Here is a 72,089-nt window from a genome sequence, read left to right as displayed (position 1 = left end):
CTTCAGAGAGTTGTAGTCCTTGTCACACGCAGCTCTTTATGACAGGAAGATGATGTTCCATAACCAAAAGTCTTCAGCACAAAGATCCTGGCAGTGCAGTCACACTGGATATTTACGTAGATCAACTATTCTTTAGTAAATTAGACCCATGTTTCACAGCAAGGTGTTTAGATTTGGGGGCATATCAAATTGAAAGAGAGAAAATTCAGCTGCTGGTCAATTAAATGTGTGTTTACTTACTGAACTACGCATATATTGGAGAAAGCTGGTAAAACAATATTTCTGTGCATAAGTGCAATTCGGTTTATAAGTAACTCATGCTTTCAAAATTTCAGTGTGCTGCAAAACTAGGTTGAAAACATGTGACAGTATTGCAGAATTATCAAAAGGAGATAAAGCTGGAATGAGGATAGCTGCTTACTTAAGTAGCTGTGAAAGAACAAGAGGCAGTGTGGGATGGGGATGATAAACAAGTTAGTTGGCTCTTCTTCCTAAAATCCACCAATATTTCACTTTCATCACAAGGCACTAACACTTATATACCTGCTAAGGTGAGCAGAGTAGCTTAGAGTGCTAATTTTCAGGTAGTAAATACCGAGGCATCAGCTTGTGTTCAGGTTTCCTTGCAATCATAGCGGTTGGAAACGAACTTTTTAGTAAATGAAGGCTAATTTCTGAACAGATTGTACATCAAGGATGAATGCCATATTTCAGGGTCACAGAAGTCATGCAGCATGCACAGGTCTGACATGAGATGCCTGGCTGATTCCTCTCCAGGCCTTTTGGGGATTACAGCCTTCCTCCTCGGGAAAGGTGAGCTCGGTGTCTGGGAGGAGAGATGAGTCACCAGAGTAACAGACCTTGGCAGACTGTCCGGCCATCGGCAGCATGAGGCATGGCAGGGAAAGCAGTCCCTCTCACCCCTCTGGTGACAGCATCTCTGTTTATAGGGTGTCTTCAGAGCCTCTTAGGAGAGACATTTTAGATGCGCAGAGCCTTTCTGGGCCTGCCTTCAGTGCTCCCACTGTAGTCCCAACCACTGTTACTCTGTTTTAGGACTTTTCTCCACACTTGCGGTGTTGTCAGCAACCTGCACCCACTAGAGAAGGCACAACAGTGCAGTTCTCTGCTAACATAGCTCCAGTCAATCCCCTGTGCAATGTAAGCTCTACCAGAAAAAAAGACTCTTCTTTGCTATTACTTCATCTGCATCAAGAGTTTTGCAGCTGTAGTTACTGTGGTTTTCCCTCCCACATTCGTAATTGAGACACGAAACAAATTTTTTGCAGAGGAAATCAAGTCTTGCTTTTAATCTCTCTTCTGCATCTTGTGGGGCTGTTCCGTGAAATACATAGGGTTTGGTTTTGTTCCTCCCCCAGAGCAGCTCAGGAAAGTTCAGTTAGATTCTGAGTTAAAGATGACCTAAAATGTGATGTCAGCTCTCATACACTGAGGTGTGTTAAAAATACAGTGTGAATCATTAAGAAGCAAGTGTCTCTGGTTCCAGGGTTATGGTTCTGGCTGGAAAAAATGAGAGCCAGTAAACTAAGGCCTCAAAATCATACTTCAGCCTCGATGCATTTTCAGGGTACCTTGAAAGGGGAGAAGAAAGAACTAAATGCATCTGTTGATTATAGTATGAACAGGAGATACGGTATAGTTTATTGCTATTGATAAAACAGCAATAGTATCAATAGCAATAGTACCAAGAGTTTATTGCTACAATATAGTTTTCCCTGTTAATATCTCAGGGTGAAAAAAGAGTCTTTATTTGATGAGCTTTAATCTGTAAAAATACCTGACTACTTCTGTGCACACTGCAGTGGAACAGAGAAAGGCAAATATGACAGTTAAGGAGATGATAAAGGACATCAGCTTGTTTAGTCTAGCAAAATAAGGACAAATTAGAGGAGTGGGGATACAATTACCGTAAGTAAATACACCAGGACATAACACTAGGAAAGGAAGAGAATGCTTAAGCTAAAGGACAATGTTAGCTTGTCAAGAATAAATCTGTGCTGGAAATCAGGTTTCCAAACCCCAGAGGAATGAGAATTTGGAACAGCCTTCTAGGGCCAAAATCCCTCACTAGTTTTAAAAGGAAGCTGGATGTATTTGTGAAAACAACACCTGTGAAACACATGGAATATGCCTGACCACACAGGAGATACTCTCTGCTCTGACATTTTTATTTTCAGCCCTTCCTTTTGGATACAGCATGAAAAAAAATCTCAGAAAGTGTGCAGGTCAGATATACACCTTGGGAAGTCTTCGCCATAGAATTACAGGGCAGTATGTGTGCACCTCTTGTACATCTGTCAGTAGGATTGAAAAGTGGCCTTACTCAAGCTCAGAGTTTTTATCAGTCAAACTAAGCAAAAACAAATCTTCAACAAGTGAAAAAAGTTACTTGTTTCTCCCCATGCTGTATTTTAGTTACCTCTTTCTCTCCATGCTGCATTTTGTCCCCAAAGAGCCAGGAATGTACTCCCTTCGTGGGAAGGATAAAAGGGAGAAACTTTATCGCTTGGGAAATGACCTTGCTGATTTCCTCCAAGACAGTATTGTTTTACATCTATCAAGTGCAAAGATTAAGTTTTTAATACATGTTTATAGGAACGTAAGCAATCCTCCCTGGTATGCCTAGGCAGCAACAAGAGAGAGGAAACAAAATACCTAATTTAATGGGAATTGGTGAATCTGAAGGGCAGAAGACTCAATGGGGGATCAGGCCTGCCAAACCTTTGCTACATCAGGCTATTGAGGTAAACTGCCTCCTGTGTTTTCCTGCTGCCAACACCTCAATTCCTCAGGCATCAGCTCTGGTGAGATCATTAGCCTGAACAAGGTATCCCTCTCAGCAGAATTAAGCCACAGTCTGCAAACATTCAGACATCATCATGACTCAGGCCTCTTAGAGGCACAGGATTTATCTTTAAAAGGCCTTAGATTTGTTAAATACGTGTGTGTCTAATCTGATAAAACTTTAAATGCTGTTTTACCAGTCTTTTGCATAAAAGATCAGGACAGATTAGGATATGCCTAATCCTTAGTGTGAAATTCTGACAATGCTGCAGGCAGTGGGAGTTCTGCTAGTGACTTCAACAGACCAGATGCCTCTTTTGCTTTCATCTCTTGCTACTGGTGAATAAAAGCTTTGTTTGTGAATTACAGAGGAAAAACAGTTCTTTTCCTTTGTAATTGAAGAAATTGGTGACCAGAGGTTCAATTTGAAAGAAATTATTACCCTATACAAAAAGAGGGGGAAAAATTGCCGTTTCTCAGCTATTATTAAAATTAAATTAAATTACCTAAGACATCATTTCTTAGATCCTATGGAAGCAGGGTACATTTGGACTTTATTACAGACAAGCAAACAAGCAATCCAGGAGATGTTTCTTTGATAAATAAGATGATATTGTGACTTGTTTTTTATATCTCTATTGGACTACCTTGCTATGTAATTTTTGGCCAGCGGGCTGCCTCTCCCATGAAAACTCTGGTAATTAATGCGAGCTCACCAAAAACCTTAGATCTTTTCTGTGGTGAAGCTTGATGCTAATGTGAATGGATGTGAACATTCACATCCCAAAACAGTGTTTCTCCACTGCTCCTTCAATGCTGCAGAGAAGATAGTAGCAAAGAAACATCTCAGTGCAGTGGGATCTTGAGAGAAAGTTCTGTAGGTTGAAAAGGGTGGGAGACCAGAAGCTGGAGATAAGGATCAAGGTGATGTAAATAGCTGAGCACCTACAACTGTGCACTAGTAATAGTATGGGACATTTCTGAAGATCTGTATAAGAGGAAGACATGGCCTTTGGGGCAACTGGGTGAAGTATGTCAGATACTTAAACTTGTCTTTTTAGTTCAGAGGAGCAATCACTTCTACAAGGCACAAGGGCTGTAATGGTTTGATTTTGGTAGTAAATCAGTTCCACAAATTCCTTACAAACTGGAGATGGAAGACCAATGATAGAAAAGAAACAGCTTTTGAAGCTTATGCCAAGGTCTCAAAAGCTTTTTGAGGTATATGGTCTTCCTGTGAGCCACCAGAGCATTAGAGCATCTAAGGGTAAAGCCACATGGGAATGATGTCTGGGATGCAAAGTTAAACATGCTGGCTCTGCCAAAACATGTTCCAAAGACCAGCATCTGTTACTGTAAAGACTGATGCAGTTTCCAAGGAGGATGAGGAATGCAGAGTATTTGCACTAGGTGCTGGTAGGATCCAGTGAAGTTCTAGTCATATTCGTCTTAGATACAAATTTGGGTGGCAAGATGATGGGAATGGTTGGAGAATCCAGTATTACTGCAAAGTCAGGTGTTGATAGATCAGATAGTTTCAAGGTATTTGCTCGTACTGCAGTTAAGTCACTGTGGACATAAGTGGGACAATGACATCCTCTCAGGCTCAGCAGAGGAAAAACCAAGTTGATTTAGTGCTCGGGCAGGATCCGATGGCAACTTTGAGCCTCTCCCTCTCTGGCTCAGGGTGATATACCACCACAAGGGCAGCTTCTGCTGGCAAAGGCCAAAGCAGAAATCTCATCACAAAGATCTTGCTACCTTTGAGGTGTTGAGAGACGTTCAGTTGTCTTTGAGCTTTTGAGGTCAACTTGTGGTTGCAAAAAGAAGAAGCAGAGGAAAAAGGTGGAAGGGAAGTCCATCCTAAGTGTGGAGGCTGAAGACTGATCAAAATGGGTTGCAGAAAAGCACACTAGGAGCTGCCTGAGAGAAGATGAGGAATGGAGAGTTTGCACTGCCCTTCCTGTCATCAGGGCTAAGGAGATACAGCACCAATGGCACCGCTGTACAGGTTTTGGCAAGGCAAAATGTCTGATCTTGGCACATGCTATGCACATACATCCACAGTAATGTGCACATCAATGTCTCAAAGAGTAACCCAGGTTTTCTAATCGCTGTTTTAAGCCACGATTAAGTTATTTTGATCACTTTGTTTTAAACATAAACAACTAAAGAGTACAAATGGCGTTACAGGTTTTGAATTACAGCTGCCATTTGAACATTTATTCTCCAAGAAAACAATTGCTGTTCTCTAAGCTATTTGTGCCATCGCTGGAGGTATCCCTCGCTAGTTGTTATTACTGACATACAAGTGGAGGAAAAAGAAAAACGATTTTCTGAAAATTGTTACTCATATGTAGTTTCATATTTATTTCTGATACATTGAATTTTAAAAATAAAAAAAAAGATAGTAAGTAACAGTAGCTTATTTAGAATTAGCCACCTAACTATTGCAAGCTGTTTTATGTTAACAAGTTCTTCTGTGAGTCTTTTCATAGTGTGTTTTATCAGGAACCAGAATCTATTGGATTTTACAGCCAAGGCTGATATGAAAGATCCCTCCAAACCAAAACATGTCACCCTGAATACTGAAACTGTGGTCTAAATTTTCAGAAGTGTTGGTGTGCTGACTCCATTTATCCAAGAATCTGTTGCCAAGCTAAAGTGTCCACATATCTTCAAGTGGATAAAATGTTTTTTCTACTTTGTCCTAAATGTTTAATACTGTTGAGCAGCCCCTGCATCCCACCCCAAACCTGGCTTTCCAGCAGGTTTCAGTGCAGTGTTTCAAGCCTATACTATGTTCAAGTACTTTGTGATCCTTCAGGATTAAAAGTGCCATCTAAAATTGCCAGCCTGCTCTCACATCCATGGTAGCCATTCAAGTCACTTTATTTGACCACTCTTGCTCCCATTCCCTGAGCTTGCAAACCAGCCAGAGTACATTATCCCTAGAAATGAAGGAAAGAAACACTATGGACAGCAACTGGCAGATCATTTCTCATTTTCTAGACTGGCTTGTTCATAAATAACCTGAAATCAGACCACTTTAAAAAGTGACAGTTTTTCCCCTTGCAACCACCTGGACAGAGTGAGGGGAGGGGGTTGCCATGCCCTATCTCACCAGGATGTTACTGCTAGAGGAGCTGTAGGAAGCTGCTCACTGAGCTTGCACACAGGTTTACTCCCCATCTGAAGAGCACAGTCCCACCACTGACTGCATGTAGTCTCTTTGTACCCTCTCCTGTCCGGTGATTTTTAAATAGATGAAGTGATGATGGAGCTATTGTTTGATGTGCTCCTGTATTTCTACAGGACGCCAGTAGAGGGCAAAGATGACTTTAGGCTTGTTGTGAGAAATCACACAGGTTGCCCTGCAGAGCAGAAAAATTGAGTGTTAGGGGAAAACGCAAAAATGAATGGGAGTTTGGGAAAAAGAGGGGTCCCAAGACCACTTCCTTATCTCTTTATCCTGTCTTGTGAGCACAAATTTCCATGCGACACAGCAAAGTGCCATGAATCATGGTGGTGAGCCCCACGCTGCCATGAGAGTATTGCAGGACCCAAGGGGCTGTCAGCCTCAGACCCAGAGGAGACCTTCTGTGTGTTCCCACCTGGCTGAGGTGCTGTCGGTCCCTGCCATGCCTAGGAAAGGGACAGGCCTGGCTGCTGCATCTGTTGTGAAAAGAGGCCGCCCTGTTACACTGGTCCAACCCTCACCTCTTCATTGCCTTTCCCTCTGTCTTGCCCGAATGGCCGCCTTAACACGGGCTACAAGGAAGGGTCTTCCATCGGTGTCATGTGGGACCTCGTGGCAGCTGAATATTTCCCATTTCTGTACCACGAAAGCTTAAATACAAGAGTAAATAAGTTTTTTGGCTCTAGTCCGGGGAAATGTAATTAGCTGTAATATAAACAATCTTTAAAGGCCTTGTAATCCAAATAACCCAAGAAATTAAGACTCAGAAATGCAGATCTTATTTAGATCTGAGCTGAATAAAACATAAGTTACGTCAGTATTTCAGATGGTCTCTAACATACCTTATTAAAGCAATTTTTTTCTCTTTTCACTGCAATTTTGAATCATATGTCCAGCTGATTTATCAGTTCATTATCATATGCTTCTCTTCTATACAAGTAAATCCTAGGTGTCTGAGAAGATTGTTTATTCCTCTGCTCCGGAAACAGAAATAGCTTAACATTTTGTAAAGTTGTAGGAGTCTGTCTCAGAAGCTGATATAAAACCTTTCACAAAAAAAAAAAAAAAAAATCAGGGATAAAATTGGAAGTGAACTGTAAATAAGCTTCTTGTTCTTTTTCCTGAGAACTGTTTTTATAAAACTTCCCAACAGTCAGAGGTTTTGCCAGTTCTCTCACCCACGAAGGGAATGACATTCCTCTGAGATACCAGGTGCTATTTTTTAGCTGTGGCTGTGAAAAGCATGTGTGCTACTCTGGAAGGCAAAGCCTTTCACAGAATTTCTTACCTCTTTTTCCATCCCTTCTATTAACCAGCGGGATAAATGAGCAGAGACCTGCTATATAGCACTGAAAGGCCACCAAATTCAGAATCCAGAGGACTATAATCAAGGGATGACTTTTGTAACTTTACATGCATGACAACAGATGTACAGTACAAACACTTCATCCAAGTCACAAAAAGTCATACATGTCGTTGAAAAGCAATGGAAAGTGAATAAGTAGTGGGAGGAAAAGCTAGGCAAGGAGAACACACTGTCCAAGCAGAAGCTGCTTCAAAAGGAAAAAAAATCCTTGTTTCTTTTCAGGAAGAAAACCAGATGGAATACACTAGCCTAGGCATAGCAAACTTTGCCTCAACACTATTATATCCACTCAGCAATGGAAAGGGGAGCCAGACAATGAACTAGAAGATCCCATACAACATCATTTAACAATGGCCTCGACAACTAAGGGCGCTCAGAAAATAGAAATGATATGAAGTCTCCTTGTCTTTTTATTATTTACACGGTTTCATTGTCTTTTATGTTAGTACATTTGAACCATGCTAGGGCAGCCAGTTAATCTTGGTAAGTGGAAAAGAATATTTTATTTCTAAGATGTGTATGAATATTGCATCTGATTTCTAGTAGACACTCAGTATGCTGAGCAACTCTAATTATACAATATAAGAATAATGTTACAGAGTGATAAAAATAGACCTCTTAGAAATGGACACAAACCACAGAAATGTAAAGCTGGAAGGGACCTCAAGAGATTACTGAATCCGCTCTTCCGTACTGGGGGCCAGCAAATGTAGCAAGACCATCCCTGACAGCTGTTTGCCTGAACTGTTCTCAAATCCTCCAATAGTTTGAAGTCTATGTCTATCTGGGAGAGTTTATTGCTCTTACAGTTGGAAAGCATTTTGCAGCATCAAGCTCTGTCTTGTTTATTGCAATATAGACAGGCTTCTTTTTTTTTTTTATTTTCTCCAAGGTCTACAAGAAACAGTTTAGCCTCTGCTTAGCACACTTCAGCAGACTTTTACCCATCAGAAAACTTGTGTGTACTACCGGCTTTGTTTTATTTTCCAGTCTGAATAAACCCATTTTTCCAGCCTTTTGTAATGTTTTTTTCAAACATCATGCTTTCTTAAAACATTTTCTTGTTGCTGTGATACAGACTACTCTCAGCTAATCTACAGCTTCCTTAAAATCCGATGATCTGAGCCCATACTAGAGCCCATGCTAGCCCCACTGTCCTAGAGAGTGGAATAATACCTCCCACCTCTCACGCATGCTATTTTTGCGCATACATCCCAGGATAACACTCATCCTTTTGGAAGCCATCACACTTGTTTGGTGAGGGAACTTTTATGCCTTCCAGATCTTTTTATGCAGTAGTAATTCTGATGCTATTCCAGTATTTTATTTGATTTTAATTATCTTTAAAGTGCTTGGGATGACTTTCTTTCGGTAGGAGGATGGGATTTTAAGAATTTCCTGATATGGGCTCTATACTGACACATGCTGGGTTTTTTGTCATGAATTCTGTTCTTAGTTTCTTCCTATTTTGCTGGCCAGAGGCCTCTGCACCCAGGGCAGCCAAAAATTAAAATTAAGATGAGAACAGGAACTAATTATTTCTACTTGCTAAAGAGAACAGAAAATTATAATGAAATTAAACTTCATAGAGCTGCATATTACACATGACAAAAAGTCGGCTACCTGAAAAAAAAAATCTGCCAAGGGAGGCGGTGGAAACACCACCAGTAGATCTTGCCAAAGCTACGATTAGCTGTCTGCTCATTGTCAGCACACAGTTGTACAGGTTTGCTTCCTGCAAAGAGTCATAAGTTAGGGAGGAAAAGGGTCTGCTCACACTCTTTGGCCCTCCAAGGCTGTAAATAGCATTGAACAGCTGAGGGAAAACTAAGCTTTCATTAAGTATCCTGTGAAGGAGACCTGCCTAGGTTCTGGTCTGATCCTGAGGGAAGTAGTACCACTGCCTCCCTTGTGAGGAGGTGGGTGAATGAAGAAGCAGCAACAAGACATGAGACGCATAGTTTGGAGCAACAGGGAACAAGGTTATCTCCTCAGGAATTGTCAGTTGCCCTTCTGAAAAGTCTTCTCCACGAGAGAAGGTTGTACACTTCTCATGAAGCATATGCACATCAGTTTTTGTTTAAATTTCATATAATGGAGACCTTCAGTATGAAGATGTAGGCTTAGCTCCTTGAAACCCTTGAAGATCACTGTGCTGATTCACTGAAAGCAAGGAAACACCCCTCTCTACTGTTTGCTCCTTGTGAGTAGATGCTCATTTTTGCTTCCCCAAACTCCTTTCCCAGCAGGTGGCATATGGCAGCACGTGCTTTGCCCTCCTCTCTTGCGGACTCCTGTTAAACGAACATGCCACATCCCAGAGTCCCAGTGCACAGGGATACTTGAAGAGAGGGCCTTCATCTCCAACAACAGAAAAAAGAGAAATTGTCCTAAAGCTGTTGCATTCACCCAAACTCACGTTCTTACCCTCCCCACTTCAACTATCAGCCAGGCCTAAACATAAGCCAAAGCAAAGATCTGTTTAGCAGGACACGGGTATGTAGAAGAATCTTCCTCATCCATAGTTAATAAGGCTTCTTATTTGCCCTCGTGTAGAGTACCTACTGTATGCAGATGCTCTGGAGTGAGGGTCACTCCATTGTCCTCCTCCTTCCCAAAGCTCTAGATGATGACTGTCCCCATCTAGCCCTGTTTCTCGTTCCCAGGGTTACATTTTTGTGTACAAATACAATTACTTTGATGGTGCTAGCTATCCCTGGTACTTGAAGAAGACTCCTCTACCTCAGTTCGTGACTAGCCAGTCAAGAGGTATGCAAACTATGTGAATGCCACAGATGATAACTCTTCCTGGGGCCAGTGGCACTTGCTGTTCATGGTCTGTTCTTCTGTGTCTGTAAATCAGCTGACTGTCCCTGTCTAAAATGTTCCCTTTATGCTCCCTGGCACCACCATACCCTGGGATTCAACTATGGCACACAGTACCAGCCATATCCATGTTATGAGCTTGTGCTCTCATGCATTACTAGCTTTCTATAGACTCCTGGATAACACAGGTGCCAAGTCTCTCTATGGGGGCTTCTGCATGGATGTGGTGTGAGACCCCATTCCCGCTCCTGCCCTCTCACTGGTGTTCTGGGGCCACTTACATTCAAGTGCTATGAAACACAAATGGTTCCTGACATTGATCTATGATATTTTTAAAGTCGGTTTTGGCATTTATTGGGAATAACTGTAGCTGGAAAAGTAGCACATATGGATTTCTCTAGTGCTTAAAAAAAATCCAGCGTGGGAGTTGTCTGTACCCTAAAGACTCGACATGTAGGCTAAAGTATATTGGTTGCCATCTGGCTCTCAGTCCCACTCTTTGTTTTCAGTCTCCAGGCCATTATGTCTTTAGTAAATAATCAAACATATTTTGTTCTATTCAATTTCTTTTCTTCTGTTGAATTGTTGATTAGGAGCCAAAGGTTTATTTAAACAGGTGATAACTTTGCTGCTTACTTGGTGCAACTGGAACATAGTTTTAGGTCACATCTACATGACAAATGTACTCATGTTAAGCAGTCTGAACACACAGCAACAAGCTAAACTGTTTCTAAGGCTTTGGAAGCAGTCTGGAGAGTTCCAGACTAAAAAGAGCTAAGCTTTATCCTCCCAGTTCAGGGGCTGGAGCAGTAGGGACAACTATCGTCATAAAGTGAGATTGCGGAGTGTAGGAGTGGTGGTAAAAGGGAACTGGAGTGGGAAGAAGGGGAGGAGGAATATGGAGTTGTAAAGGGTGCAACTACAACTCACAACAGGCACAGCCTCTTTCAAAAACTATTTTGAATCCCAGCCTCACTAACAAGTCTCTGTGAGTATTCAGATAGGCTTGCCTAGCCCACTTCATGGCCCCGTAGTGAAGATCTACTACCCTTGGCCTTACCAAACTACAACCCTGCAAATCTAAATCCACAGCAGATACAAATAGCATGGCTCAAAATGTGCAAAAGCTTGAACTTTTTCACAGAAGGCAGGCATGACCACTCAGCTGGGTGCCTTGGTTGTTCAACCTCTGTCTCCTCTAGCTGAAGCAGTTCAGACTGGCACTCTTTGAGCAGGAGAAGCCAAATCTATCTTCTGTCTGTCAGCCTCAAATGCCAAGCAGCCGCTGCGTCCTGGCTGCAGGCAGCCGTGACGTTCCTAGGGGGCCACAGGAATTGTAAGAGGACAGATGCAACGCAGCAAAGGAAAGGGAAAACTAAGACATATAAGCAAGGAGAAAAGCGGTGGGAGCCAGAGAGATAGACAAAAGGGGTGGAAGTGGTATCCTTCTGTGAAAAATGGCTTGGGTCATTACTGCGTAGGTCTGAGTAGAAGAGTGTTTGAAACCAGTCACTGCTCTCCCCACCCTGAATCTTCTTGTTGTTGTTTTAAAGAATGGTCACTTTACAGTAAATAAACTGTGATAACCCCAAAGCCTTTTCCTCCCTCTCTGTGCCAGAGGAAGCTAAGTTTATCCCAAGCATTTCCAAAACCACATAGCATTTGAAGGCACAGTAATATATGGGGTCAGAAACTTCTAAATAAAAGCCAGTTAGAGCTTCAGTCCATTTCCACGTTATTTTTTATTTGTATTGCATTCTCTGAAAGAAAAAGTCTGTCTCAAGACTACACATTTTAACAGGCTGCCAGTTCTTTCCTGCAGATTTTGCAGCTTTCAGCTATTATGCCCCCATAAGATTATATTTTTCAGCTATTGATAAACATCATAGAATTAAACTCCCTCAGAGAACTCAGTATCACTTGGTCAGACAATATCTTCAGAAAACTGCTGGAAATTATTTGTCAGAAAACTTATTTCTTAGTATTTTAGAGTAAATCTCCCCACAAATAACAGATTCCTCAGCTACTATAGTTTTGGGTCTCTGATTTATTCCTGTACTTGATACAAATTGTGTCCCTTGCCCTAAAAAAATTAGTCTTAATGTCAGGCTTTCTCCTCAATTTAAGCAGCTGTAGAAGATGGAGAACTTACTTGCACCACAAAACTACAGAGAACCTGGATGTTAAAGTTTAAGAATAGGTATGAGCTTTACTTTCTTCCCTACATCTGAGAGTCTAGTCTGATATTTTAGATTAATTTGAAGAGTTTAACTTTCTGAAGAAACACAGCACAGAAGAAAACCTGGGCCTTCATCCTTAAATGAAAACGCCCTTGCAAGCCTTTCTCACTTTGAGTTAAGACACCAATTTTCTATCATTTATTTAAAACTGACAGCTACAAAACCAGCCAAAGAGGGCAGTGTCCCCCTCAGATGTCTAAGGCATATTGCTTACTCTTGCTCTTGTATTCATTTCCCATTCTAATCAGCAATTAAAAAGTAGACCAGTTAGCTTACTATTTTTCCTTCCTTTTCAGCCGTGCCAGAGATGAAGTTGGCAAAAGTCCCAGGCTGAGAGGAACAGAAAATATCAGAAAAGGTTGTCTGTGTCTCAAGTCTTGATTTGTTCCTTTACTTTTCCCTAACTGCCAACGTACAACAGATAAGCAGCAAACATGAAGGTTGCCAGAGAAGGACAACACAGCTTTAGGAATGAACACTTAGGTGCTAGCTTCAGAAGCTTACGACTTCTATTTCAACATGGACGTAGGTTTATTTCACATTCACATGCACATATTTTGCAGTTCTGCCCAGCAACCAGGAGTACGTAGGAACGAGTGCTCCTCTGCACCCAGTTTTATGTGATCGGTACAGGTAGGGCCCAACCCACAAATAAGCACACAAAAGGATTTTTGTCTCTGATCTTACTGGCATTAGGAATTATGATACTTCCTTATACACAAAGAAACTTAACTAGATAAACAAAAATGTGATCAACAAGTGCCCAAAGCTGTAAGTCCACAGAACAGTGCAAAACTGTTGACAGGCCTTGAACAGGATTTTTGCTCTCGGTGTGGGATTATGTTAATTCATACTGATGGTATTCAGCCTCCTTACAATTAAAAGGCATATCATGGTGCCACACGCTACTCTTATATTCAGATAAGATTAAAAACATGTGATAGTACTTGTTTTTTCCTGAATAAATAACGCATAGCTAATTTGAAAACACAAGTGCTTTTGTTTGGCATATTTAGGAAAGTATCCAAAAGAAGTTTATTAAAGGTTAGCATAGGAAATTTCAAAGAATGTCTATGGGAAAAATGTCAACTTTTATTTCAGATATTTTGTGTTTTAACCCCCTCACCCCAATTTCAGAATTAATATTTTCAGGTTTTTTGTTTTGTTTTTCTCTGTCATTCACAGCCCCACCCTGGCAAGGAGAAAAGGGAGGGGGCAGGGCACATTGTCCACAACTTCCTCCATGTAGAAAACCACATAACCATCAAAATATGAAGAGTGAATTGTCACCATCTCTTTTCTACTCTTTCCTAAGAGCAGCAAGGAGTTAAAAAAAAATCTAAAAATAGAAAACTAAAACTTTTATTCACAGTTGTTTCAGTTCAACTTGTAAAATCCAAAGTTATTTTAAAAATATTTCCAACAGAATATTTCTAATATATCAATATATTTCTCTCATATATATATATTTTATATATATTTTTTAACCCTAGGGCAACAGACCTCCCCCACCTCCCCCGCAGGTCCTTGCGTAAGAGTTGAAAGAGATATTTCATGGGCTCTTCAGGACTTAAGTCCAGCTACAGGAAATTGCCGTGAAGGGAGTGAAGTAGCATTTTCCTGTGTAAAACAGTCCTGAACAGCTACTCCCTACCTGCTATGTCACCATCATCTCCCAGAATTAAAGGTTTGAGTTCTCCGTTTCCACGAACTGCAGGTTGCTGGTATCACGTTGCACCATGCATTGTAAAGACCTATGATAAGCGTTCAGTCTAAAGATTTCATTTTTTTTTAAGTGTCAGCTGGTCTGCGATTTTATCTATTAAGCTATTATGTTCAGAGGAACCCGCAGCCAGGCATGGAGCATAAGAACAGGCGCTTAACAGATACAGGTTTATCCTGTTTTCCTGCTTCTTGCTACCCTACCCCTATAAATTACTAACACTCTACTAAATACCCAGGGCAGAAGGTGAACAATAGTCTGTGGGCTCCAACCTGCTAGCAGCCGATAGAAATGTTATCAGGTGCTCACCAGACTCGATGTTATGTCCTGCCCTCAGCTCTGTGAGGGGACCCCACGTCCCTCTTTGGCCGTTTTTGGCATCAGTCACCCATCAGGCACTCCACTACTCCTCTGTCGTGGGGCTGGAGGAAAATGTAGAGATCGGCCACCCTCACCCAAATCACGATAGCATCCACTCTTCCCTCCTGTGCCTATGCATCTCCTCACTTTCCTAGCTCACACCTCAGCAATTTCACTCAGTTGCCCAAAAGCTAAGGTTCAGTCTCTTTGCCCTCAGGCTGAGGTTGTCCCAGTTTCTGCAGATGGCTCCGTCTCTATCATGGGTAACACCACGTCACGTTTTGCTAGCCATTAAGGTAGGTAGTTACCTATTTTCCAAGGTGTTTTAAGGAAACTGCTGGAGTTGAAGGACTGCAAATACTTCTAAGACTGCAAAATGGTGAGCACTGCTGCTAGAAATCTTGTGAAAATTCATAAACAGCTACTCAGATATTTTAATAGCTCTGGCATAAGATTCAAATAGCAGTCATAAACGCTTGTTTTATTTTATTGTAGTGCTGATCAACTCTAACACTTCCTGTCTCAGTGCACCTTCTTTAAAAACAGCCCACTGAAAAAACACAGCCCCTAGAATAAACTTTTATCTTTCAACAGCTGTCCAAAATCCTCATCGAATAATACTTTGCTATGCTGTATCTAATTGAAGACCAGGTGCTGTTGCACTGAAGTCATCAATACTCCATACAAGTACAGGCATATGCTTGCATAAAACAGCTTGCTTTATCAGCTCCTTACCTTCGACCTCTTTGGACCAGGACCAGTCTCATCTGTGAGGTGCATTATAAGTGCAGGGAGTTGTAAAAAGAAATGTCATTTCTTGATTGCCATTCTCCTCATGACAGAGAGGATAAATTGTAAAAATTTTATTGCAAAATATTAAAATAAATTACATTTTACAAAGACTTAGCAAATATTTACATACAGTGTGATTCCAGTGACAATCAGCAACAAAGAACAGACAGGCATATTATGGAGTGATATGAGTCAGAACTGTACAAACTTCAAAAGCTGTATGTAAGACAAGCTGATTTTTTAAAAGGTAAATCCATCACAAATTGAATGAATCCCACGAGGCACAAAAATTACAAGTCTACAACAGAGTTCTTGGGGTGTTTTTTTAGGTCAACAGACTTGTATATTGCTTTTTGGTCTCCTCATCAGTGACGCTTGTCTGTCTCTACACATACTCTCCCAGATCAACTGGAGAAAAAAAAAATTTCAACATATACAACTGTGTCACCATGGATCTGTTACCAGTCTATGGTTTTATTTCTGAGTGTTTTGTGACATCCATTGCCAGCAACAGATTCACAAATTATTATTTCAGAAAAATTTAACACACCACTTTTTTTATTTCCTCAGTGATTTCGTACCAGTGTATCAGATGTGTTGGACTGCCTGCTGTGCGATACATATCTGAAAATGATGCCCTTCTGGTAAAAACAGGCTTCAACGGCACAAGACAAAACCAAGAAGTGTCACAACCATGTCATGAAGGATAGGGTCACATAGTCTATAGCACTTAAAAGGACTTTTGTTGTCACATTTCAGGATTTTTTTCTTTTTAATTTTTAAAGTATTGGCTCATCTTGGCAAAATTAGTAAGTTTATATTGTGAAAGTGGACCCATCATGCTTCACATGATGTGACTGGAAATACAATCTAGTTGTAGGCAATAGCTAGAAAGAAAAGTTTCCATTTCTGTTCCATCCCTTCCTTACATGTGCTTTGAAGCTTTTTTTTTTTTCTCCTTCTTTTTAAAAAATCCCCTTTTCTCTCTTTCCAGGAAGAGATCTGTCTCACCTATAAAACTAGTTCCACAGCATTAACAGAGCTGTTAACATTATTGGTTAGCCAAATGAAATCTTACATGGCATCCAAAGAAAATGTTTCCAGATTGACCAGATAACTGAAATAACTACAAGACTTTACCAGGTAGCACTGGGGAATTCACTCAGAGGCACTTTTGGGCTTGAATAGCTCAAAATCCAGCCTGGACATCCCTCTAACTCACTACATGCAAATCTGAAGGCAGAAAGACATTAATTTAGATCCCCCAGGCAGCTGCTTTTCTCAAGATGTGGAAGACAGGCAGGTAAAAAGCTGTCTTGCTTAGCACTTCAGCAGTTCTGAGATGGCACCACAACTTTTAAAAACCCTGGGAAATGGTTCAACTCTTTGGAGAGAGCCAGTATGAAAGCTATGCACTAACTAAACCCCTCCAAAACACTGAAAACAAGCAGGGCTTTACAAGACCAATTGTGTTGGCCTCTGTGTAAAGAGGAATTTTTTCCCAGTGTTAGGATTATATTAAGGCACACGGTGGGATGTCTTGAGAACAGTTTTGTGAGGTGTGATCATGTTTCCCAAAAAAGTGGGAATATTCTACTTTGTTTTAATAAATTTAAACTATTACTTTAAATCCCATGATACTTATTATGCAGACTTACAGTCTATGCTGACTACACTGGGAAAGGCCAGAGAGCTACATCTAACTTGATAATATGAAACAGATTCCATCCATTCTCAGCTCTGACGAACAAGTGCACTTTGCTACGGAGAACGGAGAGTCTGGGTTCCAGTGTGCAACATCCCTTCCCAATCAAAGCAGCCCAGCCAAGCGTCTGGGTTGTATTATTTCTGCATTAAAGAGAAATTTATCTTTTTTTTAAATGATGATAGGACTATGCTTTTCCATTTATGCACTTTCAGCAAGCCTTTTCTCTCCTTACTGTCCTGTAGCTTTCTAACTGTCACTAAAACTTTGATCTTTGCATCAACAATGGAAGACAAGTTGGAGGACAACAAAAGCTATATGGAGTGCTTTCTCATTTTCTTTTAAGCTACTGTGCACTTTAAAAAATTAAAAAAAAAAAGCAAAGGCTAAACTTGCTACACAAGCATCCTGTGTGCCACGTGTGTAGTCTTACCTACCATTTCTTACAGTCACAAGGTATATCTGTCAACCACAACACTTCAGATATATAGAAATACTTGAAGGGCTTGGAGTCAGTTGAAAATGATGAGGTTGGGGGTGTCTATCAGAATCTTCTCAATAGGGCCTCTCCCTCTTTCCTGTCAGATACAAGTCAAATTCATCCAGCCACCCCTGCTCCAAATAGCAGTAATATAATAAAATTGGATTTCAAATTAGAATCTCTCTTAATCTCTATTTTATGATAATATCGCTGAACAACCAAATCCAATGATGTCGATTCCACATTTTTGCCAGTATAACACAGTTGGGTCTAGCCTTGTGTTCACGTTCTATTTGAAAAAATGTCCTATGCGTGGAAAATTCTGAAAAGAAACAAGTAAAGACAGTCCCTTGTTTCACAGTAGATGACTTCAAAACTTCAAAGCTGCAGCCAATATTTGCAGTTATTAGAAATACCTAGTAATTCAAGATTAGCACTGCAACATTTCATGAGGTCTTCTTACAGAGCTAGTGAGTCTGCCAGCATTACACTGAAAATGAGAATGAGACAACTTTTAACTGTTCACTGAACTTTGGAAACTTTCGGACATACTGGAATGACTTAAATACTATAAAACTAAACAGAACAACAGAACTTGACATGTTAATGTTCAAAGATCTTGGCTATTTTCTGTTCCAAGTACATTGGATACAACTGAAGTCAGTACCTTTTGCCAATATGTAATCAAGAGCCTCATTTGAAAGAGTTGTCAGGGTTAATGAATAGATATGAAAAAAGAAAAATAAAACCATGGTATAATTTTCTTTGTAGCCAAAATGATTTGGGCATAAACGTTATGAAGAGACATACTTCCTTCTCAATGAGAAGCTCATCTCCAAGCCAAAAGATAATATGTTGCAGAGCTTAGAACCAAAGTTCCTTTTTAAAAGTGCCTTATTGCCTTAAGTCACTTGATCAAACCTCAGTTTGCCCAAGGTTTGACATTGCCCAGCCTTCTTGAAAGTGGGATAGAATAACCATTGTATATGCACATAGGTCATATGTTAAAACAAAACAAATAAACAAAGCATAATCAACTGTTTCAAAAATCATCTCATTCAAGTCTAGTCTGAAGTACCAAGGCAGGGAGGAACATTAAACAACAATACTGACTAACACACTGCACAGATCAACCGCAGTGCTACAGGTCCCTTCTGACAGGCACTAGGGCATTTGGAGAATATCTGTGCCTCCCAAGGTGATTTTTTTCCTCAGAAGGAGAGTGTCAATAAAACTTCACCTGTACATAGAAACTGTATAAGGTTCATTCAAGTATTTCTTCTAGGAAATGGACAGTGGAAGGACACTTTCAACATTAAAAAAGTTCATTGCATCCTGCTTGTGCTCATACATGCTTTGATCAATAGGTCTTCCAGTCACTTTACTCTTTAACAGTTCTGGGGCTGACGTGCAGTTTAGCAGCGCAACTGGTGAGCTTCAGCCCAGATGATTCTTCCTTGTAAGAGGGCTCCTTCTCAATCCATTCCTTTGAAATTTTTAATTTTAATATTTTATTTATGAAATTACAATACACTATAATTTGACAAGCACTGACATATTCTAGACAGATGTTTCAGATACTTCCTCCTCAGTCTGCCAGCGCACCTCAGATCAGATCTGTGTGTCCTGGTATTCCATCTAAATTTTCTCATTAAGAACAACTAGTGGTTGCACCATTTTTTTGTGGTAACAACTTAACAATGGACAACTTAAAAAAAAAAAAGCTAACCCCTTGCTTTCATTTGTGATCAAAGCAGGATTCAAATCCAGGTTTTCAGAGGTGAAAGGCTAATGGAGTAACCGAACACATTTGATGCCCAAAACAGTCTCTTTGCAACAGTATAGTTACACTCCCAAACTAGTTCCTCAATGAAATGCATAAACACAGAGCAGGTCCAGTGTATTAACTAGTCTTTTCTTTTCTACTTTGTTTAAGAACCATAAAATCCCAGGAAGGAGCAGGACTCCAAATTCAACTGTTATTTTACAAGTTTTTCAGATAAGCAAAGCTGATGGGCTCAGAAACCGACTTAGGATGGGAAAAGGACACTGGAGTTTATTAGTTTGGGACTTGCTTTTGTTTTCAAAGAGACAGGAGAAGCTGCAAAAACATGCTTTTCTCCTTGCTCTGTTAATTTGTTCAATATGCACTGACCGCTTTCAGAAAACCATTGTCAAACATGTTTCACGTTGCAGCCTTCACATTGCTTACTGTATTATATTCGTTCATCAGTTGTTCGTAAGGCACAGAAAGTTCTAGCTCATTATTGGTAAAGGTAGATTCATCAGAGGATGGGAATTTTACCAGTTTTTTTGCAGTTTCAGATTCGTCTGCGAGATTATCATCCATGGAGGATTTTGACGTTTCCTCATCATCTGAGATATCTTCCTCTTCATCATCATCTTCATTTACAAATGTTATATTGGCATTCTCAAATATTAAGGGTCGATAGTCTCTGGAATCCCACACTTCACCTTCTTCTTCACTAATCCTGTCTAGCTGGTTTACTAACATGGTTCCTTCTAAAGGGCTGTCTCCAATATGTTTATCATGCAGGGGTCTCAGTATCCGACCATTTTGAATGTCCAGGGAAGCCTCATCGTACTCAAATGATTCTGTCTTTGTGTAAGTCACCTGGGCATCTATACTGGCATTCTGCAGATTTTGTTTGGTATTTTCTACTTTAATCATTTTGTCATTGTTTGTCTTCAGGGCCTTCTTCCCAATTTGCTTAATAAGATCATTGTAGGTCTCTTCCTTCTTTGAAAGGAAGCTGAAGATGTTGACATCCTTTGAGGTACTCATTTGAAGGGGTTTTTTAGACCGAGGATGGTTGTCAAATGACTCTTTTCTTTTTTTCCTCCGTTTTTTAATTGCTTTGTGGACTTCCACAAACATACTGACCTTCCAGTTAACAAAGAGTGAAAGCCAAGCTAGTCCCAGATAGATCCATAACTCCACAAAATATCTGTAAAGGGCATGATAGTTTGCATCTGGATTTACACCTACAAAGAATTAAAAACAAGAACATTACTGAAAGGTGACTCGCAGCTGATAAACCTTTGAAGTTATAACCCTGAGAACTACTCCCTAAGTGGGGATCTGAAACACTTCTCACAGAAAAAGCTGATCCCAGATCTTCCACTTCTTGGCTGCATGTATTCTGACCACTGATCTACAACATAAAATGGAAGCATATTTATCCTCTCCTTGTAAGCTATAAAAGTGAACTTTTTTCCTCTTTGAAAATTATAAGCCTTCGCCGTGCCATTGAGATATGGATATAGGTACCTTCCTTGAGAAAAGGATTCAAAATTCCACTTACAAAGACCATCTCCAAAGCCCTGAACAAGTCAGTGGGTTTTTAGAGAAAAGACAAGATTTAGAAAGGAGACACGAGTATGCTCAGCATTTCCTGTTGACTAGTTCTAGACAGCTGCACAGAAAGCGTTGCCCAGTACTTATGTGCCCTGCTTATTTTACTGGATCCCATTCAAAAGGTGCTTAACTATCATGGTGGACAGGATAGCGCGTTGCCTGAAATAGGGACCTGAGGCACCTGAGAGAGTTATGAACTCCAGAACTTGGCTACAGACTTAGTCCAATAAAGGCCTTAGGAAACTAAACCACGATCGAAGAGCCAGATCTAGTCCATTGGAACAGTACCCAGCTTTAATTCAATCTTCTATTCAGCAAAATGTTTTGGAAAAGCTTAGAAATCACCTTTTCGAATTAGAGTTTGGAAATAGAATTGCCACACTATGCATGTCGTGAAATATTACATAAAATACAATTACTGACCAGCAACAAAATCTCCAAATCCTATGGTGGTGATAGTGATGAATGAGAAATAGAGGCCTTCAATGTAATCCCATCCTTCAGTCACCATAAAGACAAAGGGAGGAATAACCAGATGGACCAAGACACCCCAAACAATGAAAATAGCTGTGCATGTAATTTGTGCTTTCCTCTGTAAAGAAAGAAGAAAAAAAGGGTCAGGGAAAGATCTCCAAATTTTCTTTTCCCATCCATGGCACCAAACATCATCTGATAGTATCAGACATTTCAGAGTTTTGTGCTAACGTTTTATCAGCCATAACTAAAAGCACTGACTTAAGTAAACACACAACTGCTTGGGTTTTTTTTTTCCTTTTTGCAGAACTCACTATTCTTACAACTACTTGCTTAAACAGGATTATTTCCTCATAGTTTTCTTTCACACTCCTGAAAAGTTTAAGGAGTTCCTGATATTTTATAAATAGGCATGGGATACAGACAGAGCACTCTAGTCTAAAAAAGCAGTCAGTACCTCTGATTTCCCCTTTATTCAAGTATAGAGGATCAGAAGTGTTTAAGATGCTTCCTCCTATTTATGCCTTCTATGCTTTGCCACTCATAACCTCTGCACAAAGCTGCACACACACATGCATTTCACCACCATTTTCTGAACTTTCTTCTCAAGTACTGAACCAAGAAGTTTCTTGCTCTGTTTCTGAAACCAGGACCCAAACCAGTCCCACTGTCCTCCAGGCACCATGGCCCTGCATTGCATCCCATCTCTGTGCAGAGTTAGAACTGAGACAGAACTCACTTGGGGAAAAAACAAACAAACATCAACCAAACCACCACCAAAAGACCAACAAAAAGCCACAAACAAAAAAAAAAACACAAGCCAGTAACTCAGAACAAACCACTATTTTCCAGTTGGTTCACTGCACAGCAGGAAGTACTCATGCTAGCATAGAAGCAGGTGGGAACAAAGCAGGACAGCTTATTTCCATGCCAGAGGAGCTTGCACGGAATGCCTGTGAAATGGAGCCTCGCCTACATTTGTCCTACAGGTTTCTAATGTAAGGAGATACATATGTCTCCATAGAAGCTGCAAGATCTATATTTAATATCAAAGGTTTCTACAAGATCTCATTTTGCTAAAACTTCTTGCCAAACTAATATATCAGACCCTAGTCCCCTTTCAGTTACTTCTATGCAACACCATTTGGGAAAAATTCATATCTGTGCAAGTGTTCATTTACTACCAAGATTAGCAGGTAAGTTAAGAAGTGTAAGCTTAATTCATGCATCAAAAATACACAGCACAAGGGTAAACAAGAGAGGGCCTTACCAGGCTTACTCCTCTTTTCGTCAGAAACTGGCCCAGCCTCTTGGCACGTCCTCCAAAGAACTTCCCCAGAGCACTGATCCACGTCAAGCAGAGAGGAACTCCAAAAAGCCCATAAAATATGCAGAAGAGACGCCCAGAGGGTGTCTTTGGAGAAACATTTCCGTAACCTAAAAGAGATAAGTATGTGCATGGTCTGTTCTTGCTGCAGAGAATTCAAGGCAATTCTACCTATGAACAAAACAACGCTGTGTGGGTTTCTGCTGTATCAGACGCTCCTTACTTCACCATCTATAAGAGCTTTAGTCTACTCCAGCTGCTGATCTTCTGAATCTGGATACCTTCCAACTCTACTCTAGCAAACATGTATTCCATTAATTCAGGCTGAGAGGATTACTGCATTTTAAGTGTTTCCTAGATTTTGTGCATCTTTTTCTTGACAATATAAGATAAATATGAAAGAAAGCTCATCTCAAAACTTCTAATATCATTCCCCAACCTGAAGCAGCACTGTTAAAAACTTGACTGAATCAAATTTATAGAATAAAAGCTCAAAATTCATCCTGAAGCTAGCTTCCACAAGAAAGATCCACTATACACATTTAACTTGTGACCTGGTACCTTTCCAGGGTAAGAGTTTGTGAATTAAGTGCAAGGTGAGCTGTGACATAGCAAGGTGTTTCAACTGAATTTAGTTCTTTGCTGGTCACAGAACCCAACAGGGCATTACAAACTCAGGCTTTAAAGTCAGCAGCCTATTTTCTGAACTTCTGGCAGAGCTTTCTTATTTAGGTGTGTTTTTGTCATTAAGTTATATTATAAGCTGGGTATTGTGAGTTTCAAATAATAAAGAAAACCACAGTACTGCATATGGTTTAGCAGTAACATTTCCATTTCTGTATACCTCCAGCCTTCTCTGGTTATTTTGCATTCCTGGTTTTTTTTTTGCATTGTAGGTGTAGCAAGGGTGTAGCAACACCATGTAGCAAAAGCAGAAGGCAGATGATGTTGAGCTCCGAAAAATCTTTATATCAAAGGAGGAAGAAGTCTTTCAATACAGGGGGTTTTACAAGCACAAATCAGTAGGAGATTTAGAAGACAACACTTGTTCTCTTTGCCTTCTTTAAGAGACAGATAAAAGGTCTAGATTGTTCTGCAAGCCAAGAACACTGATAAATCAGGAGCTTAAGAGGACGCATGTGAGTAACAGGAGAGCTATACAAAAACCTCATATGCACATGCTTTAAGTATTACTTTAATGGAATGTTTTGCAATGCTTTTGTTTTAGGATTTTGTGATTTGGAAATTTAAGTACACCAGTTAATGGAACTAGAATGACACCAGCCATCCCAACAGCACCTTGAATCCATTACTTATTGGAAAGGTGCACATTTCTCTTCTGTATACCTATGGAGAGAGTGGCAAAAAAATTTTTTTTCCTCTATGAACCTGCAGGTGAACACATACTGTAGGCAACTCCAGCCATTGGGACTTTATTCAGTGGCTAGCTTGGCACACAAATGGAAGAGCACAAACACACCAGAGCATACAGAAAACTACAGTTAGGAAAGTTGACATAACAAATATTTACCGATTGTAGTGATCACAGTAGCAGCAAAGATCACAGCATTAGGCCAATTCCAGTTGTTAAAAGTATTGTTCCCAGTGATGGCAACCCCCTGTCCAGCAGCATTTGACACAACCTGTAAGAATAAGTTTACAGTCATTCTTGGAAAATCCTGGCAACCTGAAAAAGAAATGTGTCTGTCCCTCTCAGGTTTTCCCCCTTTGTTCGTACTTTCAGAATAACCACTGAAGGTTTTGTGAAGGCTAGCCTACTATATTCACTAACAATGATTTTATGAAATATTAAAAACTTGCTCCACCTAAGAAAAAGTACTGCAGATGCCCCGACATTTAAATAGGGGGTTTTAATGAGATAAGCTTTTATTTGATTTACCAGTTTAACCCAAATGGATCTCTGCCAGAGACCGAACACACTCCTCCAGACTGAACTAGCATTTAACCTCCCGTGCAGTTCTTGAATTTGGTTTAACATTAGGGACATCTCAGAACTACTCTCCATTTCAAAACACTGTTACATGCCTCAACTTGACTTAGGTATGAGCAGGACGTCATAGAATCCTTGACAAAGCTAGTGCGATTAATGTTAATTCACCTGCTGTCCCTGGCAAAGTCAAACCATCTACAAGCCAACGTAAAACTGTACTTTTCAGCAAAGACAGACAAATAAACACTTTTCCAAAGTATTTCATGCAACAGGACTCTAATCATTGTCCTTGAATCAAGCCCCTTCCTTATCCTATCTTTGAATCTAGTATGCCATGATGAATGCAAATCACTCATTTACAACGTTTTAGAGAAGCAAATGTAGTTATTGGCATTTCCACAGATTCAGCAAGTCATTTTTTTAACATCTGTTCAGGTCTTCAGGTGCTCAAGAATTATGAATCATCTTTACCTTTTGTAGGAATGGACTTGGAAGACACAGCCTCCCCTGCCTTTCCAAAACAATGCGTAGAAAACGCATTGATTAAAAACCTAATGGCTACTTAGTGCAGAAAATCACAGTTTCAGATCAAAATCATGCATCTTGCCGATTCTGATATGTATTTCTACCTCCCCGAAGAGAAAAGCAATTTATCATATAGTCTTCTAGAAATCCCTAGTTATTTAAATCTTTGCTCTGTCACATCATGCTGCAGTTAAAAGCTTTCTGAGGTTACTCAGCTTTTTTCCCTTCAGTGTAAACCAAGATTGTCTGAACAAAACTCTGGGGCAACATCCATATACAGAGGAGGTGAAGGTATCTCCAAAAGTTGATTCATAACAGTATCCCACTTTCTGTGTTTCTCCCTCAGTAAGTTTTGAACACAAAAAATATCTTGAGCTAAATACCTAAAATTGAAGGCAATATACTTTTTTTTTTTTAATTAAACATGACAGGTGAGGTTTATCTTAAACTGGTAAGAACTTACAGAGGTACCTACAACCGACTCTTCCTTCCCTTGTCACCCCTTCCTTCCTTCCTACTTGATTAAGATCTGATCTTGGACCCAGCAGAGACTCAAGAAAAAGTTCAATCGCTACTGAAAACATACACAAGTTCACACAGGTTTTAATTATTCTTGAGACTTATTACATATCACCACCCTCCTACTGTAATAAAAGTGCCCTCAAAGTGAATGTATTGTGCATATACAAGATGCAAACAATTTAATTAAAAATGCACTTTCAACATACAAGCTATTAGAGAAGATAAAAGGAGAGGCATTGAAAGTGAATGAAGGTACAGAACTAGATTTTTCTCCCGGTAAACTCAATGTGTGTGCAAAACTGCATGCAGTGTCTTTTCATAGCCTACAGGCTCTGGATAGAAAAGGATATAGAGAGAGTTCTCACCAAGGCAGTCATTTGTCATAAGAATGTAATGTTGAAATGAGAAGTAGCCCTAAAATGGGCAGGTTGAGAGCAGGCAAGTAAGCACACAATGCCACTCCCTTCAAAAAAAAAATAAATATTTGAGGCAGCTACAATGGATCACAAGAGTTCATCTGAGTAGAGATCAAAGTAACTTCATTCATTTCTGCTATGGTCTGCAGATGAACTTCTTAAAAGTCCCAAAGGACATCCAAAGTACCTGATAGACACAATCTGTGATCTATTATCCTGGAAAAGATGCCTTGACTTCTACTGCCCAGCAACACAGCACTAAATGTTATATCAAACACCAGTTCTCCAGTCATTTTCCAGGCTATAAGTGCAGTTGGATATTTTTTTTTTTTTTTTATTTCCTCACAGAGCAACTGATCTCATAGAGATGCACTTAAGTATCTCTTTCCGTTGTCACTGGGCCATTATCTCATTGCATTACTCCACCTTCAGTCTGAGCTAATGAGCTCAGTTTCCCAGTTCATACAGTTACTTTAAGATCTGCCAGCGTTTGAGGTCTGGAGGTGTGAAGTGGGCCCAGACCCAAGGGGAAGAAGCTGCTGGACTGAGTAGCACACAGCTGCCCTTCACACCCAGGCAGTTAACGTTTTGGGGGAGAGAGGGACAGCTCTCTGAGTTTAATATAAATGCTTTATACAGAGAACTACAGCTACTCTCCAGCCAAAGCTGTCACTCTCTTCCTGTCCCTATTTGCACACAACTATCTGCTATTAGCACACAATTATCTACAATCTATAGTCTAGTCTTTCAAGTTACTTTATGCCTACGATAAGCCTGAATGTGCACTGCTGCACACAGTATATGCATCCCAGCTGCAGTAACAAAGATAGTCACAAAACATGCTTAGATAGCTTTGGTAGAGTGGGAACTATGTAGTTGCTTTCCAAGCAGCATAACTCTTGCCCATACTGAAATAATTAAATATTTTGGCTTCAACAAACAATGTGAGTGGACACTATACAACTGAGCTGCAAACATGTTTTTTTTTTAACTTGGTAAATCTCTTAGGGAATGTCAGAGATGCCTTTATTTTCATGTGCTAGGATACAGAATGCCCCAGGTTGCCTGTGCTGGATTTCTTAAACTACAGAAAATTTGCTCTAAAAAGTCTTTGGATGGGAAAATAGGAGGCAAAGAGGGAGACGAAGAAGACAGTAGATAGTGCAAGGGTTCTTAATATCTTGAGAGATGTCATTTAGAAAATACGTTTTCAAGTATGCACAAATTCAAAAGCTGAAGATCGTTAACTAATTCAGAATTTACACATCCCCTTAGACCCCACCTCATGACAGTTTGTACTGATAAAGGCAGGACTTTAATATTCAGTCAAACGACTTTTGCCTCACAGGAATCAAACCTCTTCTCCCTCACTCCCCACCACTCCAATTCTGCACTTTGGCAAATAAAAAAAGGAAAACAAGATCTAGAGTCCCTGGAGCTATTGCTGAAAGTAAACAGATTTGCAATTGCAGAGGAAGATTTAAGACACACATAAAACTAATACATCTTCTGATGACACTAACAAGTAGAAAGGAGGATGCCACTTGAACACAATTAAGCAGACATTTGCTCCATTTGCAGGTACTTCCCCACGGACAAACCCCAGCACTGCTCCAATACAGCCTTGTTTCCTGGGCTTGGTGACATTTTTATTAACCCTCGATGACCAGGTTCACTCAAGATTTATCAAGTATCACAAGAACTAGGTGTTAAATCTCTGTCTTGGGCAAAGGAGAGGAGTTTCTCCACAATGCTTTGGGCACCTGTCACTTGCATCCCCCCTGTATGACTAACAGTAGGGCTGAAAAGTTCTCAAACAAATTTGAAAATAGCAAGGAGAAGCCTTGACCCACATAGAATATGTTCCTACCTCAATTTATTCTGCTTCTCCATTTTCTGCTGGGGCCAAGCCCAGAACAGCAGCAAGGTTTTCCCAAACTGGGAAGCCACATACTAATGCATTTATTCAAATTGTTTTTTTTTTTTTATTTTTTTTCTACTGGCCTGTTGAGGTTTGCTACGGCAAGTCTCTCTGGTAGCTTAGAAGTTTGCAACAGTCAGAAGACCCATCTTAGATGTCCTTGTCTTTGTATTAGCAGGAGGGATGGTTAAGTGTGAAATTTGATCAATACCACTGCACAGTAAGTGGTGGTTCACAAGAGAATGACATTTAGTCCCTGTAGAAGTAATGCGAGGGTATAAAACTAAGGAAAGAAGCACACTGGAGACTGTTGAATATGGCATTTTACTTTGGCTTCTTGGCCTTCAGAAGAAGGAAAAATGGGACAGAACTATCACCTTCTGCCTCTGTAAGCATGAACAGTGCACAAGGCTTTATTTTCTTCCTAGGAAAAGAAGAAAATATTTTTTACACCCTCCCTTCAGGTACTTATACACATTGATGTGATCTTGCTGAGCCTTCTCTTCTCCAGGCTGAAGAGTCCCAGCTCTCTCAGCCTTTCCTCATAGGACTGGAGCATCCTCCAGTCCCTTGATCATCTTAGTGACTCTTTGCTGGACTCTCTCCAGCATTGCCCATGTCTCTCGTATTGGGGAGACCAGAACTGGACACATTACTCCAGATGTGTCCTCACCAGTACAGAGTAGAGGGGAAGAATCACCTCCCTTGACCTGCTGGCAATGCTTTGCCTAATGCAGCCCAGGATACCTTTAGCCACCTTTGCTGCAAAGGCACATTGTTGGCTCATATTCAACCTGATGTCCACCATGACCCCCAGGTGCTTTTCTGCAAAGCTGCTTTCCAGCTGGGTGGCCCCCAGCAAGTACTGGTGCATAGATCCACGCGTGGTTAGTGATGCTATTCTACGAGCTAAGGACTGCAAGAAATCTGTGACACAGGTTTTGCATATCAAGTAGGAATAACTTCATATTTATCGTGAAATCCTAGACACTTTACTAAGGATTAGCTGGGTCTGATAACAATGAGCAATAGGAAAGAAAAAGGACTTCTGGGGTATTTACAGCCAGATACGCCAGACTAAAGACACAAGACAATAAACAGACTATATAAACTAGAGCAACAGATCCTACCCCACAGGCACCCTATTACATACAAAAAGAACAGCCAGATACTGCTCAGTGCCAGGTCTCTTTGAGGATAAAGTGTCCCATGTTATTCAAAGCATTCCCTGGAGATCTGACACATAAGTGTAATGGTAGTTTTAAGCTTCTCCCAGTGGCGTGAACAATTCTCTTTTGGTAACACTGAGTGTTTCTCCATAAGAAAGGAGATGTAATTGAACTATTAAGCCTGAAATCAGAACCATTCTACTCTCAGGGTATTACCATGTGCATAAAGGACAATCTCAGCTGGCTGTTGCATCCAAAAGCAGAGTCCAGTAAAGCAATAACTGATGTATCCTTTCAGGACTCCTAGGCTTTGTCCCCACTTCTGACTCTGAAAGAACAGGGAGTAATTTTGCTTCTTTCTCAAGTTCTTTTAATAGAGCACGTAAACATTTAATGCACACAAAAACACTGAGAATTACAAATCTATCAAGTACTTTAGAGACTTTCCGACAAGGAATAAAGCTTCAACAGCAATCTCTTTTCACACAGACATCCAAACCTTTATATAAAGATTTGAAGAAACCAGAAAACTGTGGAGTAGTTACATAATCACAGGTACATACAATACTGACAATTTAGCCAATCATAATAAAATTGTTCAGGGTAATAAGGTTTAAATTTATAATATCAGATGAAACTCTATACTGCCATTTATCTTTAAGCAGATTTTAATTTTAACCAAATCCAGCGGCAGCAGAGCAAAACAAATAGCTGAAGTGGTACAAGAAGATGTATGGGCATTTTCCTTGGCTTTTAAAATCAAGAGAAGGCCTAAAGTAACTCCTAAGTTACTCTAAAAATAAAAAAAATAATTAAAAAAACCCCATACCATGCAAATTGCACACCCTTCTACTTGTCCCCAGGGTTTTTGCAGTTACCTGGGTCTTCTGACTCCAGGTATGAAGTTACAGTAGCAGTCAGCTGTTCATAATAATCAGATTTTTAAATGTAATCAAAAGACATTTAATTGTTAATGTTTATCTTTCCAACAGTAGAACACTGAGTCACATCTTAAGGCTGCCAGGTCAGATACATGTTACAAAGTTCTGCTGACCTAGATAATACTGTCTCATAAATAAGAGAATATAGAGATAAATAAAGAGAAAATAAACTCTCTCAGTGAGCATCCCTTTTGAAGGAAAAAAAGTCTGTGGGTGGTCACAGCTAGATTGACAGAACAACTTCCTCAGACTCTTCATGCAGACAGGCAACACAGTCACCATGGCCAGAAATTTCCTGCCCTGTTGGCATATTGCACTTTGACATCTGCTTGCGCATTAAAAGCAGCAGAAGCTATTTCACAGGCACAGTCTGAATTTGTAAGTACTTTATAGCTAGATCAAAAGTAGTAGATTCACAGTCAAATTACGAATATATTAAACCTGGCTGACAGCTGTCATAGCTCATCTATTGAATTAGTTTGTGTGTCTAGTTTAAGCAACAAATACATATTTAATAATAAATGCCATAATCTATTGTTTCGATAGTAGCTGGAGAAAGAGTAAAAAAAAAAAAAAAAAAAAAAAAAGAAGATACTTAAAGCCAACTGCCTTCCCCCCAACCACCCTTCCCCTCCTGCCCCTGGTGTGTCCTGACTGAATGGAGAATACTGTGCATCAGAGAAAATATTTTCCTCACTAGACTCTCTTGGCAGCTTAGGGTTTGGGTAAGGAAAGGGAAAGAGAAGCCAACTACGCAACTAATGGTTTTACCAATGAGTAAAACTCAAAGAAACATTTTCCCCCAATTACTTTTCATGTTTAGTTATATAAGGTGTGTACATGTAACGATTTATTAAAATTTTCTGTTTGAGTTCTCCAAAACCTTCATATTAACTTATATATTCTTGAGACCAAAATATTTTACCTCTCTTCCCAGCCTTCACTTCCAAAGACAGCTGCACTACGGCTAAGAAAGTCTTGCTATGCCACGATGCTCACTTTGGTAGCCAGACACACAACGTGGCAGAGCTGCAGAAAGTGAGAGAACACACATACGGTTAAATGATCTGATCAAGGCAGCAGAAAGAGCAGCTATTCCAGTGCCACCTTTAGAAGGGCTGCTATACACTTGTCTGTGCACAGAGAAATCAAAGCTCATGGCTTCTTGAAGAGGAAAAAAGAAATCCTTTGAGTATTAGAATACAAAACCACAAGCCTAGAATACAAAACAGCGGCACCCTCTTTGGACACCATATTTCTGCCAGCCACTTGGCACCTGGCACATTTAGTACGTAATCAGCTGAAGGCAAGAGTTCTCAGGGAAGGATGGTAGTAACTATCAACTATCCGCCCCTCTAGAGCGGCTCAAAGTCACCAGAAAATCAGACTTGTGGTTCCTGCCATCCTTTTTTTCACCCCGTCTCTAGTGCAATGACAGGCTTATCCTGATTGCTCGTTTGGACTCCGAGTTCCCAGCTGACCGAAACACGCTGGCATATGAGCAGGGCCAGTGCCCTGGGCCAAGTGTACAAGCCTTCCAGGCTGCCTTAGCCACTTGACAGTCTCTGCAGGACTACGCTAACCAGCAGGACTCAGGAGAGCTGACCTTTCATTTCCCTCTCAGCATTATCTATGTTCACAATATGAATTTCATGTTTGTCAGGACAAGAACCATGCCAGATGTAAAAAGAAGTCTTTTAGCTGAGTCCTGAATTTCCTACTTCACTTCTGTGGGGAATGGTTTGTGACCTTTTTTGTAGAAAGAAAAATAAGACAAATGAACCATATTGTCTCCATCTAACAGGCAACACCCTTGTGTCTTGCTAACCTGTGAAAGTTTTACTGTCCTTTACTGACCTATGCAGAGAGTCGAGCTGGAAGGTGGTTGGGGCAAGAGGTGCAGGATATGAGTCAGCAGCACCTGCATTAGTGAAGGATGGTGGGATTTAATAAATTCCACATTTATTAAAGGGGACATCACTTGACTACACAAGTCTGATTCTGGATCAACTGAGCATATCGGAGTGAATCCACAGGTAATTCAACTGCTGTGCACGGCGTTTCTTCCCAGCTGGCCTATACTAAGAGTTGCTAGGTTCTCCACAACTCTCGCTAATCCTAGAACTTGTACAGTCTGTTTTAACAAATGTAAAATTTGAGGCAGAAACAGCTTGTTTCTAATAGCGCAATGGGGTTATGGCCAGTAGCCACCCATCAAAAGGCCAAAGTTGAAATGGAGCCCAAAATAGGAAGCAGGCACTGAGAGAATAATGTTAACTTTTACTTCTGCAAGAATAAAAACCCCACAACCCTCACATTTAGTGTTAATAGATGTAAATTACAAACCTACCAAAAGCATACACGAATATTACCCGAAAAGCTAGAGAGATCAATACGGATATACAGGACTCCTTCCCCCTTATCTATGAATTGAACTAGATGAAAAATAAAATCAAACCCTGGAAAGCAAGTGTTAGTCCCAGTGTTTACATTCCTACATAGATCAACTACAAATAGCAGGGGACAATTTCTCCCCTTGCTGTCATACACTGCATTTATAAAATGGTTGATTAAGTGTTATTGCAAGTAAAAACATATTTTGCATTTTTCAGTCAACAGTTTAATCTCAAAATACAGTTCCTATCAAAGGGCAAACTTTTGAAAATTCCCAATTGGGAAAAAAAAATCCTGGCAAAATATGGGTTTACATACTTCAGAGGAGGGTTTTCTTTCCAGCAATAGCAAGATTTAATCCAGAATGAGATGGTATTTTCACACTCCTACCAGTACAGCAGACAATGTTATCTTGTCAGTTTTCCACAGTCTTCAGAGAAATAACTTATTTACCTTCTCCTCAATTCTTCTTTTTAACTACTTCAACATATCAGTGTGTTTTTTTTTAAAAAAAACAAGGCAATTATAAAAGTTATTTAACTTTCCTAAAAGTGACTTTAAATGATCCACCAGTATCTTATCATACAAAATAGAAAGGTACATATATAGGTCAAATGCACTGTAGATACCACATTTTATCCAAAAGATTATAAAACAAGATTGAACTTGCTCTGCAGAGAAGGTTTAGCTAGTCTTGTTGATTCTTTGTTTACCGAGGCAACTTCTCAATGTTTCATTCTATTCATGCAACAGTGCTTCTCAATGCATAAATGAATTACAGAACCAAGACAATCTATTGCTTTCCCTTCATTACGCTTTACTTTCGTCTGTCAGCAACTTGGACTTCCATCTAAGCATACCTTTTTTTTACCTAATAGAGCCTCCAGCACATGCCACTTCATACAGAGCTGTCCCTACATCTAAGCCTGATATTTAAAGAATGCACGTAAATACATGCCTGGTTTTCACTTTGCATAGTTTTGTTATATAACAGGACAGTAAACCAGATGTCGTTTGTGTCTGTTAATTTAGCATATAGCACACCCAGAGGGCTTTTTACATGTGTCTTGGTCTTGATTTCTTAATTAGGATGTTTTGTCACAATCCTTTATTGATTTTATTTTTTTTTTTTTAAAGTATTGGAGAAACCCCTGTTCCTAGACTTCAATGCGCCTCACACTTTTTTTTTTTTTAAAGCAGCCATGCTAGTTCTATTAGATGGAGAAAGCAGAGAGTGAGTACATTGTCTTGTACTGGACTTTGAAACCAGATTGCAATGAAAGTAATTAAGTACAAGCTATGAAGAAAGCCATGGATTAGAGCTGCGGATTCCTTTAAATTTACTGATTAGCCAGGAAAGCAGAACAGGCTGTCTAGTAAGAACACCTGAAGATCACAGCACTAAACACAGTTAGGCATACAAGATACTACAAAACACAGAGAAACACAGAAGTGGTCTTCAGCAGAGGGAAGATACTCTTGGCTAAATAACTGCATCACCCTGCTGTAAAGAAAGCCTGTGTATGTCCTTTGAAGAACATGACTGAGCTTGATGAAGGACTAGAAGGCATTCACATCCTAACCCTACACACATACTTTTATGCTGGAAAATATTTGCTATTTAGTGTAGTTCTGAGGAAGCTTCATCTGAGGTTTATTTAGATGCTCAGAACTGAGGAAGAACACGGAAATATCCCAAAGCAAACTGGAGCTGCTCAACGGTGAGCTCTAAGGTATCTCTGCAAAAGAGACTGTTGGATAAGCCAATGAATTCCTGTTTGCACCTGAAGTTGTATCAGGTTAGCTGTTTTTTTTAAAATTCACACTACCCAATCCCAGAATAACCTGTATGTACAGAGAGGATTTAAACAACAGCATCCTTGCTATGGGTTAGTGTACTACTGCATAGAGACTCCAGGACCTTCCAAAAATGTTGTGAGCAAAGTTTTTCAAAAGCACTTGGGTTTGGATGCAATGCCATTGTAAATAAAACTGAAGAGAGAATACTGTCACAGGTCCCTGCCTTTTTTAGGCTAATGGCCCAGAAATCCATCCTGACCTTGCAGAGACCTTGTTTCTAACTATTCTGCTAAGTGGAAAGGAGTTTTCCCCCACCTTCTCTCCCAAGCACTGATGACAGCACCCTTTTCCCCTCCCTGGCATCATTATTTTAAGACACCGCCAATTATGCATGTTAAACGATGCAGGAAGCTCTTCAGTAGACTGAGTCTCAAAAGGAACAGAGTGAAAACTTAAATCTCAAAAGGAACAGAGTGAAAACTTAAATAAGTCACAGAATCACAGAACGGTTAGGGTTGGAAGGGACCTCTGGAGATCATCTAGTCCAAGCCCCTGCCAAAGCAGGTTCACCTAGAGCACATTGCACAGTGTTGTGTCCAGGCAGATTTTGAATACCTCCAGAGAAGGAGACTCCACAACCTCCCTGGGCAGCCTGTTCCAGTGCTCTGTCACCCTCAAAGTAAAGTTCCTCTTCATATTCAGATGGAACTTCCCATATTTCAGCTTGTGCCCATTGCCCCTTGTCCTGTCACTGAACACCACTGAGAAGAGTCTGGTCCTCTCCTCTTGACACCCACCCCTAAGGTATTTGTAAGTGTTGATAAGACCCACCCTCAGTCTTCTCCAAGCTGAACAGACCCAACTCTCTCAGCCTCTCCTCATAAGAGAGGTGCTCCAGTCCTTTGATCATCTTTGTAGCCCTTCGCTGGACTCTCTCCAGTAATTCCTTATCTTTCTTGAACTGGGGGGCCCAGAACTGCACACAGTACTCCAGATGTGGCCTCACCAGGGCCATGTAGAGGGGCAGGATAACCTCCCTCGACCTGATGGCCACACTCTTCCTAATGCACCCCAGGATACCATTGGCCTTCCTGGCCACAAGGGTACATTGCTGGCTCATGGTGAACTTCTTGTCCACCAGAACACCCAGGTCCTTCTCTACAGAGCTGCTCTCCAGTAGTTCAGCCCCCAACCTGTACCGGTGCATGGGGTTATTCCTCCCAAGGTGCAGGACTCTACACTTGCCTTTGTTGGACTTCATGAGATTCCTCTCTGCCCAGCTCTCCAGCCTGTCCAGGTCTCACTGAATGGCAGCACAGCCTTCTGGTGTGTCGGCCACCCCTCCCAGTTTTGTGCCGTCAGCAAATTTGCCGAGTGTACACTCTGTTCCTTCATCCAGGTCATTGATGACTAAGTTAAACAGGATGGGGCCAATACTGACCCCTGGGGAACACCACTAGCCACAGGCCTCCAACTAGACTGACCACCGTTGATCACAACCCTCTGGACTCTGTCGTTCAGCCAGTTCTCGATCCACCTCACTGTGCACTCATCTAAGCCACACTTCTTGAGCTTTCCTATGAGGATGTTATGGGAGACAGTGTTAAAAGCCTTGCTGAAGTCAAGGTAGATAACATCCACTGCTCTCCCCTCATCAACCCAGCCAGTCATGTTGTCATAGAAGGCTATCAGGTTGGTCAAGCATGATTTCCCCTTGGTGAATCCATGTTGACTACTTCTGATGACCTTCTCCACATGCTTAGAGATGGCATCCAGAATGAGCTGCTCCATCACCTTTCCAGGGATGGAGGTGAGGCTGACCGGTCTGTAGTTGCCTGGGTCCTCCTTCTTACCCTTTTTAAAGACTGGAGTGACATTGGCCTTCCTCCAGTCCTCAGGAACCTCTCCTGTTCTCCATGACCTTTCAAAGATGATAGAGAGTGGCTGGGCAATAACATCTGCCAGTTCCCTCAACACTCGTGGGTGCATCCCATCGGGCCCCATAGATTTGTGGGTGTCCAGTTTGTCTAAATGATCTCTAACTTGATCCTCCTCAACCAAGGGAAAGTCTTCCTTTCTCCAGACTTTCTCTTGTACCTCCAGGGTCTGGGATTCTTGAGGGCTGGCCTTAGTAGTAAAGACTGTGGCAAAGAAGGCATTCAGTAACTCCGCCTTCTCTGCATCCTTTGTCACCAGGGCACCCTCCTCATTCAGCAGCGGGACCACGTTTTCCCTAGTCTTCCTTTTGCTGCTGATGTACTTGAAGAAGCCCTTCTTGTTGTCTTTGATGTCCCTTGCCAGATTTAATTCCAAGCGGGCCTTGGCCTTCCTTGTCACCTCCCTGCATACTCTGACAACCTTCCTGTATTCCTCCCAAGTAGCCTGTCCCTTTTTTCACATTCCATAGACTTCCTTCTTCCATTTCAGTTTTGTCAGAAGCCCTTTGCTTGTCCACGCAGGTCTCCTGCCCCCTTTGCTTGATTTCTTACTCATAGGGATGTACCGATCTCGAGCTTGGAGGAAGTGATGTTCGAATATTGACCAGCTCTCATGGACCCCCCTCCCCTCTAGAGCCCTAACCCATGGGATAGCCCCAAGGAGGTCCTTGAAGAGGCCAAAGTCAGCTCTGCTGAAGTCCAGGGTTGTGGTCCTACTTATGGCCCTGTTTCCTCCACGCAGAATCCTCAACTCCACCATCTCGTGGTCACTACAACCCAGGCTACTCCCAACTTTCACGTCTCCAACCAGACCTTCGTTATTTGTTAACACAAGGTCTAGCAGAGCACCTCTCTGCGTTGGCTCCTCCACCACCTGTGTCAAAAAGTTATCATCAACGCTCTGTAGGAACCTCCTGGACTGTGGGTGCCTAGCTATGTTGTCTTTCCAGCAGATATCGGGGTGATTGAAGTCTCCCATGAGAACTAGGGCCTGAGATCGCGAGGCTACTTCCAGCTGTCTGTAGAAGGCCTCAACTACTTCCTCTTCCTGATCAGGTGGCCTGTAGTAAACCCCCACAACAGTGTCACCCGTGTTAGCCTGCCCCTTAATTCTTAAGTGCCTTAAGTCTGGGCACTTCAGTTTTTTTTCTCCTGGGTTTTTGTTTTATCTTTTTGCAAGCACAATGTGTGTGAGGGAATAATATTAAAAAGCTAAAAATTTCTAACAGGGACCAAGTATCAAGCTTTCTTAATCCATAACTGCTGACACTGACAACCCAGTAAAGAGAGGAACTAATTTAACCGGCAAAGGGTATTCTCACTAAAGACAATACTACAGGCACAAGCATCTCTTCTTGCCACTGTGTTCTCTTACTCTATATGCTTCCTACTTGACAAAAAGAACCAGGGTAGAGAATGCACATTTGTCACAGATGGGAACCCTTGTTATTTCAGTCTTTTAAGTGTTCATTTGTTTTCTTGTTTTTCGATTACAATTTAACCAGACTAAGTGATCCTTTAGAAAGGCAATCTATTAATTAAAGCATATTGGGAAGAACAAATCATGCTTTTCAATCACAATCTCAATTTATTAACCAGAAATAGGTCTAATCAGTCAGAGACAAGAAGGAGGGAGGAGGGTTTTTATATGTAAAATTAGAAGATACATGCTCTACCTTGGTTTTAGCTTGTTATCTGAAAGCCATGCAATACATCATGAATTTAGAGGAGACAAAGAACCATCTTTGTACTTGCTTGAACCTGAAAGACTCATAAAAATTTAATTGTGGCTAATATTTATGAGTCTGGAGGCCTCAGGACACAGTCCAGTTGAAACAATTTGTGAGTTTACAGTCAAATTAATTCCATATTATTGCTTGGGAATAGAGAAGGTAAATAATTGTGCCAGCTTTTCTCTGCTTGGAAAGATGATTAAAATTAGACAAAGCATGAGCAGGATGAAACAAGATACAGAAGAAGTGAGGATGAATATCTTGAACACTTCTATAGTGCCAGCATTAGATATATTGAATATTCTCTCCTCCCTCCCCCTGCCTCCCACCCCAATTAAAACCAGGCATTCAGGTGCTGACCATTTTAGTAGTTCATACAGATGTAAATGCTGATCACTGCATTGAATTCTACTCTAGCTACAGCAAGTCCTTAGGGTTGCTTCTACCTGGAGAAAGAGTCTTAGTATTGCTGTGATGTACTGCAAAATTACCTGCTCAATCAGCCCTGGTAGCTAGCACCATCGCCTCTTCATTCCCACCAGGGTGAACACAAGCATCACAAAATGTACTGATATTTTTGAGTTTTGCATGGAAAGTTACAGCTGAGTAATAAACCTAATCAAGACAGCTTGCCTGAGGATATGATGCTTCCCAAGATGCAAGTGCACTCTTTTGGGTTTATTGTTTTTTGGTTTGTTTGTTTTTTTTAATTATTATTTTTATTTTTGCCCCTTGGCATGGAGAACAAGGGCTGAGAGTTTTAAAGTTAATGGAAAATATCCTGGGAAATAATCACCATTGACATGGCAAGAGAATTATCTCCTGTGGGACAAACAAGTGGGCAGGGAACAAATGTACCACTTAACCATCCTAGCTTCCCAACTTCTGCAGTATCTGAAAATTAATAGAAAAACAGTAGTTCCAGGAAAGGGTGTTGATTTAACAACAGAAAATGTCTGCCCATAGAAGAGAACCACCGGAAAACCATCTGACTTAGCTGAATTATATCCTTCCACAAGACAGAGCAGACTAGCAAAATACAGCTTAAAATTTATCTAGTTTCCTTAACTTCCTCCTTCAGTCTATGCTATGAACTGAATCTGTCTTTCAATTAGCCTGAAGTTAAGAGGAGTGTTCCAGAACTTCTATATCTTGAAATTGGACCTTACTGCCCTTGAAAGCAATATAGGTTTTGTCATCAATTTTATTTAGAGAAGATAAGGTCTTATACAGGTAGCACATGGGTTATGATAAGCCCCAGAAATGCTGTAAGCTTAAAAAAAAGTAATGACAGAGCAATCAGCTGGCACACTGGCTGTATCTTCTAGAGTCGTTTACTGGCATCATTTCAGTCATTAGCAAGGATGGCACCAGACCTTTCATTCATATTACCCATGTACTGGGGCACCCTGTAAATCTGGTGACATTATAGACTTTGACATGCCTTCAACATAAACACCTTTTTCAAACATCTATTGCTCAGCTGATTTGAGAGGTCTGCAAACAGTCCTGGCCAAGTGTACACTAAATCATTACTGCTTTAGTTTCAAGGATAACATATATTAATGTAGAACCATGTTTCAAAAATTGGGTATTTTTAAAGTCAGCTTTAAGATGTCCTAGTCACTCACTTCAATTTATTCTGCCTCTCCTTTCCCATTCTCTGACATAAAAGTACTGTCATAATGTACAGCAGTAAATGCAAGGGAAATACATTTTTTTCATTATATCTCATCAGTCCAGTCACACAGTTTAGGCACCTCAACAACAGAAGCACATGAATAAAAACAAAAGGGGAAGAACTTCAAGGAACAGCTAGATGCTTGAAATCCATTTCCTGATGTCTTGCTGTCATTCTGCAAAGCGCTGGTGAAACTTAGCTGGTGCAATTTCTACCATTCTGGTTATCCACCTTCAAGAAATGGGAACAGTGGCAGACATGGACTAGAAGAATGAGGAGACTATTATGGGTCAGCCAAAGCAATTTGTACTGCAAAAATAAAGGCTGAGAGGGGATAGCATTGCTTTATTTGTACTGCGTCAGAAACTACAACACAAGACCACAAAACAAAAGCCATTTAAACCAAAGCCCAGGGTTGGTGTAAGAACAAAATGAAAAAACTGAGCATGAGTGAAATTAAGCTGTAAATCAAACCAGGTTCTCAACCTATGCAATACTTTTTAATCAAAGTATTCAGCATGGTAGTGTAGATGAACCTCCCTGTCTAAACCAAGATCCAACTTAACAGTGATTGGTTTCGTCTAACGTAAATATTTCTACAATGTGGTGTTACAGGTAAGATTTTGGATCTGAAATCTTTATTACAATTATAATGCATCGCAGAGCATATTATTGTCCTACAGTAAAATCATCTTAGTAAGAGAGAAGTTCTTCAGACAGAAGTTGTGAGAAAGAGTAAACAATTTCACCATTTTCTGTGGCACCATTCAAAGGCACGCAGGAGTTCTTCCTCAAGGACTGACACGATGCAGAGTAGGCGAGAGGTAAATGCTAAGGAGTAAAACAAATTACTTGGAAAGAAACAACTGTACTGATAAATAGAAAACCAAAACTTGTTTCATATTTTTTCCTGGCACACTTCTAACGAGTTTAAAAAGGTCTTTCAATAAGGCTCAAGCATCATAAAATACGTGTCACTTCCTTTACCGAGTACACGAGTGGTTCTACAAAGTGGACACATTGCCCTACTGATTTTGTGAAGCCTCACCTTAAGGCCACATTTAAGAGAAGTACAAGTCAAGATTAGTGATGTTGTAATGATCATTTGCACTCACTACTTGTACAAAGTGCTATTCTTCTGAAGGTTTACAGATACGGCTGTTACTTCTACAGCTAGAGACATAACACAAGCACTATCCTCTTCAGATTAAGCAAATTTTGCATGAAAATATTCCAGATGATAATGGAAACAGAACACTAATCAAGGATTGCAGCAGAAACACTACACAACTTGAGGGGGAGGGGGGACTGAAGAAGGGTAGGTCTTTGTTCTTTTGTTTTATAAAAAGCAAAGCAAGAGTTACATTTATCCTTGCAGCTTTCGATCCTAAACCTCTATTTCACAAAATAGTATTTTAAAAATAGGCAGTTTGAGAAATTTTCAGTCAAAAGACACATAAGCGTTTTCTAAAAAGTCCTCACATTGCGTACATGTGTGTTTGTGGAAACCTGTTGTACTCTGCCCAGCCAGGATTTGGATAATGCTTATTGATTTCACGGTCTGCAACAAGTTCTCTGTTCTGCCTTTTGCTCCATCCGCATGGAAACTCCCCAGTGCTTTCCCAAACTACCTCTACTGAAAGGAATGTTCAAGTCTGAGGATTCAGTTTTCACGCAGTAAATTCAAGAATAAGGCCACAAAAGGATGTTCAGCTCAAACAAGTTTGGACTTAAGCACATGTCCCTTCTTCCTTACCAAGGCAAGCTGGGCCAAGCCAGCATTGCTCATGTGACTTGACAGAAAAGCTGTGAGTAGTCAGGTCTTTGGAAACATTCATTGCTGGTTTTGTACCTTAAGTGTGTAATAATGAACTCCCTCGTGGCTACATCGGCAGTTTTCAGTCTTAGAAATGAAATCAAGCATGCAGATTGAAGACCTTAAAGCCACTGTTTGATAAGAAGTCAAGCAGTCATAAGCTGCTACATGGTGAATTTTGAGGTTTTTTGGCAAATCGAACCATTACAGTTAAATGATTAAGTTTCCCCTCACTACCAACCCTCGCCGTCCTGCTGCTAACCTTCTCTTTGCCATAACAACTAGCTAACAGCATGTTTTATTAGTGACCTCCCAGCCCAGATGTGTGAAAAAGAAGACTAAGAGTAAACTATTGTAATAAGAGAATGAATTAATTCTGCAATAAACACCCAAGCTTTGGAGTAGTTTCTATTTTAGGATGAAATGTTAAGTCAAGTGAGACTTAGGTGGTAAGAGCCCATTTAAAAAAAAAAAAAGTCATTTGAACAAATGGAGCTCTGCTTCCATTCTGCAGTACAAATAGGTGTTACTGTTTCCTCAGGAAAAAAAATTCTAACTTGTAGGGATATTAACCTCTTGGAGGCACGTCAATATTTTTACAGCACGCACTGTTTAAGACTTGCTTGTGTATGATGTATAGCATGGGCAGTTAATTTTCCTATAAGTCATAATTCATAGGACAAACAATGTGAGGGATATTAATGGAAAGAGATCAACAAGGTTATTTCCTTTTAGTGGCTTTCTGCAGAGTTAAATAATAACTAATTTGCTGAATTATGAGTTTCACTTAACTGGAACTATTTTGTCATTGCAGAATTGAACGCTGAAGCTTACCTATTTGTGATACTTGCAGATCCTATGCTTGAATGAACTAATGCTGCTTAACTTTATTCCACCTTTCCACTTATGTACAATGGATGTAAACACCAACAGTTTTGAAAAGGCAGCTGGCTTCTTTGACAGATCATGACTACAGAATTTAACAGTTGACAAGGATTTTTTTTCCCTATTAATTTCAGGACTAGATTCCAGTCTAACGAACTAGTCAATAAACTATTTTGAAGAAAAGCATATTCCGTGCTTTACCAGCATTCCCTTGGTCTGTGATTAATGCAATTATAGAACTGTTTCCTTTTCACTTTCCCAAGTTCCACACAGACATGTTTTGAAGACAAATTAACTAAAGGATACTGCTGCATGACAACTGCAGCTGTTCTGCAGATGCTGAGTGCCCCAACTTTTCTTTGGCTTCCGATTACTCTCATTCGAAAATAAAACCTATCAGACGATTTCATAGCTTTCATTAATATGGCTTAAATTGAGGGCTTCTGTGCCAATATGCTTATACCACACTTTTCCTTGCTTGGGAAAAAAAGAAGTATTACAACAACTTTTATGTTGCAATTTCAGCTGAAATTAAGAAATTGGAATAATCTGTAATAGCAGGTTAGGCTTCCTTCCTATCTGAATACATGCATGCTGACTAAAGTAGTCAACTCCCCTTTAAAAGGGCTTTGGAAAATGCTGTTGTCCCCATTTTAGAGATAAGAAAGTGGAAGCAGAAGAGTCAAGAGTTTAATCAAGCCCTCACACCAGTTGGTGACCTATGTTAGGCAGTGTTAGAAGCAGACGGTGTTTACATGAGACTATTGCAACAGAGCTGGTACCGATTGCATAAGCAGATGCTAAGCCATGCAGCAGTCTGAGTTTCCAAAATAATATATTTCAGTTTAGCTGCAACTGATTTAAGTAGATTTAAATTAAACCAAAACAATCCTAGTGTCAATAAAAACAGTTTTCTGAGATTAGTTTGCTAGATGGGGAGGGGTTGGACCATATCTTTGAAGTGTTGCAATTTTTTTTCGCTTATTCATACAAGGCCTCAAGACCCAGAGCAGCAACCCAGCAATCTTGTTAATCTTTGCAGATTTTCACCCACCCATAAAATGGTATAAACTGGAATATTTGGACAGAAAAGCCTTGACACTACACAGGAGAAGTAAAAGGGGAAGCTGAGTTTAAAATGAAGCTTCCACCCCGCTCCCCACACTTTCAATGTACAAGAATAGTTCATTAGGACAAGTCAAAACACAGGTGATCCAAGCTTGACAACTTTGCTTACAGAGGCCTAAGTAAGCTTTTCAACTCAGAGAATGAATTGCAGCATTAAGTAACATTGCATTTAGAAGCACATTATGCTCTCTCCCATTTATAGTCATGCATAAAAACATGCTTCAGATTAAGAAATTTACAGAAAGTCACTTTGTTAGAACACCCTAAAAACTGTTTGGAGTTTGTTTCGTAGTAGCCAGGACCAAAATGTTATAGGCTTTTGGTTCACAAGCATTTTTGTATTTCATCCCCAAATTTCAATACAACAAACATTAAAGCTCTTGCTTCTCTGAAGACAAACTAGAAGCTGCTGCCAAAGTGTGCTATTAGCATCACACGTTACCTATTCAACAACCGATCTATCTCAAGCAGAAACAAGTAAAAAAAAAAGTTACATGCTTGACAGTTCAGTGAGCTCACACATGCTAGAATAAAAATCTTATTTGTCCCAACAGCATCATATCAATGAAACAAAACTAAAAGTGACCAGACTTGGGCGGAGCAAAGTACTAAGTGTAATGACCTTTTTAATCAAGTAGACTTTTGAACTACAGAACATGAGCAAGAAAGAGTCACACTGTTGGCTACTAACTCTTTGGGGTAGAACCTTTACTACCGTTGTCAGGCCAAAGTTTCCAGGGCCAACCAAAAACTTTACATAACCTCCACCACCCTAGTCACTCTCCCTGTATCAGTCCACCAGACAGCAGGAGGAGGAGACAAGGCAAGGCAGGCTTCCAATGTGAGCACAGACAGGATGCTTTGCATGAATAGCAAGGTGATGGGTTTATGTTAACAGGAGTAACAAGGCGGAAAAGCCTGCCACAGAAACACTATTTGCTTTGAGATTTCTGTTACTATGTATTTAGCTTTATCCAGGGATTAACCTGAAACCAAATTTTGTTCTATTACTCCCTACAAATCCCTTCAACACTAGATCAGCTCAAGACTGATCTTTGAGGAGGACTGGGGCAGGAGAGGAGGCTGCTCTGGACAAATGTTTTCAAACATAGACCGAGAGATCAGCCAGCAGAGTTATGGCAGGACAGAAAGAAGTGCAATCAGTAACTCAGATAAGCGTGCTGGGAAACAGTCTGATCTAGACACTCTCAGACCTGTAATAGCATAACTGGCCTAATCTATCTCGCTGCTTCTGCTGAGTGAGCGAGTTTAGATTGGCAATAGCATCAGTTTACTGGTAAGAGCTGCCTATACATTAGAATATTTCTTAAACACAGTTGTGTCAGCATACACACAAACCCCATTTTTGCAGGAATAGTATAACATTAAAAACCACACACACACAACATGTACACTGGAACACAATCTTCTGCTATTTTATTGTGTTCAGCACTAAGTACACAGAAGGGGCTTTCTTCCCAAGAGAGCTTCCAATCAATAACTTTGACAAAAAGCAGAGCAGATACTGCTTCAATAATTCTTCAATAATCTTTTCAGTACCGTATCACATTTAGTTCCTAGGCAAAAATCAATGGTAAACAGGTCATTGCATATATCCTGTAGAAAGTGTTTTGAATAAGTGAAAACGCAAGTTTAGTCAACTGAAAAATCTTTCAGCTTTATACTACCAAACTGCACACTTCCAGATTCTTAAAGTTTCCTATATATTTGCAGGTCACTCCTAAACATCTAACAGGAGACAAGTTGAAGGCAGAGTAACATACAGCATTGACATATGGCAGGTAATTAACAGACTCTGTGCCCTGTCACTTTGCAACTGTCCCACCCTGAGGATGTATGAAAGCGAAACCACTCTGCTATCTTCTTGCTACTGTATGAAAGGCAAGAAGGATCGGCTGGCAGAAGCACTGTAGTTGCTGCCTTCTGTTTGTTACACTCTTTTCCTTCCTAGCCTGGATTTCCTGCAACTGACATCTCGAACTGTTCAGCAGGCATCTATTACCTTCTTAGAAGCTGAGACAGAGGAAGCACTTGCACATTGCTAAGTAGAGAACCCTCAAGCTTAAAAGCTGCTTGGCATACAAGATGCTCAGAAAGTCATAAAAACCACAGAAAAAACTGCAGTTACCTCAAATAAATGAGACTGTTTTCCTAAGAAAAATGCACAGAATTCAGCTGAAAGCACCTAGTCAATGCCTAGCGTGAAACTACTTTATTGCAGTGCTTCTGCGCTAGGAAACAAAAACAACAACAAGCAGCCAGCTGTGGGGACATCTGTCCAAATAACCAACCCTCTAATTGTAGCAGAGCTGAGCAAGCATTTTTAAAACACATGCAAATAAAGCCAAGGCACTCTCAGAGTGTGAACTATATTTTAGTTCTCTTAAACATAAGATAAACATATCTATGCTCATTTCATTAACCAAGTTGACAACTTTAGGACCTTGCGGAGACTACGTAGCATCTTCATGAAAAAGTGCAGTTATCCTACAGTCGCAATCCAGCTAAGATACTACCTTGAAAATCTGGTACTACTGTAACAAATCGCGTAGAGACACAATAAAGTTAGCTACTGGTTTTGCTGCTACAACAGAAGCAACTTCTAAGTTTTTCATTATTCTTCCCCCTTCTCTTGCCTTCCACCCCAAAAGCTATTAAAAAGAATTAAGTCGGAAACATGCAAGTATTATTTTAAAAGGGCAAATTGATAGCGACACAGGTGAAAAGCTTTCAGAGTGCACTGATACCAATAAGAGAGAATGACTTTCTAAGCATAAACTCCAGTGCCCTTCAAAAATCCTTGTGCCAACAAGGCAAGCGTTGATTACAGAACTGCCCTCTATCATTCTGCAGTCATGTACACACCACTTACACAGGCCTGAAGGTTGAAATTCTACCTTAACTGGCAAGTTATCGTAGTTCAACTATTTAACTTGATTTTAACATATTTGCATTACAGTCTGCGAAGCTGGTTAGCAGCAACTGCAACAGCTGAGCATGTAGTAGGGTGAGGGTTCCAGCCAGACTGCTGCAAGAGAAGCCATGGGAAAAGTTGGTACCACCAGTGAGTTTGATTAGACCCCTTCTCTTTATAGAGCTGCTTGGCTCCAAACACCTCCCCTGTTTCTTTGGTGCCTGGAGGAGACTCATCAGCCTCACTTTCCTCATAGGTCAGAACACACATACTTAGAGCTGCTGTTTCTCTAGCAAGGGACCACACGTGATTCTTGAGCAACTTTCCTCCAAAGCTTTTTTTACTCCCTTGGAGTGAGGTGGAAGTAGAAAAGAGGAGCAGCAGTATGAGCACTTGGAGGTCACACGCACAACTCATCACTGATGAATTTGATATTTTAGCCAAGCCACCAAAAACACTGTATCATATCTGACTATGCTTTCCACCTCAGGACCTTCACAATCCTTTGTAGAATTATTTTCAAGTTCCATTAGCTATCATCACTAGTTGCCATTATGTGACAATCTTACGACTTACTTTGGAGTCCAAATTAATGTTAAATAACTGACATCTTTCTTGTTAAGAAGGATTAGAGTTCAGAGACCTGTGATAGGTCCCAGCTGGGACTGTTTTGCACCTGTTGTAACCTCGAAGAGACAGACAGGCCTGTGTTTTGTTTCTCAGCAGTTGGAACCTGCTTACACAATATTTGCAAGATGCCGCCACAGAACAAAGTCAATTTAGTATTTGCCAGTTTGCTTAATCACGACCCACGCCTACCTTTTCATTAAGGCAGAAATATAATCCTACAGATGGGCTTATCTCTAGCAACTGATCCCACAACAGGGGTTAAAAAAGCAGGTCCATCAAAAGAAACACTACAGATATACGTATTGTTAGAAAAAGAACTTGATTTCTGATTCAACAGAGGCTATGCTATACAACCTATTATTAGTTTCCTACTCCCTTTTCATCACTCATGTTTCTTTCTCGTAAGAAAACAGCGTACGAGGTTTAAAACATTTCAGAAGCTACTTTGCACCTAACAGTGCCTTTGATCCACTAGAGTTCACACAACACAATGCAAAAAAAAAAATTATAACTTCCTTACTGATTTGACTGTAAATAATGCTGCTAGGGCAAGGCATGCCATAGGCATTCAATCCATAGGATCATACAAGAGTCAGCACAAAATAAAATCCCTGCAAATACAGGCAGTGTGATCATCAGGTCTATAGCACCAAAGTGCAAAAGCATTCTAACTTGCTTCCCTGCTAACCAGACTACTGACTGCCACTTGCAATCCAGTTTGTTTCTGGTTGTATGTTACTATGTTGACATCTACTTGCAGTACCAGCATGAACTGTGATTGCTCTGAAGGTCAACAGCATCCAGAGAAAAGCTAAACAATTAATTTTGTTTAATTAGTATTCAAAGCAAAAACAACAATTTGTTTTAAAAAAGGAAATATGTACAAATCATTACACTGTATCTTCACTAGCTACAGATGGTATCTTGCAATAACCATATATTCAGTATGAACCAAAGCAGGCGTTCCAAGATCTTTCAGGACAACAAGCTGTTGATAATCTGCAAATCTTCTTGCATGCCATGGTCTCTAGAGCAGAGCTTGCCAGAAAACACACCTAGTAGCAGACAGTAACATATCACGTAATACGAACATTCTATCCTAAAGTAACAGAAGGACAACATACTACGAGCACTCAAGAATTAAGTCCATAGTAGGAAAAAGGAAAAGCCCATGGCACAAAAATTGTAACTTCTGATCGATTCCTATTGCTCCATCAGGAGAGAGAGTTGCAGTGTATGCGCTATCAGCTTTGTTTAACTATGTTCCAATAAAGCTTAAACAATTTAATGGTTAAACAGGGAAAAAGAAAAAAAAACACCACCAAACCACAACAGAAAAGCGTGCCTGCTTACATATGATTTTGCATGTAGAAACAGAGAGAAAAGCTGTGGAATAACATAGTACTGCCTATCCTCAGTCTTCCTCTCCTAATGCTGCAGTGGTAATATCCATAACTCATAGTCTGAGATGCCACAGAGCACTGTGGACAGTGGTCCTACATTTTCATCTCAGTTCATCCCTGCTGAACTTAGAGGGTGCATAATTAAAGATACATATTTGAAAAAATCTAGCAATACCCATTTCTCAGGCATAAGCCTTAATTTGCACTGTCAAGTTTTTATACGACAGGAATTAATTGTAGTTGTTAATTTTGCAGTTAAAGATTTTCCACTGTCAGTCACTCGTCCTTGCCTGATAGCTGCTCAGCTTTACTTTGTTCAGCCCGTGCAAAAGTCTTAGTCTTGAAAGGGACAGCTCATCTGGCATTCCAGCTAAGGAATTCAGTCTCCAATTGGTCTCCTCCACCTTCAATACCTTAGATGGAAGGGATCAGGAAGTTAAAGACCAACCAAGACCAACCCTACTAGTCTAGAACCTCATTTATGCACCTCCTGAAGAACACAGGGGAAGGAAAGATTATGAAAAGTATGCCCCTATTAACTTTACATTGGAAAACAAATCACTCTACAAAGCATAAGCATAAGCCATAATCTCTTTATTGAGTGTTGAACTAATGAAAACCATTTAAAAGCTAGCTCAAGTTTTTAAGAAACTATAGTTTGCAAACCCTTGAGAGAGTATTGCACATAGATTTAAACCTTGAGGTATCAGCTTGGAAGTAAAGCGTTGAGGGAAACAGGGCTCAGAATCAGAGAATATTTTTAAAGTTTCATAATAAAACTGACAAACTCCCAGAATAAACAAAACTAGAAGCAAACTTCAGCATCCTCAAACACAAACCAAAACCCTGTAAATACACCTGTTGGTATTTGTGAGTGGAGAAGACACCCTAGCTTTAAAAAACAGAGGGGAGAAACTATTATTAAGCCACTTAACTGTTATTTCCTTTAGCATAATCCTCGTGTGTGCCATGTATATCCTAGCAGAAGCTCTTCTTAAAAGTCTTCTAAATGTTTGTTCGCAGCACTGGGCTTTAAGTCTAAACATTTAGGTTTCTAAAGTTATCTCTCAGGCCTGTTTAGAATCTTGTATGCTTTTGACATAAAGAGCTCAGTTATTTGTTCTCTTACTCAGTATGTTTGTCTGCTTCTAAATGGAGCCAGCAATTTCTCTTTTCATTTTATTGCTCTGTTTTGAAAGTAACCATTTTCACTCATCTTCAGATTCTTCCCTTTCTTTTCACCAGCTTTGATGTTTATCAATGGGAATCACTCAATTTTTTGATGACTGTGGTGGGCCAGTAAAAGAGACTTCCCAGTAAATAAAATGTGGCCCAGTGTTGCAAACCTTTGCTCATGTGAATAGTGACATGAGGGTCAAGAGGGCTCCTCCTTGCATGAATAGCTCCTTTATCATTAAGCTGATGTTTCGCAATCAGGATGGAGCAATAAAGAGTAAAAGTAAGGAACTGGAGAAGTGGGAAGTGACTGAATTGCCTTACATTTGCTTCAGTCTCCAAAACTCATTCTTACTGCAGGGTAGGGGAAGGTGTCATTACTGTGGCTCTCAGTCTTCTCCCTCTTCCTAGAGTCCCAGGACTTCAGGCCACAGCAGGAAGTGGCAAGGACAAGCCACAGACTTTTAGCAACAGACAAAGGTGTTACACTACTTTTAAGATTATACAATGACAATAAATGTGGCACAGTTATTTTACTATTAAACATGTTCATTTTTGCAGATATTCCAGTGTTATGAGACATTTCTATTCCAAGGTATTGTACACAGTGAGGAGAGATTACATCGTTCCTTGCGTCAATACATGGTTGTGGATCGGTGTCTTTGGAAGCCTACATAAATTGTCATGTGAAGCATCTCAGCCCCATTTTCATTTGAGCAACTGGCTTTTCCCAAAAGAGCATGGGCGGGCAGCAACCAGCCTATACACTGTTTAGAGTGAGTCACCTTTAAAATTGGGGTCTATGTAGCATTACTCCAAGAAGAGTTTAAGTACTTTCTCTACCACTTATGTTTATGATAAGTAATATAGTACTTACAATAATCAAAAGCAAATGAATTCTTCACATAAGAGACTTCTAAAAGCTGGTTTTAAACAAGTTTATTTTTAGGCATTTCTCAGTTAGGATTGGGGAAAAAGGCTTTCTTCCTAGCATATCCTACAACACTCAGCTTGCAAGTTTTCTGCAAGTGCGTTAAAAGCATTTTGATAAACATTCACTGCTGTGTATTTCTAGTGTAATGTGTTGTGAAATCTTTATTACAGAATAGAAACTTTAGACAGTATTTGACCTGATACAGCCCACTTAATAATCACTTTAACTGTTAGTACAGAGATATCAGTCTGTATGTGAACTGAGAATCTGTGCTGATAACCTACTTGTCTTTTTAAGTGGTTAAGATCACACTACAGATCTAACCTTGTAGCCATTCCAGAGTTTCCATTGCACTTACAGCTAACATTAGGCTCAGATGAACACAAGAGCTAACCTGGGTGGGGAACAAGGGCAGCAGAGAGATCGGTCTCTGAGTAAGTCAGTCCTTGTCACCTTTCAGGCTTCTTCTGGAAACAAAATTGGTATTGTTAGTTCAACTTGAACATTTCTTGGCATCCTTGCATTTTAGTAACAACCATTTAAAATTCTATAGTTGGTGATACTTGAAGAACTTTATCCAGTGTGTTTTAAATGGGGATATTAAAAAGAGTATCAGTGAAGTAACAGCAAAGCTCAATGTGGCTCTAGTGTCAGTGGGGACCGCAAGCAGAGTGAGAGAAAAGGCTCTAAGATGAAGACTGAAGGCCATTAGATAGAGAAGAGCAGATACATCAGTCAAATAATACAAAATCCCAAGAACAAGTTCAAGGAGTCCCTGGAAGAGGCTAGATGAAGAGGCTCAGAGGAACAAAACAGAGGTAGGGATGGGGGGGAGTGGAAACACACGTTTTCAAATCAACAACATTCTGGATGTATTGTAAGAGAATAAATTTGGAGGTTTAATATGAAAACAGGATGATCAAAATTTGCCGAAATAAAACAGATGTTAGTAATGTTTTAAAGATTCAGCAAAACCCAACAGAAGCAGCACAGGTAGTGGTTGAGAAAGGACAACTACGAAGACTATTTCTAAGACTATTTCTGATATACTTTACAACTTACTCAGGATGAAATCCTGATGTCCTTACATGATTCCCCCCACCCCATTTAGGTTCAGCTAGGCTAGATTTCACTCTGTCATGCTCCTCTGCAAGAAATGCCACTCCTCTTCTTCCCATCACTTCTCACATAGAAGTTGAATAAGACCAGGAGCAAAACTAGAAGTCTGAAAGAAAGGAGGCAGTGAAGTTTCCAGTTACCAGTAAGAGTAAAGTAAGAGCAAGGTAAAACTTACATTTTAGCTAACCTGAGCTTAAGATGACAACAGAATATCTATGAGGGATCATCAGACCAGTAAGACTGGACATGGAACGTAAGGTATGATTCGAAGTAGTACAGAGGCAAAACTGAAATCACATGAATATGAGAATACCACTAGGAGCTAACAGCACTGAACAGAGAAGGCGCTCTACACTGTGCTATGGACAGATACTCAAACCAAATATTTTGATCTTTTTTTTCTCCCCAGTGCTTCTGCACCCATCCCTATTCTACAGCGTGCTCGATCATACAGTCCATCCAAATGAACTGCCCAATCATTTTTTCGTTGTCATTTTGTATTTTAAGAAAAAAATCTTTCTGCCATTTCAGGATTAATTGGGATAAGGCTCATGGAAAAAAAAAAACAAACCAACTAATGATTCCCACATACCAACATGAATTTCATCCTAAACTGAGCCAGAATCCAGATTCTGCATTATGTCTGCAGCAAGTTAAGCATGCCAAGCTTAATGCACATCCCAATCCAAATAAGGGTTTTTTTCTTGAGGATGTTAAAACAAGTTTGGGATATAACCTAGAGTAAGATTTCAGTAAGACTCCAGAACAGCAAAAGTATACTCAAAAAACATAGCAGGTCTTTAATTTTCCAACATCCCTTTATAGTTTCAAGCCTCCATCCACCCGTTCCACTGTATACCACAAACACACATTTAATATGCACTAAGATGGTAACGATAAGGACACTACCACCAGAAAGCTCTGCTATCTGAAGCAGACAGAAAGCAGCCACCAACTGAAAAGAGAGAATTTAAACCACAAACTTCTAAGATCAAGAATCATACCCTCTTCTAAGCTTGCATCGTACCGATTACACCAACGAAACTAATGAACCATTTTCCCAGTCTTTTGTAATTTAACATTTTAGTATACTTTTAGTGAATTTAAAAATAAAAATAAAAAAAAATCTGAAACACAATGACCAGAAGATCTAGTCAATGTAAACATTTCTGAAATCAAGTCCCAAATGACTCCTTCTCACCACTGGAGCCCCACATATCTGAGCAGCCTGTTTTTCATGGTTCGCCATTGCTTGCCATCACGTTTTAATGGATACCACATCCATAAGGAGGCACTAACCAAGTTTATACTTCTCTATGATTTGATACATGCTATTGATTAATAATTAGCTTTGAAGAGTCATTCTGCTAGATGAGCGAGATAGGACGATTATCAACTCCTTATGGCTTGGAAAGAAGTCATTCTCCTAAAGTAAAAATAACAGCCCCAAGAGCTGCAAGCATCCCTCCGTGCGAGCCGTTCAGCCTTTCCCCCACTTACCCCGACTGACCACCGGGACCCGCACTCGGACCCCCAGACACGTTTTCCTCACAAGTGTATTCAGTATGGGGGGGGAGGAAGAAGAGGGAAAGGAAATCAGACCAAACAGAAGAGGATCAAGACGCTTGGCTTCACCTTCCCTTACTCATAACAACCATCGAGGCAGAAGAAACCACCCTGGGTGCTAGAACAAGAGCTGCATTCACGGCTTAGGAGCAGACGGGCTTTTGGGTGCGCGCTCCGTGCGTGAGCTCCTGCAGCCCCCAGGATCAGCCAGCTAAAACCGAAATCAACCCCGAGCTCCGTTACCACTTGGGGAGGTGAGGGGGGAGAGGAAGAAACGCGGACCCATTTAATCACTCTGTCATTAAGTAGTTAGGAATGATTAAGAGCTTTCCCCGCACTCCCGCTCGAGGGGCAGTTTTTAGGCACCGGGCTTTGTGAGGACGCGGCTAAGGTCAGGTTTTCCCAGGGAGCCGACTGGTTTCCCAGCCCGGCAGCAGTCCCCCGCCCGCCCGCCCAAAGGCGCGGTGGTTTCCGCTCCGGGGCGCCCGGCAGCACCTGCTGCCGCCGCCCGGCACCCCCCGGCCCCAGCCCCAGCCCCAGCCCCAGCCCCGGCCCCGGCCGCTGTACCTGCAGGATTTTGTCCAGCCCCTCTTGGCCCAGGCACGGGAACTGCTTGAGCAGCTCTGTCTTCTGCCGCTTGTAGTCGTCAGTAGCCGAGCGCCAGTGCGGTTCCTCCAGCACCTCGAAGATCGCAGCCCCGATAGACAGGTAGAAGATGATGGCCGAGGTCAGCAAGGGGCCCCTGTCCACCATGGTGCCGGCGGGAGGGAGGGAGAGCGGGCGTAGCGCGGCGGGCGGGCCGGGGCGGGTGCCCCGCGCTGCGGCCGTGGGTGCCCGAAGCCGCCCTGTCCTTCCCCTGACACCTCTGCCTTCCCTCGCCGTCCGCCGTGCCTCCTCTCCCGGCCTCTGCCGCGTTCCCTTAGAGTCTTCCACACTCCCCTCCCACTCTCGCCTCCTCCCTCCTTTCCTCCCTCCTCCGCTCCGCTCCCCCCGGCTCCGTCCTTCCCTCGGTTTTCTCCCCTCCCTCCTCAGCACCGATTTGAATTTGGTGCCCTCCCGCTTCCTCCCCCTACCCGCCCGCGCATGCGGGGCTGCCGCCGGGGGAAAGGCCGGCGGGGCGCACCGGGGTGCTCCGGGCCCCGCTGCGGGCTGGGCCGACCCCGCGGCCCCGGTGAGGGGCGGCCGGACCCCGCGGGGCGGGAGAGCGGCGGTTGGGTCTGGCCATTGCCATCGCCCGCCCGTGAGGGGCCGCCCGGGGGAAGGGGAGCGGGGCCGCGACCTCCCCCCCTTCCCGCCCTGCCCGCGTGGCAGTGGGGAGCGGGTGTGGTGGCCGCTGAGGTGAACCCGGCCCGGGCGCCAACCCCCCGAGCAGGGGTGGTCCCTGCGCCCGGAGCCGTGTTTTCCCCTCCGTATTTTTCCTTGAGTCAAGGGGAGAAGTGGTAACGTCCCTCAATTTTATTTTACTTTTTCCCTCGTGCAGCCAGGTTCAGCGGAGTTGGTGTTCGACACTGGAAGGCTGTGACAGGAGAGCTGTGACAGGAGAGCTGCCTGTCCTGGCTCCAGCGAAGTGCAGGGGGAAGGCAAGCAGGAGCTCTGAGGAGAAAAGAAGGGGGGCTCTCGGCAGGTTTCACCCCTTCCCCGAGATGTCCACACGTGTGCATTACAGATCCTTCACAGCAGGAACTCTGTCTCGCTTCCTTCATGCATTTTGTACGTTCAATAAATAAATGTTCCCATACGCACCCGTGTGTGTGCCTGCAAGTTTGGGAGCAAGGGAGAGACACCAGCTAGTGATTTTCCACAAGATGCTCAAAACCCCATCTGAGCAGAAGCTCTCTTGAAGCTCATGATGTTCATGAAGCCCTTCCCAGGAGCGGCTCACGCACAAGTGCACGATCCTCTATGTTCACACTTTAAAGGCAGAAGAAAGTCAACCCAACTAATTTGAAAGAATGGGGATGGAAATGGGGTTAAATGGGTCAGGGAAAGAGCAAGTCAGTGACAGGTTAGGGTGATGTGTTATGCACCATGGCAAAAGGCTCATGGTGTATACATGGTTCATCTTAGAAATGCTATTTTTGTGGGGATAACTTATTTTCTGCCTTCTGCCCCCCCCCCCCCCCCCCCCCAGCCCAACAGGAAGAAAACACTCAAAAATACAGAGTTGTCCATATCAACTGCATCAACACTAAGGATTTTGGGATGTATAGGTATGTCAGCTAGAGTCCACACACCAAAGGGCTGAGATGAGCCAGCTGAAATTTCTCGTGTGGACATAGTGGAAACGGGAGGAGGGAGAATGGGAAAGAGGAAGGAAACAAGTAGAAAATATGCAACAGAGTATGAGAAAACAAAAAGGAGAGCATGTGGAAGGCAAAGGAACTGCACAGGTTAGGAGGTATCCAGACATCTATCTGTAAAACTTTGAATCATGACCAATGGATGCTCTTGTGAGACTGCTCACAGAAAATTACATGGCCCTTAAGGAGTCCTTCCTACTAACATGTACAGTGCTCAGTGAAAATACATCTGCAAGAGTTCCTGGCAGCCTAAAAGCAGGACTGGAGAAACCACAAAATCCACAAGCATGTTACGTGATCAGCATCGCTGTCTTTGCATGGGATTCCCCAGTTATGTAAAGGACACATTAAAAAGAGAAAAGGATTGCTAAACTGTAGTAGTAAGAAAAAAAAAAGCATTCATATATGCTAGAGGAGAGATCAAGTAGAAGGCATCATAAGAAACATTTTTAATATGAAAATTATTCCCAGGTGTTATCACTTGGCCCAAGACCTTTGCAAAACTTGAAAAGCCATTGGCTACATAAATGAATAATGTGAACATCCATCATTGCCTCACTTACTGGTTTAAAATTGAAGTTAAAAACTGTAAGGTATGTAAATACTTACTTACAGCAAGTGACTGATAGTATTGAGGAAGAGCTCTTCCCATAGGCAAACTATTATATAGTTTTCATTTTGGTGCTCTCACACCTTCTGAGTCACCTGCAAATGGTTAGGTTATTCCAACTGCAGCATCAGGAGCCTGACACGTTATAGCAATATTACACTTGTGTGCTTCTGACCCTGAACATCTGTGTTTCGTAACTAGAAGGTATTTGATTAAATTTTGAAACTGTACTCTTCTCCATCTGTCTCTAAAGACCCATTTATACCAATGAAACACTATCTTAAAGGCACCAGGAATGACATGAATGACCCTGAACCTACTGCAATTATAAAGCGCAGAGGAGAGCAAAAGCACTTTCAGGCATTTTATAGAAAGTTTGTTTGCAATTTTGATTGAACATTTCTACTTTCCATTCTAAACTCCCAACCACTGATTGCATAATTAGGGTTCTCAGTAACTGAGTCAGTCAGTGTTTAAAAACAAACCAACCTGTAAATCACATACCATTTTTCCCTGTGTTGAAATGCTATTGCACTTGTTAGACTGTCATCTCCTTGTGTTTCTCTGAGTTTCAAAGAGGTGAGACTGGTAAGGAACACCATCCAGAAGAGTAGTTTATTCCCCAGGGTACCATAGCCAACTACTCCTACAAGTAGAGGTGATCCTCTGAGTATCAACAAACTTCTTGTATTTACATATCTCACTTTGATTCCTTTGTCTTTTGCAGAACAAATTACAAGGCATAATTTCATGCTCCTGTCCAAGTGAGCGTGGCACGAAGGAATGTTTTCTGTAGCTGGCCTCTCTTTGCACCTTCTGATCTAAAATGCCTCTCCTGACCTCATAAAAGATCACATATCCTTTTATTCATGGCCCTTTTCTACTCTCTCCCTTGGATTAAACAGTACCCCTATTGTTAACCCCCAGCACCTGCCACATAGGACCCACAGCTTTTCATGCTAGCTAAGTTAATGAAAAGGCTGGGGTTATACACTCAAAGGCTTTAAAATCTCATTAAAAAATCAAGGGAGAAACAGCAGATAGCACTGTGGTGAGCAATACCACACGTATCAATCATTTGTATTATTTGCATAGGTCATTGCATAGCATTTCAGGCTGTCCAGTCCAAAAGGAAATCTCTTTCATCCAAGCCGTATGTCTCAGACACATTTGCTGTACAGATGTTTCCTAGAACAGCCTGAAACGAATGAATAAATGTCAGAAAATGTTTTAGATGGAGCAAATAAAAGACATTATTTGGGCAGAGGAAACCTGTCATGTAGTGGCAAAGATTGCATGTTGTACTGAGTAGGAACTATGAGCCTCTCTCCAAGCCTCTGCCATTTTTCACTTGGAAGTCTTTTTTTGGCTGGTTGATGGCTCTCATCTTGAAGATGCCTGTCAACACTGCATCTTTCACTTTTCTTTATCCATTGAAATTTAGACACCTCCAACATTGCTTTTGAGTGTTTTACATCTAGCCGTGTATGCTTTTAAGTAAGTTGGGGGTGTACTATTGTGACAAGCAGTTTTGCTTCTTTGGTACAGTCCGGTACGTACAGAAAGGGTAAGGCTGGTCTGCAGATGATGCAGAATTTTATATGAGACGTTTGTAGAAAGTTCAAAAATTCTCCATGGGATTGTTCACACCTCTTGGCCTAAGTATTTACACATAGCATGTTTCATACCCTGAATGTACAGTAACACATACTAAATAATAATAATAAAAGAATAAAAACCTTTACCAAAACAACCTGCATACCACTGCAACAGACTTCTTCACCCATGGACAGATAATGAGTGAATAAACACCACATGACAGATGTTAGTCATGCTGCTTAATGAATAACTGGTGATGAGTACAATACCTGTGTGGAATGGCTGTAATGTGTTCAAGGGAAAATATGCATTTGGATCATCTGTTTTTCACTGAGATACCTGCAGTGTTTGAGAGAAATGTCTTCAGCAGTAAGTCCAGGTATTTCAACATTTTTTCTGCGAGTATTTTCTTGACTGTCTTGTTCCTCAGCCATCCACAGCAGTCACTGGATCTTCAGAACTGGATGATGAAACATGGTTTCCTTCAAAATATTTTACAAAAAATGACTCTGGTCTTCCCTTTCTGCTTCACCATGGCCTCAGTCTTGCAGACTAACACTGGTAGCACCAAACGCTTATGATTGATAGCCTTTCACACTGACATTCATGTCAGTGATCTAGACAGTTCAGTGTACAGATGTAGAAAAAACGCCAACTCGGACAATGTCAGTCCTGGATGGGGTTTTACCATCATGATAACTGGAGCACATTACTGTTCTACATAGTACACTCAAAGATAACTGAGCACCATGGTAACAGAGTCAGTGAATAATGCAACAATCTGTTATTCTGTTATGTAAAATATCACTGTTTAGGCTTATTTTTGTGTCCCTAAGAAGGAGTTAAATTCTATTTGTGTATGGTAATATGGATGAATATCTGCACATTGCTCTGAGACTTGTTTCCCAAACCAGTTTAAATTAACTTTTATCAATCTCGTGTCACACAGTGCAAAAGTCTTCTCCAGTGTTGTGGCATCTGCCTGAATGTGACCAGGGCAGATTACAGAGGAGAATTCAAGGAGCTGTTGGCCTCCCCCATCTCCCAGTTGGGTTGCGCAGCTGCATGTCTCTAAGTGCCAGGTTGTGCAACAGAGGGCCTTGTGTGTGACCAGGCAGTTCCCACATCCACATTGGTCTCCTTTCCACACCTGGTGTGTAGTGCTCATGTTTTGTTAGTCAACGTGCCTGAAGAGCTCTTCCCACCTACCTCTTCCCTTTATAGAAACAAAGTCACCACATTAATTTTGGCAGAGGAAAGGCAGAGAGTATGTTGATGGCTTTTTTTTTTTTCCCTCTTGGCTGACTAGAGTCTTGTGGATAAGAAATGAGGACAGCTATACACCCTAAAAACATTGAAAAGGATCGTATTCTTATTGTCTGTTCTCCTGTTCCAAATCCTGCAGCAACAGCTTGCAAGGTTAGTTTGGGTCTTATCTGGGGGAAAAAAAAGATTGAGTAAGCAAGCAAGCGAGTTGTCTCATACAGTTAAAGGAGTTCAAATGGGCTGAATTTCAAAGAATTTTTTGCTATGGATACTACTTGCTTTTGTGCTTGGTGTCCTGGAGTGAAAGAAAGGTCATGGCCCGTGCTGCCTCCAGGCATGTGCCTCTTCCTTCTCCTTAAAGGAGTTTTGTAAGAAGACAAGAGTTTCTAGCATAGTCTACCTCCATGGCCCCTTCACCTTTTAGGTGGTCCTTTGTGGTCCCTCCTCCATCACGTCTGGTATTGGGAAAACAGACAGCAAAGGCTGAGCTGTAGCTGTTCTGCTACACCCACAGCTGTCCTGTGGGTCCTGCGAAGGGCTTGCAAGGTGTTTGTAGCTTTTAACCTATGGTTTGTACCTTCCTAGACCATTATCAGGAGAGAGATTGAGAGAGTTTGGAGGGAACTTGGATTTCAGTGTTTGTTGCCTTCCAGTGGTGCCTCCCACATGCCAAAACCTGGTGTAGAAGTAGCAAGCAAATCCAGGTCACTAGCAGATATGACTCCATGGAGGCAACTTGGCACAAAAATGACCAAGTTAGACAATCAGGAAAAAAATCCACCTGGTCTAGTGCTTTGGTCAACAGCTAGACTGTTGTCACTGCTGAAAGCATAAAAGCTGCCTGCAAACTGTAACTTACACTGGTCCTGGTCTCATGGTGAGCACCATATTCTTGGCTCTAAATGGCTTGTCAGGGATGTGTGTGGAGGGCCACAGTCAATTGCAAGATAACTCATGACTGAGGTGGTGAAGCAAGTCAGATGCTGGACGTGTTCCTTGTATTGTGTAGCCCCTCAGCAGTGCTCTGTTCTTCATTCTGTCCAATGGCCTGTTGGTCTCAGAACTGGAACAAAGTCCGGGGAAACTGAGGAAGCAGTGAGTGAATGGGAGCAGATTAAAATTGCCCACATTGCTACTCTCCTTCAGGAGCTCATGGAGAAGTCGTGGTAACTCGGGTCGGACTCACAGCAGTACCAGCAATGCGGTGTGGGAGAAGCCTGGCAGAAATCAGAATTGAGGGAAGTCAGAGAGCATGAGAATAGACAACCCCTACCTATACCTGGAGATCTGGTACATCTGCAAAAATCTCTGGAGCAGTTGGAGGAGAGAGGGACAGAAGAGGGATGGAGAAGGGAACACTGATGCCATCAAGACGAAGTGATGTGGTGCTCTCTAAGGGCATCCAAACAGAGGAGAATATCCCTAGCTGCTTCTTTCACTCAAGAGGACCAACTCAGCCAGCCAGAGGTCCCCAGTGAATATTGCATTGCCAAACTGGGCTATAGAAACTAATGGTTAGCAGGCTGTTAGAGGTTTCACAACTCATTTCCTTTGAATATTAGTTATTCCTTCTGCCGAAGAGAGAAGGAGAAAAAGGGAGGAGGAGGAAATAAAAATGACATGGGGTAGTTAGTTTATTTTAAAAGCTGAGTCAGTAAGGAGATGGGTGAACTCTGTGGATGGCATTGCTTCAGTCAGGACAGCAAATTCAGTGCTTTCCTTGCATGTGTTTAAGATTTGTTTGGAACAAGGCAGCGTGTGCAAATAATGGTACCAATCTGCAAACACTTACTCAGGTCAGCAGCCTTGCTCAAGAACTCTCACTGACTGGGGATACTTGTAATAGTAAAGATTCCACAGGCTGGGAAGCCTGGCTTTTAGGTCTGCCTCATCTTCTACCCTTGTTTCACTCCCTATTCTCACCCCTGATCTTTTGCAATTCAGTGACAATCAGTGTTAATAAAAGGTGTGTCTGTGATCCTATAAAGCAATTTGCATCATCATCTTCTGTGATGAAATTTTCACAGGGGAAGGAGGAGCAGCATCATTTTGTCCAAGTTAAGGTTGTCCTGGCAATATACAAAGAAGCCTGAAGCCCTTAATTTTCGTGAGAGAGATCTGATTACTGCAGCCCATATTTGAGTGCAGAAATGTGTCCTGCAGAAACTGCACCTCACCACCTCTTCACCCCCCCCACTTCCAAGATAAGTCTAAAAGTAGTCTGGAGTGTACAGCTTGCATTACTGCCACTGTGTCACAAGCATGTGGACAGGCTTGGGCTGCCTCGCTGAAGTTATTGTACTACGTGTACCACAGACCACACGACAGCTGCCTCTGCCCTACCGAAAACATCATTTTCCTTAGCTGTGCTGAAGAAACCGTGCTGCTTTCACTAAGCAGAAGTGGTCAGAACCTGACAGTTGACGTTAGCTATGTCGTATGTTATTTCAGTATGTTTCTATTGCAAACAGATGACAATGCAACTTTCATTTTGACTAAAGTAACTGATAATTGACACAGAACTATTAAGACATGACAAATAAGCAATTTCTAAGCCGGCTGAATAAAAGAACTGTCAGAAACATCTTTCTTCTGCTGTGCTGTCTAGTGCCAATACAGCAGCCTTGCTTAATAAACAAGGCCTCATTTAGTTCTGGGCTTGTCTCAACACTAGTCTTTTACAAGCACTTGGGACAAGATCATTAAACCTGTGTGTATCAGCTGAGGACCTGCCTTTCAAATTTCCTTCTAATGCCAGGAAAGGCCCTAGTTACACAATTATACATTAACTAACAAATAATTATTCTCAGTAGTGGGAAGTGAATTATTTTGCAGCTCTCTATTGGAGTGTTTGGATGCCTTGTATGAAATCTAGAGAGATTAAATTCCTTTGCCTTTCTTTATAGTTGGACAGCTTGCAGGGCATGCTGCAATGTTGGCATCTAAATCTGCTTGGAGAGCAATGTGGAAAGATTACAACTGGAATATCCATTATCGTGATCATGTGTTGAAATCTGGCACCCGTTAACAGAGCAGTGTGGGAAGAATGTTACCGGGGCTCATAGGTAAAGCAGAGAGGGGATTTTGATACCTCATGTCACTAGCACAGAAGAGCGGGAAAAGCTGATGTGGTCCTTCACTGGCAAGACACAGTGGGGAGACTGCTACTGCAGTGAGTTGGGCACTGGAAGAGGGGATGGCACTGGAGCCTACAGGAAGGGTTGTGCAGGCTGGCTGCCATTGCAGGCCTTCACTGAAAGCGTTGTGGGCAACAAGGCCACAAGATGAACAGATACTACACCTATAATTTTTATTTTCCAGAAATAAGTTGGCTTTCGTATCTGGAGTGACTAAACTATAATGTCTTTTCTCCATTTAATCTTGATGCAAACTCATATCTGTTTCTGAACAGAGATGCCAAGTTTTAGGATCCTGTTCAAATCTGAACTTTTTCTTTCCTTCTGGTCTCCACTTGGTGGAGAATGCCTCTGAGTCCAGCAGTCTTCCATATCAGAAATCTGCTATTGTTACACTGATCGCTGGTTTAGACGTAAAGCCTGAATTCAGTCCTGTGTGGATAGCAGGTTTTAACACCTTCAAACAGTGGCAGAGAGAGAAAAAAAAGGAGAATAAAAATGCCTTGAATAATATAAAAGGTGCAATCTGGCACTGCTAAAGAGACAGATCAAGTAACCTCTCGGTCTTTTTCATGTGTGACTTCTGCAGTTCCACACAGGCTTTTCACAACAGTTGAGTACCCTACATCAGGACCAGGGTGAAGGGGTAAGGAAGAGCTCACACTAGCAGCTTGACAGTTTGCCAATGCATACAGAAGCAACATGCACCTTTCAGTTAGTCACTGCAGTGAATTATGTTTTCGGTTGTACCTTGCAGAGTGAATAGCAAATAACTTTAGACTATAACACTGTCCAATCTCTTCCCCCATATGCACTCCTTTTCCAAAGAATACACCGTACCATGCAGTAATGAGAGCATTCAAATAACAATGGAAAGAATGACTCTGATATTCTCCTGAAATAACTTCAAAGCTGCATATCCAGTTCTCTGCCTTTTTTGGTCAGTCTCATTACACCATTTATGCCTGTTTTTAAACAGACTGGGTAGGAGAAGAGATTCCAGCACACCTGATCCAACTTTTAAACTCTGCCACAGAAAGGCTGACATTACGCAGTCGTAGAGGAAAAAGTCAGTAGAACTTTCCCTGCTCCCAGCACATTTGTATTTCTTAAAACTATCCAAATTATGTGTTGGTAAAGTAGGTAAAAATGAGAGTGGAATGTTGCACATAAACTGGAATGCAGGATACAAAAAGTCATATCTTTCTGTAAAACTAAGTATTATCTCACATACAGGAGGCCGCTTCCAGGCAATATATCCGAACTCACAAATGATCTTTTAGGCACCTGTGAAAAAACACTGAAACCGACACAGGCCACCTGTGACATGCAAAGCCCTCAGCTGAAACAGTCACATTCACAAAACTGAGCTATAAAGTCCTCTATACGAAAGAGTCCTCCAAACTAGAAAGATTTATTGTTCTTCTGGGGGAAGTTCTAGGCACACAACTTATTCCCATTGAGTTCTGACAGTTTCTCATATTCTTTTTCTTCTCACAGTATCTTCTCAATGGCCAGTCCTGAAGCCAGCTTGTCTTCTAGCTGGATAAGCTGCCTCTGCTGTAATAACAACACTTGTCGGACCATCAAGGAAGACAGTGGAACCAGATACAGACATAGGATAGGAACAGTAATACTGGTATATTCTTGATTCCTTGTATTGACTTTCTCACTGAAGGACTGTGCATAGCACAACACTGGGTAAATTTCAGCCCTGTGTGCAGGGCCAGGATACAGTTTATACAGCACCTGAGTTCTACTTGATCCTCAGGTTGGCTGTAAGTGGGATATAACTCTTGTGTTACACTTCTGCACATGGCAGAATTTTGATTAAAGAGAACTAAAGATTATTTGAGAGAAGTGGGGATCTTTGTTTTTTCTCCTTCTCAGTCTGGAAGGGACCACTGAAGCCCTTGTGCTTACTGAACTATGAAGACAAAGAATGAAGGTTGCAACTACTATGGCAGGGGAAAGCTTTTACATCACTACTCTGTCCTGTTTGAGTAGTCTACCTCCATACATTGTTCATGCTTGGACAGTGCAGTTTCTATTCATAAATGTTGCCACTTGAGTGTCTGCTGCGTGCAGCGATAGTTAACAGAACATTGTGTTGTATACGATGCCTGGCATGGAGCATTGGTCTGCCTTTCCAACCTGCTGCAAAAGGGCTCAGCTGAGTACAGTGGCTGCGATGACACAGGTCAAGGCTCCCAACTGCACTTGCCGAAGCAAATATATTTCTCCAAAAATAGTGTCTTGGAACAGGACAAGCAAAAACTAAGAAGCATCTCATTGAAAAACAAACAGCCCATTAATTCTTTCAGATTTTTCGTCTCTTGTTGGTCCAGGCAAGAACCTGGTTTATCTATCGAAAGAAAGTCTGTTTATGCAGGGGATGAATACAAGCCTTCCATACCTCTAAAATCCTCCAGGTCTTATAGACAGACAGGTCTTATTCTAACCATCTTCTCAGATGTGTTTCATCCTTAATACAAAACAAGTATGGATCAACCCTTTGCAGACATCTGAACTGTCAAAAGCCTGGAACAGCGAGGCTCCTGGGTAATTGCATCACATGAGAGGGGAGGAGGTCGGAGGGAATCATCACTTGAGAATGCATGCCCACATCTCAGCTCCTATACGTGATCCAACACTAGGCATGTCAGATCATGCACGGAGGAGATGCACAGGGCGTGCCACTGCCGGCAGGCGCGTGCTGCTTTACAAGGTTGCTTTGAAGGCAGACCCCTGAGGGTTCTCCTCCACCTGCTCCAGCTCTGGGCTTGAGCGCTTCCTCTCTGCAGCCGCAGTGCTGGCAACAGCTCTTACCTTGGGGGGGTGCTACCAGGAGGGATGGGTGCAGCAGACGAGCCGCAGCAGAGTGAATCTCACTTGAAATGCCTCGGGCTCGGCAGGCCTCCTCTTGGCATCTGCCAATGGATCATGTCCCTGCCATCACAATCACAGAAATAATGACCAAGGTTGGCTATTCCTTTTAAAAATGGAGAAATTTCATATGGTGACTCACATATTGGTTGGATGTTATTTGGCTTGCCAAATGGCTGTAACCTGTCAGCTTTCAGTTTCTTTTTACCAGATCAGCCCAAGGCCTTTTCTAATCTCCTAAAAATGCTGTGTCTTGTATCTTATTGCTGAAAGATTAGTTTGTTCATGCTAGGCTAGAGAGGCTCTTTTCATGAGAATCTGTTACCATACAGGTTACTAAGCTCCTTGTAGCTTCCTCACAAAGCAAATATTGTTCCCTTTTCCCTAGAAAAACATTGAAATTGTCAAGGGATTATCATAAATTAAAGAATTAAAAGAAATTATAGCTAGGAGGTCAGAGAATACATGAGTCCTTCAGGTTCCTGTGTTTCAGAGCCAAAGTACTGAAAAGCACTTCTATTCACACACAGAAACTGTGGCTCTCTGTGCTCTCAGAAGGGTGCCAGCAATTGCAGAAGTGTGGAAGAGCAGAGGAAATCTGATGGCGCCAGCTGAAGGAAGGAGAGGCACTGAGATGAATAGTGCCCCTTCAACCAGCAAGAAAAAGAGGAACCACCAGCTCTGCTTCTGAACCACCAGCTCTCTTTTCCATGCTAGCAGGATGCTCCTCCCAGTCCTATCTTCAATTTAAACTTGTGTTTCAGAGAAGTAACTGGAAATGCCGTAGGTGAGGACTAATTTGTACCACAGAAAATGAAAGGAACCTATGAAGTCAGGAAAAGAAGGACTTGAGAAAGGGCTGAGTTTCATTGCCCTGCACTTCACTTTGAACTTGATGAAGTTCAGATACATTCAGAACTGGAGTTCTGGAACAGACCCATCTCTGTTGTCAACTCACTTAACCTCTGTTGTTGTGGATTGTTTATTATAGAATAGTGTGTGCAAGATATCACTCAAGGTTAAAATTTAGAAAAATTAATTGTGAGTGCAGTGGCCGTAATAATTTCATTGTTTAAAACACTTTAAATTATATAGTTAAGAAAGCTGTGGACAGTATGTGTGGAGATATACTGTTTAAAACAGTGAACTTGAACCATGTAGGTCTGCATATTTGTACAGACAACCACGTCAGGAACACAAGCACTCTTAGGCTAAAACAGGCTGGATTCATCAGGAACTCTTCAGCTGTGGACAGAACATATTTCATCAAGTTACACTGCTCTGAGTTGCAAACAGAGAAGGATTTGGCCAAAAAATATACCATCAGAAGCTCTTTGAATTAATAATAGAAATACAGTGGGTTTATACCATTTACCTAATGGTCCCAAATTAATTTATAAGCATTTAAGCATTATTTAGCACTAACTACAGCTTTGAGTTGTGGGAATGTGTGTTCATAGGCAGCTCTGACATGGTCGTGTGAATTACTCTCGGTCACAAAACTAAAAAAAAAAAAAAAACAAACCAGTAGAACAAAAGCAGGCAGGGAAAAGGAAGCAAGAAAAGGACTGTGAGAAAAGGGCCAGGGAATCCTTCAGGACTGGAACATGATAGTTTCACCTCCTATTCCTGCTGGACAATATTCTCTGTCACCATCATTCTCATTAATTTACCTCACCAGCATGATGTCAGGTTACGTATTGTCATGGCTCTACATAATGTTATTTCTAAGATTTTTATTTGCCTTCTTTTTGAATGCTTAGCAGGTTCACTCAGGGAGGGCTACTAATGTCTCCCCTCAGAGAAGCCCAAAATTTATTATTATACTTTAGAAATAGTTTCTGAACTCAGTTGCTCCTTAGATATTAGAATAGGCTGTATCTGTCAAGCCATCCTTTTTAACTTTCCCAAGTATTGGATGTTTGTGCGGTGCTTTATATGCATATAATTACAATGACACAATTGAAATATGCTTAAAAAGGTAGTTTTATTATAAGTCTCTGGGTTGTTACTCAAGAGAGGCTACTTCAGTTTCTGGCTTGTCACAAGAACCAGCCACATAGGAAATGTATCGGTCTTTTCATGTGGGAGAGAAATTAATCCTGGGAACTTTGTAACTAAGATGTTGAGAGATGTGCAACCATTAAAGGCTCTGACTAACAAATTGGGGAAATGATAGCAGGCCACTGGTGAGAAAGATGTTCGTATAGTTTCCCCACCCAGCAAAGGCTGGGTGCAAATGTTTGTTGTCAGTTGCTAGAGAGCCTGTAACTTGACATAAGCAGGCACTGATGTCAGGGCTTCAGGGCTAATACGGGGCTAAGATCTTGCCAGCATTTATAGTTAACCTGTTTGTACTACAGATTGATAGCATGAGGCAAACTTAAGTCAATGTTTACCTCTACTGTTAAAAGCAAGGAGAAGGGGAGAGGACAGTTGGTAGCTCCAAGAGGGCTTGATAGCCAAAGACTAGTGTCCTTGTAAATCTGATAAATAACAGACAGTCCAAATTTTTTTAAGAGCTCCAAGGTTTCCTGTGGGATTCCGTTAGATAAGAATTTGAAGGGCGCTGGTCACTTCTGAAGGTACATTCCCCTCTCAAGGTCCAGCATGTGAGGCGAAACAACGCTTTTTTAAAAAAAAACAAAACTATTTGTCCCTTCTTTGCATAGAGATGGACTGTCTACGCTTTCTTAGAAGCAGCCATTCAGTCAGTGCATGTGTAAAGCAAGAGGAACAATTAGAGATGATAGTGGTGAGCAGAAACATAAAAAGCAACGGAACTGAAAAACAAACAAATCCTGCCATATGTAGCCTCCTGGGTCAGGGTCATGCCCTAAATACACAATACTGTCTGAAAGTAGTGCATGTAATATTTAAGTATCTAAACACACAGCTACTACATACTTGTAAAATATTTTCCAGCATAATATCCTTTTACTCGTACAATATGTTCCTTTAATAAGGAAGAGATGCCGATCTTGAACCTGCAGTCAGAGGCACTTGTCTTAGAGAAGGTTCCTGGAACCACCGCAGCTCAGGTTCAAAGGCTGCTCAAATGTTTAGGCTTAAACTAATCAAGTTAAGTATGTTCTTGACAGATTGTTTTCTCCCTTTCATAGCTCCCCCCTGAGGGATGCTAGTCATAAACTCAGCAGAACACCTACACTTCATCAATACAATTTGAGGTAGATGTTAAAATAATCCCCCACCTGAGCACACAAGTCTGATAACTGTTCAATCAGTTATGCAATTTGCATGTGTAAAAGAATTTTACTTGTGTGTATTATGGATAGTTAAGAGGGGAATCTGAAAACTGTTCTATACCTTCATTTCCCATAATGGGATTTTATCACATTAAATTATAACCCTATATGTTTTTATATAGGTAGATATATATATAAAGATGCACAAAACATATCTGGCTGTGTTCACTTTACTTATGGAGCTGTAACAGCCAATTGAGAAGGGGATGGTGGAGCTCTGCACAAGATAGTCTTTGCTTGTCATGTTTTGGGAAAGTGAGCGGAACAGCAAGACTGGCAATTGTCTCAAACTGCAGTGGCCTATGAGAATAGCTGATTTCATACTCTGGGTGTTTGGATTTCAGTTTGCTCATCATTGCAACTTTTACTCTGTTTTTTTGAATGCAAATCTTCAGGTTATGCAATACACTATTCACATTCTGTATCGTCAGTGCTTAGAAAGGAAGTGTGTAACCAGTCCCACTGGCCGCTTACTGGCACCAAGTTGTTAGCAAAGGGTTGCGTGAGTGCTGGGTTTCTGGCACTGATCTTTTTTAATAGTTTTTTCTTTAGAGAACAGACAAACACCCAGTTCTGAGCTTCGCAGATGAATGTAGGAAAATAAGGTGGTTTAAGGTTTGAGTCTGCCAACTCTCTGTCAGTATTATCAGTTTCTGTAGTATAATAAAAAAAAATAAAGTATTTTTGCATGACCAGTCCAGGATAAAATTGGGTGGTTACAATGACCAATACTTTACCTAACCTTAGAGAATTCATCTCTCATCAATTTCTCATGGAAACAAATATCTTCCAGATATTCATATGTTAAAAATATAACACCTCTCACTCACATGTTTATGAAACAGTTTCCCAGTATGATTTTCAGTTTCTGTATGGCTGAGAATTCCAAGAAAGGTCTTTTTAGAAGACATCCTACATTTCATGTTTAGTGATCAGATTAAAGTTTCGGTAGTGGTAGGAGCCATAGGCATAGGCTTATATTATAGGCTCATAGGTTTATATATTTGAATATTACCTATCAATCAGATAAAAGAACATTAATCAATGTAAGATGTTAGGAATTGATCAAACCACTTGACTAATTCTCCAGGGACATCTCCCTCATACTGATCTGGTTTTGGATTAAATGAAATGTGTTTACCTCAAATTCTATTACTACATGACCCTTAAAATCTTAAACTCAAAGATTCTCAGCAGATTTTGGGAAACAAAAAAAACCCCTGCAATACTCTTCTTCAGTTATAACACAAAAGATATTTCAGTATTTTTTCCTTTTAGAAAAAAGAGCAAAAGAATACCTCTGAATTCATGGATTCTCTGCCTTGCTGGTCTATTTTTTAGGAAAAAAAAACTAACAGAAATTTAAGAATGATAAAATTTTAGTAGAAGGATTATACCAGTGAGCAGACACTGGTATAGGACATTAGCCAACTAAAAAATGAACGCTGATTAACTGAGCTGATGGGGAGTTTCTTCTGCCTACTTATAACTCAAGTTTCTAGTTTGCAAATTTCCAATTCTAATGCCCTATATAGAGTTAAGAGTCAAAAAAGTCATTGCTAAAGACTTTGACTTTACATTTCCTTCCTTTCTATTCTCTCACATTATTTAATCAGAGACTGATGCCAGTAATTCAAATAAACAAAAATAAAAAGCTCACTACAAAACGTCCAAGATCCCCAGATCCTGAGGATCCTACCTACCCCCTGTAGGTAAATCAGTCTTAAAAAAATAGCATTGACAATTCCTCTGAGTTCTAGAACCTCACGAGAAGTAGAAAAACGATTATTTTCCCTTTGTAAATCACTTTAAGGTCAGGGTACATTACTTTGCTTGAAAATTTCAACGCTAAAAAAGAAAGTGTCAAAAAAGATATTAATCCTGCCCACTGATTATTGCAGAAGACATGCCGTTATGGGTACTCTCTGTCCTTTGCTGGTTGTTGGCTGCTGCTAGCTGCCCTTGTTTTTGCCTGCTGCTGGAATATAGCTTTATCATAGGAGGTTGCTGTGTTACAGTGCTGCTTCCTACTGGTGTTCTCCTGTTTCATTTCTTCAGTTACTGTCTAATGTTTATGCCATTTTCAATACGTGAATAGAAACAGAAACCAGGACATGAAAAACATTGACAATATAGGTAAAGCTATAAATCTGTATCTTCTTTTAGTCCCCTACTTCAGTCTTTACTATCCTCATATTTATTTTATTTTGTTACAGCAATATACTGCATTTGTGTTTACCCAAAAAAAGCCTAATCGTTTGGGAACCCTTTGGTTAACTAAGAAGTAGGAATATTTTTTCAGGCACAGCAAGTATTTTTCCATACAGCTCTATCTTCACAACCTCATGATGTCTTTGACAGATGAGGTTATTAATTTCTCTGTCATTTCCAGTGTGGACTATTTAGTATTAGTATAATATTTTGGTCCAAGGCATGACTTCTACCAGCACAACTACATAGCTGAAACCTATAGGAAAAATGCAGCAGAAAAAAAAGCAGATACAATGTTCTGCTTTTCATATGGTAGTGAACTACTCTGATATAAACACTTAACTGTCAATATATCTTCATCCGCACTTTAGAAGATAGCTGGAGCAGTGCAATTTCTGGGTGGAAAGATGGCCCAAATGACTTTTTCATGATTCCTTTTAAACCCAGTTGGCTATCTTGGTCAATGTGGAATTGTAACCAATTGTATCCATAATTATATCAATCAGTTTGATTATGGATATATTTAGTTTAAGTGTTTTCTTGAAAAGAAATGTATTTAAAACCTTGAGTTAATCTAAGATTAAGCGCTTTGCTGCACAGGAATTTAGTTAAGTGCTTAAGAGTTCTGCTTAATCAGAACCCAGTGAGTAAATGAATACCTACATGCTTTTATAAATTCTCCTTTCAGGTTACACATTCTCAAGATCGAGAACTACCGATGATTCAGCACAATTATTATTATACTTATTTTTTACCAGGAAAGACATTAAATGATAACATACATATAAAATAGTAACTGTTGTACAACATTTGTTATATTAATGGTCTATTATGCTATTCTTATAGTATCCCCCACTATATGCTAGATGGACAGAATTCAGAAAAGAAGTACGCATGTTCTGGGAAGGCAATGGTCTAAAGACAGATAGAAAACTTTACAAGAATTATGGGGAGGGAAATAATAGTATATATGGATTAATCATAAAATCTCTGGGAGGTGACGAGATGCTGAAGCAGAGTGTCGTTAACATATATAAGATAATTTTTTCTACTCAGACCTCAAAGACAAAGATCAGAATATTTGTGAAGGTTACCTTTAATTTTTTATTGTCCTTCCTTGCAGATGAATTTGTGGGCGATGTCCAAGCATTAGCAGAGTCAAATGAATTGAATATATTGGGACAGACTGTGGGCCCCTCAGTTCACGAAGGACAGGGAACTGCTAGAGAGAGTCCAGCGCAGAGCCACGAAGATGATTAAGGGGGTGGAACATCTGCCTTAGGAGGAGAGGCTGAGGGAGCTGGGTCTCTTTAGCTTGGAGAAGAGGAGACTGAGGGGTGACCTCATTAATGTTTATAAATATGTAAAGGGCAAGTGTCATGAGGATGGAGCCAGGCTCTTCTCAGTGACATCCCTTGACAGGACAAGGGGCAATGGGTGCAAACTGGAACACAGGAGGTTCCACATAAATATGAGGAAAAACTTCTTTACAGTGAGGGTAACTGAACACTGGAACAGGCTGCCCAGAGAGGTTGTGGAGTCTCCTTCTCTGGAG

General features: G+C 41.0%; 1 protein-coding gene across 1 annotated transcript; it reads right to left on the bottom strand.

Annotated features, from left to right (window-relative positions):
- Positions 1–19,682: 19,682 nt before the first annotated feature.
- KCNK5 (potassium two pore domain channel subfamily K member 5) lies at positions 19,683–54,012 on the bottom strand. The gene is made up of 5 exons (XM_068412991.1): positions 53,827–54,012; positions 24,209–24,320; positions 22,621–22,787; positions 21,300–21,468; positions 19,683–20,503 (listed from the first exon to the last, which is right to left on the bottom strand). The coding sequence occupies exons 1-5, from the start codon at positions 54,010–54,012 to the stop codon at positions 19,683–19,685; spliced, it is 1,455 nt and encodes a 484-aa protein (XP_068269092.1).
- Between the last annotated feature and the right edge of the window lie 18,077 nt (positions 54,013–72,089).

The sequence above is a fragment of the Nyctibius grandis genome, chromosome 1 (assembly GCF_013368605.1).
Source record: "Nyctibius grandis isolate bNycGra1 chromosome 1, bNycGra1.pri, whole genome shotgun sequence".
Classification (NCBI taxonomy): Eukaryota; Metazoa; Chordata; class Aves; order Nyctibiiformes; family Nyctibiidae; genus Nyctibius; species Nyctibius grandis.
Note: the sequence above shows the minus strand (reverse complement) of the source record. Positions and strands in the feature narration are given on the sequence as shown.

Coding starts and splice junctions, on each gene's coding strand:
- KCNK5 (XM_068412991.1), bottom strand. CDS start 54,012: ATGGTGGACAGGGGCCCCTTGCTGACCTCGGCCATCATCTTCTACCTG. Junction 24,321..53,826: donor GGCTGGACAAAATCCTGCAG/GTACAGCGGCCG, acceptor TTATTCTTACAG/GTTGTGTCAAATGCTGCTGG. Junction 21,469..22,620: donor CGAAAAGAGGAGTAAGCCTG/GTAAGGCCCTCT, acceptor CTTTCTTTACAG/AGGAAAGCACAAATTACATG.